Source organism: Papaver somniferum, chromosome 11, assembly GCF_003573695.1.
Source record: "Papaver somniferum cultivar HN1 chromosome 11, ASM357369v1, whole genome shotgun sequence".
Classification (NCBI taxonomy): Eukaryota; Viridiplantae; Streptophyta; class Magnoliopsida; order Ranunculales; family Papaveraceae; genus Papaver; species Papaver somniferum.
The window spans coordinates 19,606,773-19,678,861 of record NC_039368.1 but is presented as its reverse complement, the minus strand read 5'-3'; the positions used below and the strand labels follow the sequence as shown (position 1 = coordinate 19,678,861).

The following is a 72,089-nucleotide window of genomic DNA, read 5'->3' as shown; positions in this document are numbered from 1 at the left end:
TGTTATTCACAAACCATTTTTCGTCAGAGCAATTTTCAAAGTGATTGAAACATAACATGACTTTCGTCACTAGGTAAAGATGAACTTGGCTAAAGCGAAAGCTTTACCAACACATATTTAGAGAAATAGATAGGTGAGGTAAACTCGGCTCGAAATACCAAATGTGTATAATCTAAGTCTATATAGAAAAACGACTTTTATCTCAAGATAGGAGATAAATAGACTTTTGAGTGATATATAAGTTCAAGTCTCCACATAACTTTTAGTCGATGAAGATCCAACAGTTCCTTGAGTAGTCCTTCGTCTTATATGATGATTGCCATGAAGTTCTTGAGCTCAACTACACTTTCTATCCTAGTCTGAGACCTTAGCTATAGTAGACTAGAAATCAAGACTTATAGTTTTGATCACTAACATTTACAAACATGCTTGAGATAGCAACACATGCGAGTTCGACCGAGTAATGCTCTAACAATAACAACACAACTAGGTAGTTTTGCTGGCTATGAGGATTAGTTTGCTCGAAATGCAAACTTTAATATTTATAGACCAAGGAAGTTTGGACACCAAATAATTTCCAAAATCGAAAATATTCTCAAGATATGCAATATATTTCCAAATTCGGTTTCCATAATTCCTGGAAATGCTTTGTCCAAATATTGACCGAAATTCTCTTAGAAAATCTCCAACTAGTAAATGCACATTACTAATTTTTATTTTCTAAAGATAAGCAAAACTAACAATCTTAATTAAAAGATTCTTAATTTGTTTCGATCCGGGATTCTCCTTTAACTATTAAGGAATATCTTTGAACAATAAAAGATAAACGTTACTGCACATGTTCAACATATGTCGACATCTTTACTTTGTAAGTCCTCTTTCATAATTATAATCTTGGAATCTATTTTCCACACTTCCATACAAGTTTAGAATTGGTTCATCTGACTTCCAAGAACTATGTGATTGATTATCCTATCAAATAACCAAACATGGATTTCACGGTTCTACCAAAACAAGTTTATGTGGGTACTAGAATTAGTCATGCTAGTTACCAAAACTTGGTTGACTAGGCACTAGGATCGGTTCCCACATAAATATGGTATTTAACTTGTATTTATTGCACATGTCCATAAGATCGATTCCCAATAACTAAAACATGTTGCACATGTTCATATGATCAGTTTCCAATAACTAGAAGCTTGATGCACCTCTTACAAGGATCAATTTCCCTTTTGTGATTGGTTGCACCTCTTACTAGGATCGGTTCTCCTTTGCCTAGAGTTGGTCATACCAATTACAATAAATCGATCATACCATCTCAGGTGATTACTTAAGATCGGTTTCACTAATAAAAGTCATACCAAACAAAAGTCAGGCCTTGTGAATAGTTTTACCAAGAACATAAACAAGTCGTGAGCGGTTATACTAATCACACATATTGGTAATTCTAAAGATTTGCAATGAATAATAATACCAATAAGCCTAGTGATTTCCCTTTCGATTCACAAAACAAGTTTTTATGAATTTATTTTCTTTAAACGAATGTGAAACATTGTTTCCTAGGATGAAATCTTCACCTCATACCCATATATAATTACAATAACATTCAAACGATTATGTCGATGTCTTACATACGAAGTTCAAAAGATAAGCGTTATACTTCGTATTGTATTCCTTAATACTACGTCTAACTAGAGTATAATCATTCATAGCTTCGCATTTATGTTTTCAATATGCATGACCTGAAAGATATGTTAGGGAATGAAATATTTCAAGTCAAATATTACTAACCTCAAGTGGAAGGATGATGTCATCGTTGTAGCTCCTTACTTCTTCACATTCTTCAAGTCTTCACGTAATACTTGTAATGTCTCATATCCTAATACTTTCAAGCTAACCTATAAGAAGTTGACTCTAGTATATAATCAAGCGACTCTTTAAATGAGTTTTGGTTCACTAAAATATGACAAACAAACTTGATATACCAACGCTTGGTGGGTTCAACCGAGCTATGCTCTAACAGAACGACCCAATGCACCGACATGAAGCTAACGGTAGCATTGAACTAAGGTGGACCATTTTGGGTAGATACCATCCGCAAGATAATAACCATAAGTGTACTGATGGCCGTTGATCATGCAACGGACTTGGGGACAAATTCCATGCTTCAGATCTTCAAACAGAGGTGACTTGTGCAAAACATTAATATCATTTTGTGAACCCGGAAGACCAAAAAAACGTGCCATATCTAACGATCATAAGAAGCAGCAACTTCAAGGATAATTATTGGTTTTGGATAATGACCCTTATATTGACCGGCCCAATAAACAGCGCATCCTTGCCATACCCAATGCATACAATCGAGACTACCTAGCATTCCTGAGAATCCCCTTTCCTCATTCTCCCTCAATATTTGTCTAACATCTTCCTCGGTTGGTTTTCATAAATATGTTGGACCAAAATGATTAATCATTACTTCACAAAACAATAAAAGGTAAGTGAATGAAGTTGTTTTACCCATACGAAGGTACTCATCGTTCGCATCCGCTGGAGTGCCATAACCTAGAATCCTTAAAATCGAAGTAACTTTTTGTTCAAGACTATGACCTCTAATATTGAGTGCACCAAACTGATAATTAAATTGAGGTTCTACTCGACAAAGTTCTTCAATAATATTTATTACCATATGACGCAGCATACGGAATAGACCTTGAAAATTTTGATCAGAGTACACACAATTGGGAAGAAAATAATCGTGCATCAGCTTCTGATGGTAAAATTCTCTCCCTCGATACATGTACCTTCTTGAGAATACTTCTTGTGGCTATGTAACTCTAGGTATTTGGCCCGTATGTACAAGCATCAAAGTGTCGATTAGTTTATTATCTTCAGCTTCCTCATCATCAAGTTCTTGCAACCTCCTTCGATGCATTTCTTGCTGTAATCTAAACCAATTCATAATAACATTCCTCTCTTCATTGGATCCCTTCATTGATGATTATGAAATTTAAAATGAGAACAAAGATAGAGAAATTGGTGAAATATAGGTAAAAGTAGGTGTGAGTAACTTGGAGAAATACAAGGGCGTATATATAAAAACCAGTAGGGGGAAATAATAGTTGCAAGATATCTACTGGTCGATAATCTTAATATCGCCAGCGATACTATTTATATCGAGCGATGGGACGTATGACGCCAGTGATACTCATAATATTGCTAGCGTTATTGTCAATAATGCTCGCTAGAAACTCGGTCGCTCTATGGTTTTCCTATAATGGCGCAATTGGTTTGCCATCCCACCTGGTATGCCAAACAACTTTTTTTTGGCATGTGCATAGGAATAGGCCTAAGGAGGAGCATCTGTTTCTCGTGTGTCATCCACCTATGCTTCTAAGGTTTCCAAAGTGAAGGTGAGGTGTAATGCCTAGTGAAAATATTTTTTTTTTGTTGATAAAATCAACTGATTTAGCTGGTAAAATACTTGTTATGGACGGTGCTCTTTACAAGTTTCCTGTTTTAGTCTCATTTTGTTTATTTATCTTCAACAGATGTTTGATCTGTATCAACTACTTAGGGCGTGTGCTAATAGTACTTTTAAAGGAATAAAAAGAGTTATAGAAAAGAATTGTTAATCATAAGTTTGGTGGAAACACAAAAGCCTTTTTGCCTAATAGTTCTAATAAATCAGTTGGTAAGAGTCTGTGGGCTGGTATATTGAAAAGAATAAATCTGGTGGCGCAAAACTCAACCATTCAAGTGAGTAGTGGTGACAGATGTTTGTCCTGGAAGGATGTTTGGCTCAATGGTCAAGCAATTATGCACATGTTTCCAAATTTGTATAGCATAAGCAGGTTACAAGATGCTACCATTCAAGAAATGTTGGAGGTAAGCACAAGAAATAGTTGGAATTTTGCTTTTTGCAGGGTTTAAAACAAGAAGAAATTAAAGACATTACTCATCTGCTCAATTTTCTCTCAATATTCAACAGTGGAGTTGGTAGTGATAGCAGGGTATGGCAGAATGGAACCAAAACCTTCTCTATTTCTGAGTGCTATAAGAGTCTGGAAGACGATGGGTTGCTCATTTTTCCTCATAAATGCGTTTGGAATCCAAAGGTACCACAAAAAGTTTTCTTTTTTATTTGGACTCTTTGTTATAATGCTGCTCCAACTATGGATACTATAAGAGGTTCTATTATGATCAATGGTTGTTTGTTATGTAAGAGAGTTGCCGTGTCAAACCAACATTTATTTTTGCATTGCGAGACAACTAGAGAAATTTGGAACTATTTCTTATTTGTATACAAGTTGAATTGGGCATTTCAAGATTCTGTGAGAAGCACCATTTCGAAATGGAAACGAAAGAAGAAAATTAACAACAGTATAAGAAGAACTATTTGGGATATCATTCCTTTTGCGATCTGGTGGGCAGTTTGGTTAGAGAGGAATGATAGAGTTTTTAATGGAAAATACAACTCTATTGACAGAATCAAAAACAGTGTTAAGGCTCTGATCTACAATTGGTGTGTAGGAAATGATATTTTTAGGGATTTCTCTTTGAATACTGTGTTGAACAATTGGGAGACAGTCATGCAGTAGCTTTATAGTATCTATGCTTGTTTTGACGTCTTTGTTTTGTTAATTTTTTCCTCCTACTGTATATCTTTTGTGTCAACTCTATTACTATCTTAGTGATAGACTGATTTTTAATAAACTTTGCCCTTTTTGAGTCAAAAAAAAAAACTACTTAGGGCATAGATGATACATAAATAAATATCTTGATATCGACACAATTAATTTTAGTTTTATATATCTCCAAATTTTATCTAGCTGAGTGTTGATTGCAACCCTTGTGGGTCTGTAGTGTCGTTGCGGGTTGACCAATAAGGCCCCTTCCTATGGGTGTGGAAAACATTCAAGCACCCACTATGGAGGTGTCAAAATGGAAAATTTGCCACTTATCCAGGCCAGGTCAAGTTTCTACCGAGCGGTCGAGTCTCGACCGCTCGGTCATGTCTACACCGCTAGCAGCTCCTATTAGACCGGCCGGCCTAGTTTACACCGCTCTGTAGAATCTGATTCAACGGTCATAAATCTTCCCCCTATAAATACCACGTTCCCCTACCATTTTAACTCACATCTTCTTCCTATTTTCTTTGATTTTCCAATGGCCCAAAACATGTCTACGGCTCAATTCATCGAAGATCAACATGCAGCCGAAAATCAAAGAGTTGCACTTCGAGCTAGTGTGCAAAATGAATTAAGAAGAGAAAATAGTTGGAGAGTTGCACATCAGCTCAATTTTAGCACGTTAGAAGATGAATGCATCTGCAGGAATTATGTTTTCTTCACTAATCATCCAATCGTTGATGGAGCATTACAGCTTATTCCATTTTGGGGACGCGTTTTAATGAAATTTGAAGAAGAAACAACGAACCTCAACAATCGCAATTCGATGGTGTTGAGTGCTCGGTTCTTCATAATTTCCAAGAATGTTAACAAATATATTGGTATGATAAGGGAAGAGGCTCGAAACATGAGAAGTGGTGAAACCCTGTTGGAGATTGATCAAAGATGTCATGCAAAGTGGCGCTGTGACAACGGAGAGAAGTTCCGATATGCCAGTTGTTATGAAATCTTAAAAGTGTTGCCCCAATTTAATCTAGCTTATCAATTCTAAGTTCTCAATTTTAAGTTATGTAGAAAACTTGAAATGAAGATTATTATTTATCAAACAAAAGTGCAATTACATTAACGATTTAAACAAACCACGATTCATATTAACGACTAAACAAAACTCTCAAACTAACAATTACCACCAAATACATAATCAAAACTCTCAAACTAACGACTACCACCAAATACATAATCCCCTAAGCCTGTTGGATCTTGTGAAAACTCATTATTTTGACTCTAAGATGGTGGTTGAGTAGCTTCAAGTGAGCCATAACCTTGAAATGGTACCGAAGCCATTGGAGGTGCTTGAAATCGGTGAAATGTTGAACTTGTTGGGGTATAAATTACGGATTGCCTAAATGCATCCAAATTGACGTGTGCACCACCAGGACTAAGTACAGGACCTTGAGGAATGAAACCAAGAGGAGACTGGAAATCCGTCTCCAAGTTTACTGTTGTTGGTGGTAGCTGAGTCTCTTCCACCATAGTCCATAGTCTCTTCCATCGTAGTGTCATGACGATTTCTACGACCTCCACGACTTCCACTTGCACGACTTCCACTTACACGACCTCCACTTGCACGACCTCTTGTATTGCTCTCACCGGGCATTTGAGAACTTGACTCTTAACGGAGTCTCAGGCAATTCATAACTCCATTCATAACTCATACTCTCCCTCAAAGCCTGCATCTGACTCAAGTGAAAATTGCGGAATTGATTGGTAAAATGTGCATATTTTTTCAACTTGGTCTGATACTCTTCTTTTGTTGCATCCACATCATCGTATGGATAGCTCTGTTGCATACCTTCACTAGTAAGTGAAATTGTAATAACATCTCCACTCGGTGATAAAGTCTGGACTTCCCAAGATAATGGAGGCATATGTGACCCCATTTTGAGTACTAGGCTACGTACATGGTTCGCCCGTCCGTGGTGGGGGTTGGGATGGAAGATCTGTAAGTGGAAAATTGCCAATTGTTGGAAAGTCAACACTACCTAAGTTTTGTGGATGAACAACAATATTTAGCTTGCATACCTTTTGGAACCAACTATAGTAATCATAGTCATTTTCTGGTTCTTGGATCAAATCATCAGCTTCTTCCCAAGGTTGTCCATTATTTATCAACTGCATCCAATCATCATGTGAAATAATTTAAGTTGGAAATGGGTTGATTGCTTTTACCTTACTTCCTTGTAACTGAAAAAGATATCTTTCTCCGTAGTACCAAATACCCTGACCACCTACTGGACTGTAAATTACAAGTCGCTTAAGGCTTAACAGAAGCATGTCTTGTGCCACTGGTTCATTGAACTCATGTATTACTGTATACGGCGCTGGCGTAATGTTGATACTAGTTCTGCATACTTGTTGCATCCTTTGCATAGCAACAACATTTTGACCATCGTTAATCTGGCAATCCAATTATCAGCTTTGTACTTGTACATGACTGGAAAAATTAATCGTTTATCATGAAGATCAGGTTCGCTGATCGTAAAGTAAGTATACCACCAATACTGAAAAAGAACATTGACGAAAATTGATGTGTTAGTACATTTCACCACTGAAAAATAACATTGATAATAAATAGTTCTTACCTCCAATACGACCCAAAATGCATTTAAGCTATCTGTCTTATTAATTGAGCAATCACCGAGACATATGTATAGCTCAGCTAAAATTGCAGAACCCCAATCATAATTTGGCACTTTACTTAAATCTTGTAAAGATTCCAGAAAACCAACTAATGACACTGTGCTAGCATTGGGGAAAACAACTTGGACTAACATCCATGATACGAAAATCCGTTCAAGCTCGGGATAATCTTCAGCTCTGTTTATACCCTTGGCATTGTAATGGCGCAAAAAAGCCTTCAACCCAGACACTCTTAATCCATATGAGTGTAAGTATCTGGATTCTGGCTTTCCTCCAGTATCATTTGAGTACAAGGGGAGTAATTGTTTCCATCTTCCTTCTGATATCCACTTTAATTGGTTAAATTGTACTATTTCACCTTCACTTTTTATTCCAGTCAACATATACAAATCTAACGGTATGAACCCGAAAAACAACATGGTCATAAAATTAAATTGTGTATGTGGAACTAAAATTTGTTTCTGAACTAAAAAATTAAACTATTAAATGGAAGAAATAAAACTTATCACACTCAAAATCCTTGAAAAAGAAGGTATTTGCAATGTTCCACCAACGTTCACAAATAACTCGCACAATTTGAGTCATGTGGTTTTTTCCTTTCATGAAATATAAACGCTGCCAAGGATATCTTCTCAAGAATGCTTGAACAGGTTCTGGGAGTAACTCATAAATTTCACTTAGCTCATACCACCCACCTCTTAATTTAGGTAACAAAACTCGCTCAGGATGGTTACATAAATGCGTAGATGTTACACCAGATCCAACTAGTTGCCTAACATTAGCGAACTCGTGCTCTTTATCATGAATCCATACGATATCACTATCTGCAACAGATTTTCCTTTTTCGTTCCTGTTTCTTTGTCTTTCTTTTTTGGAACTCATTTTTAAAAATCGCTCTGGTCTGCTCTCAAGAGAAGGGAAGAAAGAATTTTTGTTTTGTGAATGAAAACTGATAAAAAGAAGGATATTTATAGGCGGTAGAGCACCGACCGTGAACGGTCGAGATTACACCGCTAGCGGTGTAATCTACACCTGACGGTCGCTACAAAACCTCTAGCGGTGTAGTCTCGACCGCTAGGTGGAAACTCGAGCGCTTATTCATTTCCCCATAATGGCGTGCACCATTTGCCAGTCCACCTGGCATCGCAAAATAACATACCATAGGAACCGGCCTAAGCAACATGTTTAGAAATATCAGAATAAGGATTTTGACCTTTTCTGTTTTGTGATCTCTCTTTGTTTTCCATCTCTGTGCAGACAATAAGTAAGCTTCTTCCTCGGAGAATACTAAATCAGAGAAAAACCCATCATCATCATTCTTCGGGTGAATTTCTCTTCTTATTTGGGTATTCATTTCAGTTCTTCTAGTGGGACACCGTGACTACTGCAATCGGTATGCATTTCGACCTTTTTTTTCTTCTACTTTAGAGCTCAAACTTGTAGATATTAGTTTTGTTGATGCTCATTTGTTGGAACTTATGAAAATCAATTGATCTGATTTGTTGTTTGAATCTAGATTCTTGTCTGCTTGAGCTTGTTCATCTCGTTTTGTCGCGAATCTATTTTGTATAACTGAATATGTCAGCTTGCTTACTCTACCTAGTGTGATGGGTTAATCTTACTTACAGACATGTGGAACTCTCTTTCATGTTCACAGGAACTTCCTTAGAAATAAGTTTTATGTTGCTAATCTCATTTATTATGAAGTGCTCTTAAGTACTAGGAATTTGATTATCTAGTTTGTAGAGGAAAATGTAAATGTTGAACCAGATTTTGAGTGACACAGAACAATCATTTTTTTTGTGGAATAATAATAGTGGAATCAAGCCTTATTCTAGTGTTCTCATAATGAATCTTTTTTTTGTGAGGATGATATACGCATTCGGTTTTAGTCAATCTAACGCATTCATGGTTATAGTCTTATTCCATTTGTTTCATTGATGCTGCAGTGGCTGCTTTTTATTTTGCTTGCATTATTCCATTCCATCTTAGCTTTCCTCTTTTTTTTCTTGATTACTACTTTTCTATGTTAATTGTTAATCACTTCATTGCCCAACCTTATCAACTGGTTCATAATCGACTATAATTTCTCTTTGTCAGACTAATTATTCCACATGCCTTTGTTGGCCAATTAGACTAATGTACTATAAAAATAAAGCGTGGAGTGTTGTTTCCTGATTTTCATTATTTTCACTGTAATTCGTACTTCACGCCGGTTGCGAACAAACTTTTTTTAGTAATTCTTTCGTTTTATAGTATTAAAGCTAAGCATCTTTTCGAAAATGGAATACGGTGCTCTTGATACACACTAATTCGATTTGTGTACAAAAGGGGTTATTAACAGAACTGTAGTTTGAATTGTTGTAGATCACTCACTTTCAAGGGTGGACCTTGGTATCTATGTAAGGTTTGCAGGTGACACCTTTATCCAAGTGTGTGGCATCTGTTTGGATAAAGCAATAACATAAGGTTCAGTTTAGTTACTGATCTCCATCTTGAAGGATATGTTATTCATATTGGTTCCTTCCCTGGAGAGACTGGCACAATTTCTGTAGGTGATTAAGTGACCTGCAAAGTAAGTTGCACGTACCCTTTTGTGGTGGCGCTGTCATGGGGAAAAACCTGTACGTAGAACAGATTCGAAGTTGATGTTGTGAATGAGGTGGTGTTGGGACTGAAGTTGATGTTGTGAATGAGCTGATGTTAGGACTGATAGCGATGGATCAAGCAGCTGATTATGTGAAGGTGGTTGTGAAGTAGTGAGAATGGAAGCCGGTAATGGTGGTGAACTGGTGATGGGTTACCGGTTGGTGTTGGGCACGTGAGGGTGAAGGTTTGGTCGTTCAGAGACTTTACTCACTTTGGTGATGTTATTGTTTGTATTTCAGTTTCAAGTATTGAACGATTTAAATTTTTAGTTTATATATCAGATTCAAATTTTTGAAGGTGTTAGTCGGAAGGTATCTTTAGAGAATTTTTGAATTTTATAATTGTAAAATGAGAAATATACGAAATTGGTTATCAAATATAGAGTCTTTATGTAGCGAGTCTTCATGTAGTGGTTAAACAAACATGTCTTTAAAAGACACTTTTTTTTCTCTTGAACCAAACATATATAAAAGAAAGGTTAGCTCCTCAGGTGAGTCTCAGAAGCATTGTTTGGAACATACATATCCTATTTAAAACACACTAGATAGTGTTATTCATATAGAGATAATGGTAAACCTCTATGTAGAACTAGGGCTGCACAGGAACCGTCCCGTCCCATGGAACCGTACCGGAACCATAAGAACCGTACCGGTACCGTCCCGAAACCGCAATCAGATGGGACAGGTACAAGTACCAAAAATTGGTACCGTGCCTAGAGTAGGTACAAGTAACGGTTATAGGTTGTTCCCTTCCCATCCCGTCCTGTAGTAACGAGGATCTGTATCCGTTAATATTAAGATTAAATCCTGGCCGTTGATAAGTGCAACACAAATTGAAAGGATGATATTTGCTGAGAATTGCTCCCTCTTTGGTAAATTTATATGCATTCAGCTCAGTAGAAATATTGAACTTGAAACATGAAGCTTGAAATAGCAATACTCAAGCATGAAGAACACCACAAATCAACCCTTATATAATGCATATCTACGAAGTTGAAAATGTTAAGATTAGTTGAATTACTTGACCGAGCAAAAAAAATTTAGTTAAGATTAGCAACACTTGGCATCAGATGAACATTTTGTACCAACTGAAATCCAGGATGGGATTGGTGCTTTGAAGTACTTCATCAAGTGGTCATCCACGAACCATGGTGCTTCTATCTCGTTGTATGGATTCTTGGAACATAAAAAATAACAAATTCCTATGGATGAGCAGCAATTAATACCTGCATCACGAGGAAGATTCTGAAGCTAACAACAAATTTAAACATCGCACGATAAACCTTGACGATGTAGGTGTTGCTATGTGCATATAAACAACAAGCGGGGAGATCTCGGTTAAAGTCAGATCTTTCAAGACTTTTTTTTTTTTTTACATGTGCTAGAGGTAAAGACCCGGTCCCGTACCGGGTTAAACGGGTACATTTCCCGTCCCGTACTTCACAGATACAGGTAAAAGTACAAGGTACAGGTACCGGCCATAGGGAGGTACAGGTACTGAGCCAGGAAAAAACCCGTACCATCCCGTCCCGTGTGCAGCCCTATGTAGAACCCTCTACCTTAATAGACCTAAAAACAAACATGTAGTCAGATGGATTCCTAGCTAGATCCATTACTGACCCGTCAGTAGGATATACTGCTCTATTCAGATGTATCACTCTAGTGGAATGTAGTCCTCAACTTCAACTGGTGGTACACTTGCATCCAGAAGAAACCGGTCCCTCTCAATCAGAACTTCCTTTAAAATTTGAATCTGGCTATATGATTTCCTGGCTTGACGTTGAACCTCAGTAGGCACCGTCTCGAACACTTTGACATCTGTTTTGCAGGCCTCCTGAAGATACTCGAAGTAGCTGTCTGACTCTGTGACTCTGTCAGTAGAACATGCACTCAGAAGAAGCTGGTCCTTTTTAATCAGAGTTTACTTAAATTCTTGAAGACTTCGATGCGACTCCCTGATATGGCGTTGAACCTTAGTTGGCAGTGTCTCAAACGCTTTATTGACCTCTTCTTTATTCACCTCTACTGCTTTATACACCTCAAGAAGATAGTTGGAGAAGTCTTCGTCAACAGTTTCTTCTTCATCGTCGGTAGGAACATTACCCTTAATCAAATAACACAAGATTAAGAAGTAAATGAACATATGCTATTTGGAAAGAGCACAGTTTGGCAGATCATATACTATTTGAGCCAAAAAAGAGAAGAAGTAAAAAATCTAATTACATGTTGTTCTATAGGGTGACCAAGGCAGATAAAAAAATATCACAAATGTTCCCAAGGATTTGAAGTATTCAATCTTGTCAACAAACTATCCAAGAAGCATGGAAAGCACAAAAAGTCTTAAGCTCTAATGGACAGAAAGGAAGAAAATGCAACTCTGACCATAAGATATCATGACTCAAAAGAACTTTGTTCATAAGAAAAACAATGTTCATGACATATCCTTACCATAAACGAAGCTCGTTCAGAAAGCATATTATCAATCAAACCATAAACGACAGTATTTCCAGACATCATTCTCTAAACCATAATAAGAAGAATATGTAGGGGTAAATGTGCTCTTAATTTTCTATTTTATTCCAAGGTGTAAAGCCGCAGAGACAGTAGTCCATTTCTTCAAGTTAATGAAAACTGACCTCAATTATTTGATCGTTGAAGTAGCCAACGCTCTGTGAAGTAGACACAGGTTTAAATGTATCAGCATCCTTGGAAACCTTCCGTGAAGTAGACACAGGTTTAAATGTATCAGCATCCTTGGAAACCTTCCGTGAAGTAGACACAGGTTTAAATGTAACGGCATCCTTGGAAACCTTCAATACACAACAATACCATGAAAAACAGAATGCAGACAAGTCTTATCTTAAACTTAGATATCAATAAGCGGGACAGACCTTGTCCAATTCAGAAGCACCAAGAACAAGGTTTACATGAGGTAACTTTTTTGAACAGGCTGCTTCATTGACGACCTTCAATTCTTACGGTAAACAAAAACCATGAAACTCACAATATACAAAATTAATAAACCCTATGAATCAAATACAACTTTAACAAAATAAAGATAGGGGAGACTACTTTGTCCTACGGTCTGCTGGCTTGACATAACCGGTGAACATGCAGTTCAGTTTTGAAGTTAATAGTCAAAAAGATTGCAATAACACAACGAGAGAGTATGCATATCTTACGACATTCATTTTACCTTACCAATATTTTGGATTACGCAGAATTCAAACATAATTTCTTTAAAGGAAATAATCAAGGTTGGGATTGGCTAGCGCTCAAGCGTCTTTTTGAACTCTATGACCTAATAGTATGCATGATCTAAATTATAATACTCCTCGGCGGTGCCACTTCCTCAAAAGAGATGGTGCCATGTAAGAACACTGAACTGTTTAGTGCTTCAGTAACTGTGGAGCCGGTCCGGAGGGGGTGCAGAGTATGCGACCGCACAGGGCCCAACTCTGGAAAGGTTCCTTACATAGCCAAGTATACATCACCTGTACCCAACCCATTTCTCTTGTTTATTTTCTCCCCAAAAATATGTTTGTAGAGAGAATTTCAAGTCCTGGACATTTATAATCTTTTGAGCTTCCGTCCACTTGTTCTTGTTCTACTTTGTATATATTATAATGACTTATTCTGAACGGAATTATCAATAATATCCTAATTTTATTTTATTATTTTTTTTTCATTATTTCATCCATCTATATAAAATCGACAATTTTCTAAAATGTTAAATTTCTAATTTTTACCAATATTTTGTGTATCATAAATACTATATTATATCTTAATATATTAGGACATTTGAAACTTCATCAGTTCAAAAGCACATTAACAACAATAACACATTATTAATAAAAACATATTAACAAATATCAATCTTACAACACTTTCTTAATATTACGAAGAATCCACGCATTTTGTGTATCATAACTACTGCATTATCTTAACAAACCGGGACATTTGAAACTTCACCAGTTCAAAAACATATTAAAAAATATCAATCTTACAACATTCAAAGTTGGACTAGGTCCCGGGGTTTTTCTGCATTTGCGGTTTTCCTCGTTAACAAAATTCTGGTGTATGTGTTATTTCTTTTCCGCATTATATTTTGTTATATAATAAGAAATATCACAGGTTGCGCGTAAGTTCAATCAATTGTGAATCCAACCTTTGGTTGTTGATTATATTGATTGACACTTGAACATTGGTCTTTGGTACCGTTCAAGTTGTTTCACATAATAATCTGGCTCGCGGATTTCTATCTGTTTGATTTGCTGATTACATTGTGAAACAGAGACATAACTCTTTGATATACTTTTCTCTAGATTTAGTCTGACTGTCTAGTTGATTCTCTTGAAAGTATATTGGAGTTTGTCTATTCAGGTTTCCTAACGAAATATTGGGTGTAGTTGTTAGACCCCCGCTTTTTCAATTGGTATCAGAGCAGGCAAACACGTTAAAGACCTCATAAGTCTGTGTTTGTAACAATCTGATTATGTGGACAAAATTTCATCTCTTGATTTTACGCATAATAAAATGTCTTCCAAAGCTTTTAATTATGCCAAATGTCTTGGGCTTACCTCAAAGGATAACTCCTTAGTCGATTCTTCTGAATCCTGAGGTAGAAAGTTTGATAACATTTCGTCAAACGAGACATTTGACACTTTGTCAGAAGCTGAAATGGAACTTACCGGAACTTCAAAAAAATCTAATGAGATTATTGATTTTCATAATCATGCTCAACTTATTGATGAATTTGAAAAGTCTCTTGGTCGAGAACGAGAAATCTATAGTATCATTGAGTCATTCTCCAGCAATATCGAAAAAATAATTCAAGAAACTACTCTACAGCGTGAAAAAATTAGTGTTCTTGAGGATATTGTTAAAGAAGATTCAATTAGAAAAAAAACGTTTTATGGAGACGCATTCATCTTGTCTAAATAGACTTCGTGTTGAAAAAGAGAAACTGGGTGCATCCCTTATTTTATCCCAGGAACAATGTAAATCCTTGAAGAAGGAAAAATCTGTTTAAATGAGAAAATCTTTTGTGCCGATCTCTAATTCCCAGACAGAATTACAGTACATGAAGAAAAGTTCTCCAAAGGAAGATCTTGCTAAGAAGTGTTTACATAACTTGCAGTCTTCTAATAGGGCTATAAAACAAGTTTCTCCTAATGTTTCTCTTCCACGAACCTGTTCTTTCTGTGGGAAAAAGAATCACTATGTTAAACATTGTTTTGCTAGAAAGAAACAGATTTCTGATCTTCAAAATCTACTTCTTTTTACTGTCGACAGAGTAAACTGTCTGACGACATACACAATGGATTTCATTCCTACAATAAGTCAGATCTCTCATAAAAGAGACTTCAATGGTCACTCATCTCTAAATATCTACAAGGATCGTGTTTCTTCTCATGGTGCAAATACTTACACCACAAAAATACACATTCCCAGTGTTTATGAGAATAAGTCTGTTAGATCTAAGTCTAGAAGATAGAGATCTCTCTCCTCTAATCCTCTAGAACCAATTTCTAGAGGTCCTAGAATTAATCCTCAGAAAAGTCCCTCTGATGGTTTTTCTAGAGAGGCTACGTCGATTTTTTCTAGAATAAGAAATACTCGAACGAGGGAAAGAAATACTCGATCCAAGATCACAAATGTTTTACACAACTCATCTCTCAATATTCATGGTGGGATTACATCTCACTTTGCTACCTAACTCTAGGTAACTTCATCCCTGTATCTAGCTTGAGAGTTGCAAGGATGATGTTTGAGAGATGCTTAAGCCTATTGTTGGTTACCATTTGTCTTGTGTCTATTTTCGTTGTTTTCACTTTATGTATCTCTTTCATCTGCTCTGATCAAATCCTATAGTTATTGAGCCATTATGATAAGAGATATTTGAAAACAAAGAGTATTTTTTGGATCTTTTCTGGTCCATTAGTCTTCCACATCCGGTCCATGAACGTTTGTGTCTTTCTTGGGAATTGTAGGGTTTCCGCAACAAGGGTGTCCTTCTCTTGTTTGCAAACATATATATATTTTTATATTGTTTTGCCTTCCCTAATAAAAAAAAGGGGGGGTGGAGATATGGAGAACTCCTCAAGACCTCAAGAAGTGGTGAATCTTGAGATGGAAGAAGAGTCTAAAGGATGCGATTTTGTTCAAGAACTTGTCTTGAAAAAGATGATTGAAAGGAAAGAATACAACTCCTGGATTGGAGAATCTGTCAAGGATTTAATTATTTTTCAAAATGACTCTAGGGTCGAGTTTGCTAATCTTCAAATGCAAATAAATCAACTTATTGATGGTCAGGCCAAATCCTTGATAATCAAAACACCTTGATCAGGAATCAGAAGAAACTCCTCATGGATTGTGTCAAAGCTAGGCATCTTGCCCGCATCGTTGATCGGAAAGTTAATGTCCTCACATGAACATGGAGTCTCTACGGTCAAAAGAATCAAGGACATCGGTGATACCTTCTATGATAGACCCTTTCTAAGGTATGCAGTTATCAAGGAAACTTGATTTTTTTTATGTCTAGCAAACTTCTTATGAGAATTTATTCTCGTAGTTTTAAGAAGGATAACTAGGGTTTGTGAAAAATCGGGGGTCTAACAACCACACCCAATATTTCGTTTGCCAATCTGAATAGACAAACTCCAATATACTTTCAAGAGAATCAACTAGACAGTTAGACTCAATCTATAGAAAAGTATATCAAAGAGTTTTATATATCTATCTCTCAATTCAATCTGCAATCAGTAAATAGAAATTTGCGATCCCGATTGAATATAAGAGAAATAACTTGAATGGTACCAAAGACCAATGTTCAAGGATCAATCAATTTCAATCAACAACCAAAGGTTTGATTTTCCAATTGATCGATTCTATGCACAACCTGTTATATTTCAATTATATACCAAAATATAATGCGGAAAAGAAATAACACAGACACCAGAATTTTGTTAACGAGGAAACCGAAAACGCAGAAAAACCTCGGGACCTAGTCCAGATTTGAGCACCACATTGTATTAAGCCGCTACAGACACTAGCCTACTACCAACGAACTTTGGAATGGACTATAGTTGAACCCTAATAAATCTCACATTGATTCAAGGTACAATTACGCTCCTTACGTCTATGATCCCAGCAGGATACCACGCACTTGATTCCCTTGGCTGATCTCACCCACAACCAAGAGCTGCTACGACCCAAAGTCGAAGACTTGATAACCAAATCTGTCTCACACAGAAAAGTCTATAAGAATAGATAAATCTGTCTCCACATAAATACCTACGAGTTTTGTTCTGTCTTTTGATAAATCAAGGTGAACATGAACCAATTGATATACCGGACTTATATTCCTGAAGAACATCCTAGAAATATCAATCACCTCAAAATAATCTTAATCGTATGGTAGCGAAACAAGATATTGCGGAATAACAAACGATGAGACGAAGATGTTTGTGACTACTTTTTATCTTGCCTATCGGAGATTAAATCTCGATCTAATCTTAGAGAAGATAGTACTCAAATACGATGGAAACATCAAGATCAGATCACGCAACTACAAAGAAAATAGTTGGATCTGGCTTCACAATCCCAATGAAGTCTTTAAGTCGTTAACCTACAGGGTTTCATGAAAAACCTAAGGTTAAAGGAGAATCGACTCTAACTTATACAACTAGGTATCACACAGGAGGTGTGGGGATTATGTTTCCCAGTTGGTAAAGTTCTCCTTTATATAGTTTTCAAATCAGGGTTTGCAATCTAAGTTACCTTGGTAACAAAGCATTCAATATTCACCATTAGATGAAAACCTGATTAGTTTCAAGCTAATATCTTTCAACGTTAGATCGAACTTAGCTTGTTATACACAAATGAAATGTACCCTCATTTAGGTTTAGTAACCGTACCTAAACGTGTACACCATGTTAGCTCAACAGTAGTTAACCGAGGTTAGCTATATGAACACTCTCATATCAACCTTATTCATCTTAACCATAACTAGTTCAAATGACTCAAATGAAACTAGTTAAGGAGTTTTTCAATTGCTATATTCTCATAGAAGTATACAATAACACAATTGAAGCAAAATCGGTTCGATTCACTCGAATCAATCCATGAACATTATACCCACGGTTTACAAAGAATGCATTCCTTAATATATAAATATATTAGTTCATGAGCCATCCTATTTTAGAACTTTAACCACTCAAGTATGCAAACGTGAAAAGGCGAGGAAACCCAAATATACCTCAATCTAAAACTTTTCCTACCTATAAGTCCTTATCCGAAAGTGATTGTCTATGGACTGAGTCGAGACAATGCAACTAATCGATTCAAACTTCGTGTGATCGTCTATGGATACGAGATCGAGACAATACAACAACGAGGTATGTTTACTTGATAAAAGGTTCTGACTTAACCAAACACAATAGGATTTCTTATCAAGTAAATAGGAATTAACGTTTGTGTAATTTACTTTAATTATAATAAAACAATTATAATGCGGAAAATAAAAGTAAATGACACAACAAGATTTTGTTAACGAAGAAACCGCAAATGCAGAAAAACCATGCGACCTTGTCCAGAATTGAATACTCTCAGGATTAAGACGCTACACAAAATTAAACCAACTTCGTATAGTTGAGACCAAGCAACTAAACATATAGTTTACCTAGTTCAGTATGTATTCCCACGCCTCCAACTTATGAATAAGTCACTTACTTGGAACAATTTCTTTGGTTCGTATTCCAAACAGAGAAGGAACAATAAATCTGTTTGGTAGCAACTCTCTTTAACCAAGTGATATGAGTTCGACAAAGGCTCTTCTGTTTATCTCAATAAACTCCTTCGTCATGTTCTTAGATCTATCTTATTCTCAACTACCAAAGGAAATTTTTAAGATTTTGCAATCAATACTTTTAATCAAAAAGAATTGTATTGATGCCGATCTACACAATTAATCAATCTAATCTACCACAAGGATAAACCGATTATAGTTGGATCCTCTATACCGAAACAAGTATTGTGCACACCAAAGATTATGAACCCTAAATCAGAAATATTCAATATCTTCTTTGTCTTCAAATATTCTTAGATCTTCAATAAACACCTGCACACAACAACTTGAATCTCTTGTGATCAATCACCCACAGAACGGAGTCTGTTAACAATGGATTATCACAAGATCGTGTTTAGAACCAAAAACAGTATACAGATCCCTGTCGAAACTTCGATCTAGTTTGAGTGAATCTTATATCAGAAGAGAAGATTCTCAACCATAAACAAACTAGGTGCAATCAAAGTTCAACCACCGTTAGTCAATCAAATCAATCGAAAACACAAGATAAAACGCAATTATCTAGTTTCCCACCAGCGGTACTAATAGAGCTTCTCAATCCCAAAGAAGACTTTAAACTGAACGACCTTAAAGGATTTAGCCTAATTAGGTTACTCTCCTCTCCGAATAGGCGGCTTCACCAGTAACAACACAACCGAGGAAGTTTGTTGTCACGAAGGATTAGTTTTCCCGAAATGCAAACTTCAAGTATTTATATACAAGGAAGTTTGTACACCAAGGAATTTCCAAAACCGAAAATATTCTCAAGTTATGCAATAAGTTCCAAATTCGGTTTCCATAATTCCTGGAAATGCTCTGTCCAAAATATTGACCAAAAATCTCTTTGGAAAATCTTCAACTAGTAAATGCACATTACTAATTCTCATTTTCCTAAAATAAAATTAAAAACCTTAAATAAAAGATTTTTAACTTATTTATCTTTCGATCCTGGGATTTTCTTCCTTTAGCTATTAAGGAATAACTTTGAACAATAAAAGATAAACATTACTGTACGTGTTCAAAGTATGACGACATCCTTACTTTGTAAGTCCTCTTTCATACTTACAACCTTGAATTCGATTTGCCATACTTCCAAAAAAGTTTAGAATTGGTTCATATGACTTTCAAGAACTATGTGATTGATCAAGAACACTCAATCACAAATCATGGGATTAACGATTCTACCAAAACAAGTTTCGGTTCTACCTCCATGTGAGTATTGTGCATAGTCACACTACCTTTCCAAAATTCGGTTGACTAGGTATTAGGATCGTTTCCCCAAATATATATGGTGTCTAACTTATACTTGTTGCACATGTCCATAGGATCAGTTCCCCTTTGCCTAAAAACGTGTTTCACATGTCCGTAGGATCGGTTCTCCTTTCTGCTACAAACTTGCTGCACCTAATACAAGGATCGATTCCCCTTTGTGATGTGTTGCACTCTTACTAGGATCGGTTCCCCTTTACCCAGAGTTGGTCATACAAAATCACAAACTCGATCATGCCATCAGGTGATTACTTACGATCGATTTCACTAATAAAAGTCATACCAATACATAAGTCCGACCTTTGTGAATAGTTTTACCAAGAACACAAACAAGTCATGAGCGGTTATACTAAATCATACATATTGGTTATTCACAAGATATGCAACGAATAACAATACCAATAACGCCTGGCGATTTCCTTTTCGATTCACAAAACAAGTTCCTGAATTTACTTCCTTAAAACACATGTAAAAACATTGTTTCCTAGGATGAAATCCTCACCTCATACCCATACATAATCGCAATAGCATTCAAACGATTATGTTGATATCTTATTGTTGATGGTGGTTTTTAGCTTAGGGTTAAAATCGTAAAACCTTACATCTGACATGACGTTACTAGGACCACTAGCGCATTTATTGAATCATTCAACACGCCTACGTAAGAATTACCATGGTACCTTTTTTTTACATATATATGTGTCATGTTCCACGGTAGAACCCTTAGTATTGACCGACATCACCTTCGTACACCAAACCCGAAATTTTTGCACCACCGTGCCAATGACAAACCATGCCAGCCACGTCTCCGCTCCAAGGAATGCCAACCATGCCAGCCGCATGTGCCAATGGCATGCCGTGCCAACCACATCTCCACGCCAAGGCATTCCAACCATGCCAGCCACGTCTCCGCGCCAAAGCATGCCAACCATGACAGCCGCGCCACCGTGCCAATGGCAAGCCGTGCCAGCCACATCTCCGCGCCAAGGCATGTCAACCATGCCATCCACGTCTCCGTGCCAAGGCATGTCAACCATACCAGCCACGTCTCCGTGCCAAGGAATGCCAACCATGCCAGCCGCACCACTGTGCCAATGGCAAACCATGCCAGCCACGTCTCCTTGCCAAAGCATGCCAACCATGCCAGCCGCACCACCGTGCCAATGGAAAACCATGCCAGCCACGTCTCCGCGCCAAGGCATGCCAACCATGCCAGTCGTGCCAGCCACACCTCTGTGCCAGGGCATGCCAACCATGCCAGCCGCGCCACCGTGCTAATGGCAAACCATGTCAGCCACGATTCCATGCCAAAGCCATGACGGCCCCGCTACATGCCGCTGGCTGCCAAAACGAAGGATTGCAACAATCAACGACCACCCTTCCATCTGAGATGCTGATCTTAGCCGTCCAAGGTCGCCTGCCAACGCATGGTAACCTTTGGCCCAACGCCAAAACCGCGCCAAGGCATGCCGACCATGCCACATCTGCCAATGGCATGCCGTGCCAGCCACCTTGCCGCGCCTAAACCATACCATGCCTACCTTCTCTTTACGGCTGCCAAAACGAAGGCCTGCGACAATCAACGACCACCCTTCCATCATAGATGCAAATCTTAGCCGTCCAAGGTCGCCAGCCAACACATGGTAACCTTTGGCCCAATGCCAAAACCCTAGTTTTGGCCATGCCTAAACCGCACCAAGGCATGCCGACCATGACACATATGCCAATGGCATGTCGTTCCATCCACCTTGCCACGCCTAAACCATACCACACCGGCCTTCCCCTCACGGCTTCCAAAACGAAGACATGCGACAATCAACGACCACCCTTCCATCTTAGATGCAAATCTTAGCCGTCCAAGGTCACCAACCAACACATGGTAACCTTTATCCCAACGCCAAAACCCTAGTTTTGGCCACGCTTAAACCGCTCCAAGGCATGCCGACCATGCCACATGTGCCAATGGCATGCCGTGCGTGCCTAAACCATACCATTCGGGCCTTCCCCTCACGGCTTCCAAAACGAAGGCGTGCGACAGTCAATTTCCACCCTTCCATCTTAGATGCAAATCTTAACCGTCCAAGGTCACCAACCAATGCATGGTAACCTTTGGCCCAACGCCAAAACCCTAGTTTTGGTCACGCCTAAACTGCGCCAAGGCATGTCGACCATGCCACATGTGCCAATGACATGCCGTGCCAGCCACCTTGACGCGCCTAAACCATACCATGCCGGCCTTCCCTTCACGGCTTCCAAAACGAAGGCTTGCAACAATCGACGGCCACATTTCCATCTACGACGCATATCTTAGCCGTCCAAGGTTACCAGCTAACGCAGGGAAACCTTTTGTCTCGACGCCAAGCCCTAGTTTTGGTCGCGCCCGAACAATGCCAAAAACATAGCTTTTGGCCACGCCTAAACTAGGAAATATTAAAATCATGTTGGCCATGCTTTCATGCCACTGGCTACCAAACGAAGGGTTGCAATAATCAACGACTACCCTTCCTCTCAAGATGCAAAATCTCGACCGTCAAAGGGCACCACCGAGCCGGCAAGTCTGCCAAGCTCAACTTTCCAAACAACAGCAACATGCTACATGTTTTCCACGAAAATACTCGAGACATCAACACATGTCACAAACTGGGGGATTCTCATTGGGTATTGGTTTGGAGGTTTACAGCGTGCGGTGACCGTTACAAGACAATATCATAAGGATGAGGCGGTTAGTAAATACAGAGAGTAATGGTAAAACGCTTTCTTTTATGGAACATCAATTCCAGGCATTACCGGTTACCACCTCCTCCCATTTACTCATCCGTTTTCCATTTCTTACGAGATCAGAGTACGTTTCACTTCGACTTGTATAAATAGGTCTTAACTATTTCCGCCGAACAACAAGTTCAGGTCAGGAGGATGCAACACTCAGAAAATATTTGCTAGCTTTCCATCTGTTAGCTTCCCACTTTCTGATACAAGTCGTGAAACAACTACTCTTCCAGAATCAACTATTCTGGTCTCAACACTCTCTTCGCTTCCCTCCCCAAAACCAAACCTTCTCCTTAACTTTGTGAGGCGAAGCAAGTCTGGAACGGCCATTTCTTGGTTTAGGCCGGATTTGTACAGATTGATCTCTCGAATATAAAGTACTCCCTTGCAGTACATTGTTTAGGGTTTAAACTCGTTTCTCACCCACACACCCGAAATTACCAAAATCAGTTGAAATCGTTTTCACCCTCAAATAATTGGCGACCACAGTGGTAGATTGATCTTTCGGTTACAATGTCAACTTTCAATCCTCAATCTCATATTTCGAACCAGACGTCAGGACGGTAGAATCCAAACGACCTGCCCAGGGATCGACGGCTTAGTTACCAGACGGCTAGGTTACCAGTCATGACACGACAAAGGATGACTGGGGACTTTCCACAGTCACGGCGGTGCTTCCCACATAACTCGGTCGTACACCCGGGAGATTCCTTTTCATCAGGTAATCCGAAAAACCGAGTAAGTCTTGCTAGACAAAATACATGGTCTACTACTTCAAATCTTCATAGGGGAGATAAAAAACCGATAGCCATATTTTTCCCGTGTTTCATGCTTTCTACTATCGCACAACATTCACAATTCCATGACTTCCCTTGGGTACTCATGCCACTTATATTCATAACCAAAAACATCAATATTCTAAAACAGTTCATTCCAAATAATAATCCAAAACTCTCAGGGGTAATACTTGTCTATCAACCCAAAAATACAAAAAATCAAAACCATAAACCAAGCGCTTTGTTTGCCTTTCAAAAAAAAAACAGTCATCTACCCGTACGTGTATATTTTGCATAATAATGATTACCCGTCACTATTCATGAGGTAGACGACGTTACTACGGTCATATTCGAAGAGGAATTGTTTATGACGAAGTATTTCTACAAGTTTATGAAAGGCATACCCACGACTAGGGTTTACACCAGTTCAGAAGAACAATATTTCTACAGATTTATGGAAGGCATGCCTATGGCTAGGGTTTGCACCAACACAAGAAAACAAGTTGAAAGAGAAACGCTGGAGTACATAGATGGAATATGCTTTCCCACTTTATTGCTACCGTGCTACCGCTAACACCAGGATGTGAGAACAAAGATACGAGATAAAAAGGAGAGCCAACCCCTTTCATACGCATAACACTTTTGGAATTTGAATAAGGAAATGATTTCCTATTTGAGATACGTATGGAAATAGGCAATTGGGCCCGCAAGAACAAGTCCGCGCCACGCCAATCCAGCGTCGTTCCAAACCAACAGTCCATGCCATGCCTAGCCGACAGTCCGCGTCATACCAAATCCAAGCCAACATCCATGCCGAGCCAGCGTCCACGCCAAGCCAGCGCCCATTCCAAGCCGATCCATCACTAACAACTTGCACCTTTCCAGCGCCAGCAACTTGCATCCTTCCAGCGCTAACAGCTTGCATCCTTTCCAGCGCTAACAACTTGCATCTTTACAACAGCTTGCATCTTCCCTGCGCCAACAACTTGCATCCTTCCAGCGTTGCTCTTGAACGCCCAGTAGAAGGGAATCAATAATCTAATTTCATTACACGAAAATATCAGGAACGACTTCTCCAAAATCGAAGCAAAGAAAAATCAGCAACCCCCCTGAGTTCACAAAGACTCTTTTCCCTGTCAGGAGATGCATGATTTCTGGGGACTTCGTGCAGTGTATGATGAAACATTTATGTGAGATTTCATATTTCCCCAAGGCGCAACGTCGAGGAATATTTGCAGCCCTCAACCGCATTGCATCAGGGAAGTAGCTGTTTCCAACCAGAGAAGTCGTTCCCAAACCCCAACCTCTCTTGGAAAGCACGATTGATAGATGGAACTGGGGACTCCTAACCATTGTTCCCTTGAAGGGTGTCCAGTTTGACAACACATTGATTAACGCAGCCGCTCCGCTTCAACGTCCTCCAGCAGCGACTCCGCTTCAACGATCACTCCGACAGCCACTTCGTTTCAGCGTTCTCTCCATAAGCTTCTCCAGGATACGAAGACGAGGCTTCAGCGTTCGGCTTCTTAAGTTTCAACATCTTCTACAAGAGCCGAAGCTGCTTCAACGACGCTTCTTCCTACAAAGGGTCGTACCACCACGCTCCCCATGTCAAGGATCATGATCACATCCAACCAATCTTCGTAGTCATGGACAGTTTGCTCGCTTGCGCATCCAACCAATCCTTTTACTTCCATGGATGCCCGCACAACTCCAGCCAATCCTTTTACTTCCACGGATGCCCGTACAATTCCATCCAACCTATTTTGTTACCATGACAATGTAGTCTCTTCTGATTACATCTGCTGCCAAGAATTGTTGCCGCTCATTTGTTGATACCAGCCAGAGCTTCACCACAGCAGCAATCACTACAAAGATGGAAACATGTAAACCATACTTGAGGACTGAGGATATACACGGAATCCCTTCACTGTCAAAGCTCAGAAGGTACAGTCAACCAAAAGGCCATAGCCGCAACAAGGTTATCTACTCTTCAAGGGTGCAACGAAGAATATCATCACCTCTCTGTCTAGAATACGCCTTCAATACTTTACGAGGCCGCGGAAGATCCTAAGCCTGCTCATAGGAAAACAACTTCAGAAACTGAAGAAAAATGCGACTGGGGACTTCTTTTCGCAGTCCATCGACGACCATCAAAGACTCATAAGATAACTCCAGAGACGCGGCTGAAATATTTTCCTGAAGAAACAGAGGGAGCCATGATAAACAACATAACTCTCTCATTCCTACATCTTCGCTATCCAGAATATTTCGTCCATGCGATATCCTGAGCATGCCAGCATCACATCCAGAAGAGTATGATAAGCTTGTACCAAATCACGTGGACGTGGATTTAAGGCGATGCAATGAAAATAGGATACACATGGGGACTACCAGCATGAGACGCTTTCACTCCCCTCAAACACCAGGTTATTTCTGATTTCAACATCATCATTGTCGAAGTTTCACGAGCTGCAGGAATTTCTCAACACGAAGCCGTACATGTACACCGAAGACTTCAAGAGCACGCCACAAAGATACATTCACATATTCATCCATTCCATCAGATCAAACCGAAGTATAACTGGGGACTTCTTACCACATCTCATTCCATACGATAGCCCAAGATTCAGAAGATGGTTCGAAGGATGTCGCTTAGAACAAAGTCCTGGAAGACTTGATAGCAGCACATCGACAACGAAACGTCTCCCTATTTTATCCGTGGGCGCCAGAAGTTTTCGACCATAGAAGCATTCACAACACATCATCATCACGATCAGAAGGTCCAGGCACTGAACAACCTAAAGTCGAGGATGGACCGAAACCGCAACCGCAATCTCCAAGATTAACCCTGACATGATCGTTTCCGAGCATATATTCCATCCGTCCGTCCCAAGAATTCAATGGAGTTTGGTAAATTTTGGAATCCACTAGAGAGACACTGCAGACGAAAGCGCGGATACAAACGAGCAACAGAAAACAAAATAAGGTCAATACCTCTTTTCATATGGATGGAGTTTCTAGAGTTTTGCACAGAATAAAGTTCCCTTCTTTCTCCATGAACGGGAACAGATGACTCGGCGCGACTATGATACATCGGGGCCGCAACATCCCTCATGAATTCTTCCTGAGTTTCATTGTCGAGCCGTTTTCACCTCCTAAACGAGATCAAAACCTAAATATTCCCGTGAAAGGAGGTAGTAAATTCTTTTCCGATTAGATGGGGGGGAGGACCGTCAAAATCCGAGTTCGTACGAGAATTCTACAACGATTTTAGTAAGGAGCGCTAATTAGGGGTTCGACATCCCAAACCCTGATTTCGACAAAGTTGTCAGGCGCCATCACTACCATTTGATAACCGAAGTTCCAGCGTCATCACCATCGTTTGGTAGCCGAAGTTCTGAAACCAGTTTACACCATTCTGCGGACTGAAGACAGTTTCCACCATTCCGCTGACCGGAGCCAGTTTCCTTCATTCCAAGACGACCAACGCATGCGGCTCCCATTCCAAGCCGACCAACGCCTGCGGCTCCCATTCCAAGCCGAAAATCTACATCTCACCACTTCACGGTCTAGCCAGCAACACCACAAGTAGAATCTATGCAAGGACGCCAACACGAGAATCACGAACTCTCCTTACCTCTCGAAAAAGGTTAGTCGGGTCTTCTTGACCATCTTTTCACGACTTTTCGATTTTGTCCTCGCCTGTCACCATCTTATGCTTACCTCGCAACAATGCTCCTATTCCGAGCTAAGCAGGGGACTAAATATTGATGGTGGTTTTTAGCTTAGGGTTAAAATCGTAAAACCTTACATCTGATATGACGTTACTAGGACCACTAGCGCATTTATTGAATCATTCAACACGCCTACGTAATAATTACCAGGGTACCTTTTTTTTTACAAATATATGTGTCATGTTCCATGGTAGAACCCTTAGTATTGACCGAAATCACCTTTGTACACCAACCCTAAATTCTTACACCATCGTGCCAATAGAAAACCATGCCAGCCACGTCTGCGCGCCAAGGCATGACAACCATGCCAGCCGCACCACCTTACCAATGGAAAACCATTCCAGCCACGTCTCCGCGCCAAGGCATGCCAACCATGCCAGCCGCATGTGCCAATGGCATGCCGTTCCAGCCACATCTCCGCGCCAAGGCATGCCATCCGCACCACCGTGCCATGGAAAACCATGCCAGCCACGTCTCCGCGCCAAGGCATGCCAACCATGCCAGCCGCATGTGCCAATGGCATGCCGTGCTAGCCACATCTCCGCGCCAAGGCATTCCAACCATGCCAGCCGCACCACCATGCCAATGGCAAACCATGCCAGCCACGTCTCCGCGCCAAAGCATGCCAAACATGCCAGCCGCGCCACCGTGCCAGCCACATCTTCGCGCCAAGGAATGTCAATCATGCCAGCCGCACCACCGTGCCAATGGCAAACCATGCCAGCCACGTCTCCGCGCCAAGGCATGCCAACCATTCTAGCCGCACCACCGTGCCAATTGCAAACCATGTCAGCCACGTCTCTGTGCCAAAGCATGCCAACCATGCCAGCCACGTCTCCACGCCAAAGCATCCAACCATGCCACCCGCGCCACCGTGCCAATGGCAAACCATGCCAGCCACGTCTTCGCGCCAAGGCATTCCAACCATGCCAGCCGCACCACATGTGCCAATGGAATGTCGTGCCATCCACACCTCCGCGCCAAGGCATGCCAACCATGCCTGTCGTGCCACCATGCCAATGAAAAACCATGCCAGCCACGATTCCATGCCAAAGCCATGCCAGCCCCGCTACATGCCGCTGGCTGCCAAAACGAAGGGTTGCAACAATCAATGTACACCCTTCCATATGAGATGCAGATCTTAGCCGTCCAAGGTCGCCAGCCAACACATGGTAACCTTTGGCCCAACGCCAAAACCCTAGTTTTGGACACGCCTAAACCGCGCCAAGGAATGCCGACCATGCCACATGTGCCAATGGCATTCCGTTCCAGCCACCTTGCCGCGCCTAAACCATACCATGCCGGACTCCCCATCACGGCTGCTAAAACGAAGGCGTGCGACAATCAACGACCACCCTTCTATCTTAGATGCAAATCTTAGTCGTCCAAGGTCACCAACCAACACATGGTAACCTTTGGACAAATTCCAAAACTCTAGTTTTGGCCACGCCTAAACCACGCCAAGGCATGCCGACCATGCCACATGTGCCAATGGCATGCCGTGCCAGCCACCTTGTCGCGCCTAAACCATACCATGCAGGCATTCCCGTCACGTCTGCCAAAACGAAGGCGTGCGACAATCAATGGCCACCTTTCCATCTTAGATGCAAATCTTAACCGTACAATGACACCAACCAACGCATGGTAACCTTTGGTCCAACGCCAAAACTCTAGTTTTGGCCACGCGCGCCAAGGCATGCCGACCATGCCACATGTGCCAATGGCATGCCGTGCCAGCCACCTTGCCGCGCCTAAACCATACCATGTCGTCCTTCCCTTCATGGTTTCCAAAACAAAGGCTTGCAAAAATCGACGATCGCATTTCCATCTAAGACGCATATCTTAGCCGTCCAAGGTTACCATCTAATGCAGGGAAACCTTTTGTCTCGACGCCAAGCCCTAGTTTTGGTCGCGCCCAAACAATGCCAAAACCCTAGATTTTGGCCACGCCTAAACTCGGCCATATTAAATCCATGCCGTCCATGATTTCATGCCAATGGCTACCAAACGAAGGGTTACAATAATCAAAGGCCACCCTTCCTCTCAAGATGCAAAATCTCGACCGTCAAAGGTCACCACCGAGCCGGCAAGTCTCCCAAGCTCAACTTGCCAAACAACAGCAACATGCTACATGTTTTCCACGAAAATACTCGAGACATCAACACATGTCACAAATTGGGGGATGCTCATTGGTTATTGGTTTGGCGGTTTACAGCATGCGGCGTACACTACGCCCGTTACAAGACAGTGTCATAAGGATGAGGCGGTTAGTAAATACAGAGAGTAATGGTAAAACGCTTTCTTTTATGGAACATCAATTCCAGGCGTTAACGGTTACCACCTCCTCCCATTTACTCATCTGTTTTCAATTTCTTACGAGACCAGAGTATGTTTCACTTCGACTTGTATAAATAGGTCTTACCTATTTCCACCGAACAACAAGTTCAGGTCAGGAGGATACAACACTCAGAAAATATTTGCTAGCTTTCCATCTGTTAGCTTCCCACTTTCTGATACAAGTCGTGAAACAACTACTCTTCCAGAATCAACTATTCTGGTCTCAACACTCTCTTCGCTTCCCTCCCCAAAACCAAACCTTCTCCTTCACTTTGTGAGGCGAAGCAAGTCTGGAACGACCATTTCTTGGTTTAGGCCGGATTTGTACAGATTGATCTCTCGAATCTAAAGTACTCCCTTGCAGTATATTGTTTAGGATTTAAACTCGTTTCTCACCCACACACCCGTAATTACCAAAATCATCAGAAATCATTTTCACCCTCAAACACTTATCTACAAAGTTTAATGGTTAAGCAATAAACCTCGTATTGTATTCCTTAATATTATGTCTATTTAGAGTGTTCATGCTTCGCAGTTTTGTTTTCAATATGCATGAATTGAAAGATACGTTAGGGAATGAAACAGTTCAAGTCAAATATCACTAACCTCAAGTGGAAGGATGATGTTGTCGTTGTAGCTTCTTACTTCTTCACTTCTTCAAGTCTTCACAATAATTGTATTGTCTCATATCCTAATACTTTCAAGCTAACCTATACGAAGTTGACTCTAGTACATAATGAAGCGACTCTTAACATGAGTTTTTATTCACTAAAATATGACAACCAAACTTGACATACCAACGCTTGGTGGGTTCGACCGAGCTATGCTCTAACAAAACGGGTACGCATACATAAGTAGCCGGTCTGAGTTTGGGTTCGCCAGTATGCAAACGGGTACGCATACTTAGTACACTTCCAAAACCCAGCAGAAATTCCCGGACCTATTCCTTACGCAAGTTTGCGTACCGGTATGTGTGCTTGGTACACGGAATTTCATAACTACAAGTACGCATACGGGTATGCATACTTTAGTTCCGGTCATGGATCACATACATGCAAGAATGCACACTATTTTTATAAGCCAATGACGGTTAAGTATTCTAAACTCTTATTTCAATCATTGAAACTTTCTTAGAGGATGACAATAGCCGTTTTCACACACTATTAACATCAAAGAAATTTTCAAGTTATTGAAATAATCATAACGAAACATTCCAAGTCTACACCAAATGATTGTATCACACAAACCATGTAAGATGTCACTCGGCGCGTCTCCACGCCAAAGCATCCAACCATGCCACCCGCGCCACCGTGCCAATGGCAAACCATGCCAGCCACGTCTTCGCGCCAAGGCATTCCAACCATGCCAGCCGCACCACATGTGCCAATGGAATGTCGTGCCATCCACACCTCCGCGCCAAGGCATGCCAACCATGCCTGTCGTGCCACCATGCCAATGAAAAACCATGCCAGCCACGATTCCATGCCAAAGCCATGCCAGCCCCGCTACATGCCGCTGGCTGCCAAAACGAAGGGTTGCAACAATCAATGTACACCCTTCCATATGAGATGCAGATCTTAGCCGTCCAAGGTCGCCAGCCAACACATGGTAACCTTTGGCCCAACGCCAAAACCCTAGTTTTGGACACGCCTAAACCGCGCCAAGGAATGCCGACCATGCCACATGTGCCAATGGCATTCCGTTCCAGCCACCTTGCCGCGCCTAAACCATACCATGCCGGACTCCCCATCACGGCTGCTAAAACGAAGGCGTGCGACAATCAACGACCACCCTTCTATCTTAGATGCAAATCTTAGTCGTCCAAGGTCACCAACCAACACATGGTAACCTTTGGACAAATTCCAAAACTCTAGTTTTGGCCACGCCTAAACCACGCCAAGGCATGCCGACCATGCCACATGTGCCAATGGCATGCCGTGCCAGCCACCTTGTCGCGCCTAAACCATACCATGCAGGCATTCCCGTCACGTCTGCCAAAACGAAGGCGTGCGACAATCAATGGCCACCTTTCCATCTTAGATGCAAATCTTAACCGTACAATGACACCAACCAACGCATGGTAACCTTTGGTCCAACGCCAAAACTCTAGTTTTGGCCACGCGCGCCAAGGCATGCCGACCATGCCACATGTGCCAATGGCATGCCGTGCCAGCCACCTTGCCGCGCCTAAACCATACCATGTCGTCCTTCCCTTCATGGTTTCCAAAACAAAGGCTTGCAAAAATCGACGATCGCATTTCCATCTAAGACGCATATCTTAGCCGTCCAAGGTTACCATCTAATGCAGGGAAACCTTTTGTCTCGACGCCAAGCCCTAGTTTTGGTCGCGCCCAAACAATGCCAAAACCCTAGATTTTGGCCACGCCTAAACTAGGCCATATTAAATCCATGCCGTCCATGATTTCATGCCAATGGCTACCAAACGAAGGGTTACAATAATCAAAGGCCACCCTTCCTCTCAAGATGCAAAATCTCGACCGTCAAAGGTCACCACCGAGCCGGCAAGTCTCCCAAGCTCAACTTGCCAAACAACAGCAACATGCTACATGTTTTCCACGAAAACACTCGAGACATCAACACATGTCACAAATTGGGGGATGCTCATTGGTTATTGGTTTGGCGGTTTACAGCATGCGGCGTACACTACGCCCGTTACAAGACAGTGTCATAAGGATGAGGCGGTTAGTAAATACAGAGAGTAATGGTAAAACGCTTTCTTTTATGGAACATCAATTCCAGGCGTTAACGGTTACCACCTCCTCCCATTTACTCATCTGTTTTCAATTTCTTACGAGACCAGAGTATGTTTCACTTCGACTTGTATAAATAGGTCTTACCTATTTCCACCGAACAACAAGTTCAGGTCAGGAGGATACAACACTCAGAAAATATTTGCTAGCTTTCCATCTGTTAGCTTCCCACTTTCTGATACAAGTCGTGAAACAACTACTCTTCCAGAATCAACTATTCTGGTCTCAACACTCTCTTCGCTTCCCTCCCCAAAACCAAACCTTCTCCTTCACTTTGTGAGGCGAAGCAAGTCTGGAACGACCATTTCTTGGTTTAGGCCGGATTTGTACAGATTGATCTCTCGAATCTAAAGTACTCCCTTGCAGTATATTGTTTAGGATTTAAACTCGTTTCTCACCCACACACCCGTAATTACCAAAATCATCAGAAATCATTTTCACCCTCAAACACTTATCTACAAAGTTTAATGGTTAAGCAATAAACCTCGTATTGTATTCCTTAATATTATGTCTATTTAGAGTGTTCATGCTTCGCAGTTTTGTTTTCAATATGCATGAATTGAAAGATACGTTAGGGAATGAAACAGTTCAAGTCAAATATCACTAACCTCAAGTGGAAGGATGATGTTGTCGTTGTAGCTTCTTACTTCTTCACTTCTTCAAGTCTTCACAATAATTGTATTGTCTCATATCCTAATACTTTCAAGCTAACCTATACGAAGTTGACTCTAGTACATAATGAAGCGACTCTTAACATGAGTTTTTATTCACTAAAATATGACAACCAAACTTGACATACCAACGCTTGGTGGGTTCGACCGAGCTATGCTCTAACAAAACGGGTACGCATACATAAGTAGCCGGTCTGAGTTTGGGTTCGCCAGTATGCAAACGGGTACGCATACTTAGTACACTTCCAAAACCCAGCAGAAATTCCCGGACCTATTCCTTACGCAAGTTTGCGTACCGGTATGTGTGCTTGGTACACGGAATTTCATAACTACAAGTACGCATACGGGTATGCATACTTTAGTTCCGGTCATGGATCACATACATGCAAGAATGCACACTATTTTTATAAGCCAATGACGGTTAAGTATTCTAAACTCTTATTTCAATCATTGAAACTTTCTTAGAGGATGACAATAGCCGTTTTCACACACTATTAACATCAAAGAAATTTTCAAGTTATTGAAATAATCATAACGAAACATTCCAAGTCTACACCAAATGATTGTATCACACAAACCATGTAAGATGTCACTCGGCGATTTTCACATGATCATCTTTTGACTTTCGTCAAGAATATAAGATGAACGTGGTTGAAGCTAAATCTTACCAACACTTATTCCGAGAAATATGTAAGCGAGTTAAACTCAGCTCGAAATCTTAAATGTGTATAATCGACAACTATATAGTAATACGACTTTTGTCTCAATATAGGAGATAGAGTATAAATATACTTTCCAAGTGATAGATGAGTTTTAGTCTCCACATACCTTTTGTTGATGAAGTTCCACAATCTCTCCTTAGTAGTTCTTCGTCTTCAATTAATGAACGTCGTGTAGTCTAATAATCAACTATACAATCTATCCTAGTCCGAGACATTACTATAAGTAGACTAGAAATCAAGACTTTTAGTTTTGATCACTAACATTAACAAACAAGATCGAGATAGCAATGCTTGCTAGTTCGCTCTAACAATCTCCCATTTTGTTAATTTTAGTGACAAAACTATCAATACATATGGATTAAAAAATAAATAAACTTTGTAGTTTTTCATCCAAATGCTTGATCTCCTTGGTACTTCAACATTAATCGAAATCTTCGTCACTTTCAAGTACTACAATGATTCCAAATGAGTTCAACTCAGCATCATAGTTGTTGAAGATCCGTAGCTATAACAATGAGAAACCATTTGCTCTCAATCATGGTTATCCAGTGTCATAGTATCATTACACAACATCAAAGTTCAATTGTATCACAACTTTGACAGCAATACTGTGGTGATGTGTATCACTCCCCCTTAGTCAATACTTCATCTCACAATGAAAACCACTCCCCCTTACATAATGATCCGTAAACCATATGTATTAGTAGTGTGAACTACATATTAATTCTCCTCCCTTTTGTCAATATAAATTGGCAAAGGTACGAAAACTAGTGGGATCCTCATGAAATTTTCATAGAGATACTTCATTACCAAAAGAGAACAACATACCAACTTGTTTCGATGATTTCACATAGTCGAAACTTAGTGTATTCATCAAGGAGTTTATAAAGATACAAGATAACCCCTACAATATTTCACAGCCGCACTCCCCACAAAGATTTGGCAATTAAGCACAAGTTCAATTAAGAACTCTCCCCCATAAAATAACATTCCCGAAAGAACAACAAGAGCGACCTTACTTTTACAAGAAAAGAAGGATTTCTTTGGAAATTAACAAATCACATTAAAATATGAATTTGTATCCAAAAATCTCAATTGAACTAATCACAAGAAAAATGATCAATTCAATTGGTCATGCTCAACATAAGAGAACTTACAGAGAAACGCAATGTATGCATAAAGATGTGGATCAGGAAAGGACCAATACTATAGAATAATCAAAGATTCATTCTATTTTTCATTACTACTCGGCCGAACTCGCAAACGTTGTTTTCTCAAACTTGTTTGTCAATGTTAGTGATAAAAACTAAAAGTCTTGATTGATAGTCTACTTATAGTAATGTCTCGGACTAGGATAGATTGTGTGGTTGAGCATTAGACTTTACAGCGTCCATCAATTGAAGACGAAGAACTACTAAGGAGAGCTTGTGGAACTTCATCAACAAAAGGTATGTGGAGACTAAAACTCATCTATCACTTGGAAAGTCTATTTCTACTCTATCTCCTATATTGAGACAAAAGTCGTATTACTATATAGTATTTGATTATGCACATTTGAGATTTCGAGCTGAGTTTAACTCGCTTACATATTTCTCGAAATATGTGTTTGTAAGCTTTCGCTTCAACCAAGTTCATCTTATATTCTTAACTAAAGTCAAAATATGATGATGTGAAAATCGCCAAGTAATATCTTACATGGTTTGTGTGATACAATCATTTGATGTAGACTTGGAATGTTTCGTTATGATTATTTCAATAACTTGAAAATTGCTTTAATGCTAATAGTTCGTGAAAACAGCTATTCTCATCCTCTAAGAAAGTTTCAATGATTGAAATAGAGTTTACAACACTTAACCATCATTGGATTATGAACATAGTATGCGTTCTTGCATGTATGTGATCCATGACCGGAACTATAGTATGCATACCCGTATGCGTACCTGTTAGTTGTGAAATTCCGAGTACCTAAGTACACATACCCGTATGCGTGCTGGCGAAGGGTTTGGCTCCGGAAATTTCAGCTGTGTTTGGAAGTATGCGTACCCGTTTGCATACTGGCGAACCCAAACTCAGACCGACTACTTTAAGTATGCGTACCCGTTTGTATACTTGAGCGGTTAAAGTTTTAAAATCGGTTTGTTCATGAACCAATACATTTATATAATAAGGAATGCATTCTTTGAAAACCGTGGCTATAATGTTCATGAACTAATTAGGGGTTCGACATCCCAAACCCTGATTTCGACAAAGTTGTCAGGCGCCATCACTACCATTTGATAACTGAAGTTCCAGCGTCATCACCATCGTTTGGTAGCCGAAGTTCTGAAACCAGTTTACACCATTCTGCGGACTGAAGACAGTTTCCACCATTCCGCTGACCGGAGCCAGTTTCCTTCATTCCAAGCCGACCAACGCATGCGGCTCCCATTCCAAGCCGACCAACGCCTGCGGCTCCCATTCCAAGCCGAAAATCTACATCTCACCACTTCACGGTCTAGCCAGCAACACCACAAGTAGAATCTATGCAAGGACGCCAACACGAGAATCACGAACTCTCCTTACCTCTCGAAAAAGGTTAGTCGGGTCTTCTTGACCATCTTTTCACGACTTTTCGATTTTGTCCTCGCCTGTCACCATCTTATGCTTACCTCGCAACAATGCTCCTATTCCGAGCTAAGCAGGGGACTAAATATTGATGGTGGTTTTTAGCTTAGGGTTAAAATCGTAAAACCTTACATCTGATATGACGTTACTAGGACCACTAGCGCATTTATTGAATCATTCAACACGCCTACGTAATAATTACCAGGGTACCTTTTTTTTTACAAATATATGTGTCATGTTCCATGGTAGAACCCTTAGTATTGACCGAAATCACCTTTGTACACCAACCCTAAATTCTTACACCATCGTGCCAATAGAAAACCATGCCAGCCACGTCTGCGCGCCAAGGCATGACAACCATGCCAGCCGCACCACCTTACCAATGGAAAACCATTCCAGCCACGTCTCCGCGCCAAGGCATGCCAACCATGCCAGCCGCATGTGCCAATGGCATGCCGTTCCAGCCACATCTCCGCGCCAAGGCATGCCATCCGCACCACCGTGCCATGGAAAACCATGCCAGCCACGTCTCCGCGCCAAGGCATGCCAACCATGCCAGCCGCATGTGCCAATGGCATGCCGTGCTAGCCACATCTCCGCGCCAAGGCATTCCAACCATGCCAGCCGCACCACCATGCCAATGGCAAACCATGCCAGCCACGTCTCCGCGCCAAAGCATGCCAAACATGCCAGCCGCGCCACCGTGCCAGCCACATCTTCGCGCCAAGGAATGTCAATCATGCCAGCCGCACCACCGTGCCAATGGCAAACCATGCCAGCCACGTCTCCGCGCCAAGGCATGCCAACCATTCTAGCCGCACCACCGTGCCAATTGCAAACCATGTCAGCCACGTCTCTGTGCCAAAGCATGCCAACCATGCCAGCCACGTCTCCACGCCAAAGCATCCAACCATGCCACCCGCGCCACCGTGCCAATGGCAAACCATGCCAGCCACGTCTTCGCGCCAAGGCATTCCAACCATGCCAGCCGCACCACATGTGCCAATGGAATGTCGTGCCAGCCACACCTCCGCGCCAAGGCATGCCAACCATGCCTGCCGTGCCACCATGCCAATGAAAAACCATGCCAGCCACGATTCCATGCCAAAGCCATGCCAGCCCCGCTACATGCCGCTGGCTGCCAAAACGAAGGGTTGCAACAATCAATGTACACCCTTCCATATGAGATGCAGATCTTAGCCGTCCAAGGTCGCCAGCCAACACATGGTAACCTTTGGCCCAACGCCAAAACCCTAGTTTTGGACACGCCTAAACCGCGCCAAGGAATGCCGACCATGCCACATGTGCCAATGGCATTCCGTTCCAGCCACCTTGCCGCGCCTAAACCATACCATGCCGGACTCCCCCTCACGGCTGCTAAAACGAAGGCGTGCGACAATCAACGACCACCCTTCTATCTTAGATGCAAATCTTAGCCGTCCAAGGTCACCAACCAACACATGGTAACCTTTGGACAAATTCCAAAACTCTAGTTTTGGCCACGCCTAAACCACGCCAAGGCATGCCGACCATGCCACATGTGCCAATGGCATGCCGTGCCAGCCACCTTGTCGCGCCTAAACCATACCATGCAGGCATTCCCGTCACGTCTGCCAAAACGAAGGCGTGCGACAATCAATGGCCACCTTTCCATCTTAGATGCAAATCTTAACCGTACAATGACACCAACCAACGCATGGTAACCTTTGGTCCAACGCCAAAACTCTAGTTTTGGCCACGCGCGCCAAGGCATGCCGACCATGCCACATGTGCCAATGGCATGCCGTGCCAGCCACCTTGCCGCGCCTAAACCATACCATGTCGTCCTTCCCTTCATGGTTTCCAAAACAAAGGCTTGCAAAAATCGACGATCGCATTTCCATCTAAGACGCATATCTTAGCCGTCCAAGGTTACCATCTAATGCAGGGAAACCTTTTGTCTCGACGCCAAGCCCTAGTTTTGGTCGCGCCCAAACAATGCCAAAACCCTAGATTTTGGCCACGCCTAAACTCGGCCATATTAAATCCATGCCGTCCATGATTTCATGCCAATGGCTACCAAACGAAGGGTTACAATAATCAAAGGCCACCCTTCCTCTCAAGATGCAAAATCTCGACCGTCAAAGGTCACCACCGAGCCGGCAAGTCTCCCAAGCTCAACTTGCCAAACAACAGCAACATGCTACATGTTTTCCACGAAAATACTCGAGACATCAACACATGTCACAAATTGGGGGATGCTCATTGGTTATTGGTTTGGCGGTTTACAGCATGCGGCGTACACTACGCCCGTTACAAGACAGTGTCATAAGGATGAGGCGGTTAGTAAATACAGAGAGTAATGGTAAAACGCTTTCTTTTATGGAACATCAATTCCAGGCGTTAACGGTTACCACCTCCTCCCATTTACTCATCTGTTTTCAATTTCTTACGAGACCAGAGTATGTTTCACTTCGACTTGTATAAATAGGTCTTACCTATTTCCACCGAACAACAAGTTCAGGTCAGGAGGATACAACACTCAGAAAATATTTGCTAGCTTTCCATCTGTTAGCTTCCCACTTTCTGATACAAGTCGTGAAACAACTACTCTTCCAGAATCAACTATTCTGGTCTCAACACTCTCTTCGCTTCCCTCCCCAAAACCAAACCTTCTCCTTCACTTTGTGAGGCGAAGCAAGTCTGGAACGACCATTTCTTGGTTTAGGCCGGATTTGTACAGATTGATCTCTCGAATCTAAAGTACTCCCTTGCAGTATATTGTTTAGGATTTAAACTCGTTTCTCACCCACACACCCGTAATTACCAAAATCATCAGAAATCATTTTCACCCTCAAACACTTATCTACAAAGTTTAATGGTTAAGCAATAAACCTCGTATTGTATTCCTTAATATTATGTCTATTTAGAGTGTTCATGCTTCGCAGTTTTGTTTTCAATATGCATGAATTGAAAGATACGTTAGGGAATGAAACAGTTCAAGTCAAATATCACTAACCTCAAGTGGAAGGATGATGTTGTCGTTGTAGCTTCTTACTTCTTCACTTCTTCAAGTCTTCACAATAATTGTATTGTCTCATATCCTAATACTTTCAAGCTAACCTATACGAAGTTGACTCTAGTACATAATGAAGCACTCTTAACATGAGTTTTTATTCACTAAAATATGACAACCAAACTTGACATACCAACGCTTGGTGGGTTCGACCGAGCTATGCTCTAACAAAACGGGTACGCATACATAAGTAGCCGGTCTGAGTTTGGGTTCGCCAGTATGCAAACGGGTACGCATACTTAGTACACTTCCAAAACCCAGCAGAAATTCCCGGACCTATTCCTTACGCAAGTTTGCGTACCGGTATGTGTGCTTGGTACACGGAATTTCATAACTACAAGTACGCATACGGGTATGCATACTTTAGTTCCGGTCATGGATCACATACATGCAAGAATGCACACTATTTTTATAAGCCAATGACGGTTAAGTATTCTAAACTCTTATTTCAATCATTGAAACTTTCTTAGAGGATGACAATAGCCGTTTTCACACACTATTAACATCAAAGAAATTTTCAAGTTATTGAAATAATCATAACGAAACATTCCAAGTCTACACCAAATGATTGTATCACACAAACCATGTAAGATGTCACTCGGCGATTTTCACATGATCATCTTTGACTTTCGTCAAGAATATAAGATGAACGTGGTTGAAGCTAAATCTTACCAACACTTATTCCGAGAAATATGTAAGCGAGTTAAACTCAGCTCGAAATCTTAAATGTGTATAATCGACAACTATAGTAATACGACTTTTGTCTCAATATAGGAGATAGAGTATAAATATACTTTCCAAGTGATAGATGAGTTTTAGTCTCCACATACCTTTTGTTGATGAAGTTCCACAATCTCTCCTTAGTAGTTCTTCGTCTTCAATTAATGAACGTCGTGTAGTCTAATAATCAACTATACAATCTATCCTAGTCCGAGACATTACTATAAGTAGACTAGAAATCAAGACTTTTAGTTTTGATCACTAACATTAACAAACAAGATCGAGATAGCAATGCTTGCTAGTTCGCTCTAACAATCTCCCATTTTGTTAATTTTAGTGACAAAATATCAATACATATGGATTAAAAAATAAATAAACTTTGTAGTTTTTCATCCAAATGCTTGATCTCCTTGGTACTTCAACATTAATCGAAATCTTCGTCACTTTCAGTACTACAATGATTCCAAATGAGTTCAACTCAGCATCATAGTTGTTGAAGATCCGTAGCTATAACAATGAGAAACCATTTGCTCTCAATCATGGTTATCCAGTGTCATAGTATCATTACACAACATCAAAGTTCAATTGTATCACAACTTGACAGCAATACTGTGGTGATGTGTATCACTCCCCCTTAGTCAATACTTCATCTCACAATGAAAACCACTCCCCCTTACATAATGATCCGTAAACCATATGTATTAGTAGTGTGAACTACATATTAATTCTCTCCCTTTTGTCAATATAAATTGGCAAAGGTACGAAAACTAGTGGGATCCTCATGAAATTTTCATAGAGATACTTCATTACCAAAAGAACAACATACCAACTGTTTCGATGATTTCACATAGTCGAAACTTAGTGTATTCATCAAGGAGTTTATAAAGATACAAGATAACCCCTACAATATTCACAGCCGCACTCCCCACAAAGATTTGGCAATTAAGCACAAGTTCAATTAAGAACTCTCCCCCATAAAATACATTCCCGAAAGAACAACAAGAGCGACCTTACTTTTACAAGAAAAGAAGGATTTCTTTGGAAATTAACAAATCACATTAAAATATGAATTTGTATCCAAAAATCTCAATTGAACTAATCACAAGAAAAATGATCAATTCAATTGGTCATGCTCAACATAAGAGAACTTACAGAGAAACGCAATGTATGCATAAAGATGTGGATCAGGAAAGGACCAATACTATAGAATAATCAAAGATTCATTCTATTTTTCATTACTACTCGGCCGAACTCGCAAACGTTGTTTTCTCAAACTTGTTTGTCAATGTTAGTGATAAAAACTAAAAGTCTTGATTGATAGTCTACTTATAGTAATGTCTCGGACTAGGATAGATTGTGTGGCTGAGCATTAGACTTTACAGCGTCCATCAATTGAAGACGAAGAACTACTAAGGAGAGCTTGTGGAACTTCATCAACAAAAGGTATGTGGAGACTAAAACTCATCTATCACTTGGAAAGTCTATTTCTACTCTATCTCCTATATTGAGACAAAAGTCGTATTACTATATAGTATTTGATTATGCACATTTGAGATTTCGAGCTGAGTTTAACTCGCTTACATATTTCTCGAAATATGTGTTTGTAAGCTTTCGCTTCAACCAAGTTCATCTTATATTCTTAACTAAAGTCAAAATATGATGATGTGAAAATCGCCAAGTAATATCTTACATGGTTTGTGTGATACAATCATTTGATGTAGACTTGGAATGTTTCGTTATGATTATTTCAATAACTTGAAAATTGCTTTAATGCTAATAGTTCGTGAAAACAGCTATTCTCATCCTCTAAGAAAGTTTCAATGATTGAAATAGAGTTTACAACACTTAACCATCATTGGATTATGAACATAGTATGCGTTCTTGCATGTATGTGATCCATGACCGGAACTATAGTATGCATACCCGTATGCGTACCTGTTAGTTGTGAAATTCCGAGTACCTAAGTACACATACCCGTATGCGTGCTGGCGAAGGGTTTGGCTCCGGAAATTTCAGCTGTGTTTGGAAGTATGCGTACCCGTTTGCATACTGGCGAACCAAACTCAGACCGACTACTTTAAGTATGCGTACCCGTTTGCATACTTGAGCGGTTAAAGTTTTAAAATCGGTTTGTTTCATGAACCAATACATTTATATAATAAGGAATGCATTCTTTGAAAACCGTGGCTATAATGTTCATGAACTAATTAGGGGTTCGACATCCCAAACCCTGATTTCGACAAAGTTGTCAGGCGCCATCACTACCATTTGATAACTGAAGTTCCAGCGTCATCACCATCGTTTGGTAGCCGAAGTTCTGAAACCAGTTTACACCATTCTGCGGACTGAAGACAGTTTCCACCATTCCGCTGACCGGAGCCAGTTTCCTTCATTCCAAGCCGACCAACGCATGCGGCTCCCATTCCAAGCCGACCAACGCCTGCGGCTCCCATTCCAAGCCGAAAATCTACATCTCACCACTTCACGGTCTAGCCAGCAACACCACAAGTAGAATCTATGCAAGGACGCCAACACGAGAATCACGAACTCTCCTTACCTCTCGAAAAAGGTTAGTCGGGTCTTCTTGACCATCTTTTCACGACTTTTCGATTTTGTCCTCGCCTGTCACCATCTTATGCTTACCTCGCAACAATGCTCCTATTCCGAGCTAAGCAGGGGACTAAATATTGATGGTGGTTTTTAGCTTAGGGTTAAAATCGTAAAACCTTACATCTGATATGACGTTACTAGGACCACTAGCGCATTTTGAATCATTCAACACGCCTACGTAATAATTACCAGGGTACCTTTTTTTTTACAAATATATGTGTCATGTTCCATGGTAGAACCCTTAGTATTGACCGAAATCACCTTTGTACACCAACCCTAAATTCTTACACCATCGTGCCAATAGAAAACCATGCCAGCCACGTCTGCGCGCCAAGGCATGACAACCATGCCAGCCGCACCACCTTACCAATGGAAAACCATTCCAGCCACGTCTCCGCGCCAAGGCATGCCAACCATGCCAGCCGCATGTGCCAATGGCATGCCGTTCCAGCCACATCTCCGCGCCAAGGCATGCCATCCGCACCACCGTGCCATGGAAAACCATGCCAGCCACGTCTCCGCGCCAAGGCATGCCAACCATGCCAGCCGCATGTGCCAATGGCATGCCGTGCTAGCCACATCTCCGCGCCAAGGCATTCCAACCATGCCAGCCGCACCACCATGCCAATGGCAAACCATGCCAGCCACGTCTCCGCGCCAAAGCATGCCAAACATGCCAGCCGCGCCACCGTGCCAGCCACATCTTCGCGCCAAGGAATGTCAATCATGCCAGCCGCACCACCGTGCCAATGGCAAACCATGCCAGCCACGTCTCCGCGCCAAGGCATGCCAACCATTCTAGCCGCACCACCGTGCCAATTGCAAACCATGTCAGCCACGTCTCTGTGCCAAAGCATGCCAACCATGCCAGCCACGTCTCCACGCCAAAGCATCCAACCATGCCACCCGCGCCACCGTGCCAATGGCAAACCATGCCAGCCACGTCTTCGCGCCAAGGCATTCCAACCATGCCAGCCGCACCACATGTGCCAATGGAATGTCGTGCCATCCACACCTCCGCGCCAAGGCATGCCAACCATGCCTGTCGTGCCACCATGCCAATGAAAAACCATGCCAGCCACGATTCCATGCCAAAGCCATGCCAGCCCCGCTACATGCCGCTGGCTGCCAAAACGAAGGGTTGCAACAATCAATGTACACCCTTCCATATGAGATGCAGATCTTAGCCGTCCAAGGTCGCCAGCCAACACATGGTAACCTTTGGCCCAACGCCAAAACCCTAGTTTTGGACACGCCTAAACCGCGCCAAGGAATGCCGACCATGCCACATGTGCCAATGGCATTCCGTTCCAGCCACCTTGCCGCGCCTAAACCATACCATGCCGGACTCCCCATCACGGCTGCTAAAACGAAGGCGTGCGACAATCAACGACCACCCTTCTATCTTAGATGCAAATCTTAGTCGTCCAAGGTCACCAACCAACACATGGTAACCTTTGGACAAATTCCAAAACTCTAGTTTTGGCCACGCCTAAACCACGCCAAGGCATGCCGACCATGCCACATGTGCCAATGGCATGCCGTGCCACCTTGTCGCGCCTAAACCATACCATGCAGGCATTCCCGTCACGTCTGCCAAAACGAAGGCGTGCGACAATCAATGGCCACCTTTCCATCTTAGATGCAAATCTTAACCGTACAATGACACCAACCAACGCATGGTAACCTTTGGTCCAACGCCAAAACTCTAGTTTTGGCCACGCGCGCCAAGGCATGCCGACCATGCCACATGTGCCAATGGCATGCCGTGCCAGCCACCTTGCCGCGCCTAAACCATACCATGTCGTCCTTCCCTTCATGGTTTCCAAAACAAAGGCTTGCAAAAATCGACGATCGCATTTCCATCTAAGACGCATATCTTAGCCGTCCAAGGTTACCATCTAATGCAGGGAAACCTTTTGTCTCGACGCCAAGCCCTAGTTTTGGTCGCGCCCAAACAATGCCAAAACCCTAGATTTTGGCCACGCCTAAACTAGGCCATATTAAATCCATGCCGTCCATGATTTCATGCCAATGGCTACCAAACGAAGGGTTACAATAATCAAAGGCCACCCTTCCTCTCAAGATGCAAAATCTCGACCGTCAAAGGTCACCACCGAGCCGGCAAGTCTCCCAAGCTCAACTTGCCAAACAACAGCAACATGCTACATGTTTTCCACGAAAACACTCGAGACATCAACACATGTCACAAATTGGGGGATGCTCATTGGTTATTGGTTTGGCGGTTTACAGCATGCGGCGTACACTACGCCCGTTACAAGACAGTGTCATAAGGATGAGGCGGTTAGTAAATACAGAGAGTAATGGTAAAACGCTTTCTTTTATGGAACATCAATTCCAGACGTTAACGGTTACCACCTCCTCCCATTTACTCATCTGTTTTCAATTTCTTACGAGACCAGAGTATGTTTCACTTCGACTTGTATAAATAGGTCTTACCTATTTCCACCGAACAACAAGTTCAGGTCAGGAGGATACAACACTCAGAAAATATTTGCTAGCTTTCCATCTGTTAGCTTCCCACTTTCTGATACAAGTCGTGAAACAACTACTCTCCAGAATCAACTATTCTGGTCTCAACACTCTCTTCGCTTCCCTCCCCAAAACCAAACCTTCTCCTTCACTTTGTGAGGCGAAGCAAGTCTGGAACGACCATTTCTTGGTTTAGGCCGGATTTGTACAGATTGATCTCTCGAATCTAAAGTACTCCCTTGCAGTATATTGTTTAGGATTTAAACTCGTTTCTCACCCACACACCCGTAATTACCAAAATCATCAGAAATCATTTTCACCCTCAAACACTTATCTACAAAGTTTAATGGTTAAGCAATAAACCTCGTATTGTATTCCTTAATATTATGTCTATTTAGAGTGTTCATGCTTCGCAGTTTTGTTTTCAATATGCATGAATTGAAAGATACGTTAGGGAATGAAACAGTTCAAGTCAAATATCACTAACCTCAAGTGGAAGGATGATGTTGTCGTTGTAGCTTCTTACTTCTTCCTTCTTCAAGTCTTCACAATAATTGTATTGTCTCATATCCTAATACTTTCAAGCTAACCTATACGAAGTTGACTCTAGTACATAATGAAGCACTCTTAACATGAGTTTTTATTCACTAAAATATGACAACCAACTTGACATACCAACGCTTGGTGGGTTTCGACCGAGCTATGCTCTAACAAAACGGGTACGCATACATAAGTAGCCGGTCTGAGTTTGGGTTCGCCAGTATGCAAACGGGTACGCATACTTAGTACACTTCCAAACCCAGCAGAAATTCCCGGACCTATTCCTTACGCAAGTTTGCGTACCGGTATGTGTGCTTGGTACACGGAATTTCATAACTACAAGTACGCATACGGGTATGCATACTTTAGTTCCGGTCATGGATCACATACATGCAAGAATGCACACTATTTTTATAAGCCAATGACGGTTAAGTATTCTAAACTCTTATTTCAATCATTGAAACTTTCTTAGAGGATGACAATAGCCGTTTTCACACACTATTAACATCAAAGAAATTTTCAAGTTATTGAAATAATCATAACGAAACATTCCAAGTCTACACCAAATGATTGTATCACACAAACCATGTAAGATGTCACTCGGCGATTTTCACATGATCATCTTTTGACTTTCGTCAAGAATATAAGATGAACGTGGTTGAAGCTAAATCTTACCAACACTTATTCCGAGAAATATGTAAGCGAGTTAAACTCAGCTCGAAATCTTAAATGTGTATAATCGACAACTATATAGTAATACGACTTTTGTCTCAATATAGGAGATAGAGTATAAATATACTTTCCAAGTGATAGATGAGTTTTAGTCTCCACATACCTTTTGTTGATGAAGTTCCACAATCTCTCCTTAGTAGTTCTTCGTCTTCAATTAATGAACGTCGTGTAGTCTAATAATCAACTATACAATCTATCCTAGTCCGAGACATTACTATAAGTAGACTAGAAATCAAGACTTTTAGTTTTGATCACTAACATTAACAAACAAGATCGAGATAGCAATGCTTGCTAGTTCGCTCTAACAATCTCCCATTTTGTTAATTTTAGTGACAAAACTATCAATACATATGGATTAAAAAATAAATAAACTTTGTAGTTTTTCATCCAAAGCTTGATCTCCTTGGTACTTCAACATTAATCGAAATCTTCGTCACTTTCAAGTACTACAATGATTCCAAATGAGTTCAACTCAGCATCATAGTTGTTGAAGATCCGTAGCTATAACAATGAGAAACCATTTGCTCTCAATCATGGTTATCCAGTGTCATAGTATCATTACACAACATCAAAGTTCAATTGTATCACAACTTGACAGCAATACTGTGGTGATGTGTATCACTCCCCCTTAGTCAATACTTCATCTCACAATGAAAACCACTCCCCCTTACATAATGATCCGTAAACCATATGTATTAGTAGTGTGAACTACATATTAATTCTCCTCCCTTTTGTCAATATAAATTGGCAAAGGTACGAAAACTAGTGGGATCCTCATGAAATTTTCATAGAGATACTTCATTACCAAAAGAACAACATACCAACTGTTTCGATGATTTCACATAGTCGAAACTTAGTGTATTCATCAAGGAGTTTATAAAGATACAAGATAACCCCTACAATATTTCACAGCCGCACTCCCCACAAAGATTTGGCAATTAAGCACAAGTTCAATTAAGAACTCTCCCCCATAAAATAACATTCCCGAAAGAACAACAAGAGCGACCTTACTTTTACAAGAAAAGAAGGATTTCTTTGGAAATTAACAAATCACATTAAAAATGAATTTGTATCCAAAATCTCAATTGAACTAATCACAAGAAAAATGATCAATTCAATTGGTCATGCTCAACATAAGAGAACTTACAGAGAAACGCAATGTATGCATAAATGTGGATCAGGAAAGGACCAATACTATAGAATAATCAAAGATTCATTCTATTTTTCATTACTACTCGGCCGAACTCGCAAACGTTGTTTTCTCAACTTGTTTGTCAATGTTAGTGATAAAACTAAAAGTCTTGATTGATAGTCTACTTATAGTAATGTCTCGGACTAGGATAGATTGTGTGGGAGCATTAGACTTTACACAGCGTCCATCAATTGAAGACGAAGAACTACTAGGAGAGCTTGTGGAACTTCATCAACAAAAGGTATGTGGAGACTAAAACTCATCTATCACTTGGAAAGTCTATTTCTACTCTATCTCCTATATTGAGACAAAAGTCGTATTACTATATAGTATTTGATTATGCACATTTGAGATTTCGAGCTGAGTTTAACTCGCTTACATATTTCTCGAAATATGTGTTTGTAAGCTTTCGCTTCAACCAAGTTCATCTTATATTCTTAACTAAAGTCAAAATATGATGATGTGAAAATCGCCAAGTAATATCTTACATGGTTTGTGTGATACAATCATTTGATGTAGACTTGGAATGTTTCGTTATGATTATTTCAATAACTTGAAAATTGCTTTAATGCTAATAGTTCGTGAAAACAGCTATTCTCATCCTCTAAGAAAGTTTCAATGATTGAAATAGAGTTTACAACACTTAACCATCATTGGATTATGAACATAGTATGCGTTCTTGCATGTATGTGATCCATGACCGGAACTATAGTATGCATACCCGTATGCGTACCTGTTAGTTGTGAAATTCCGAGTACCTAAGTACACATACCCGTATGCGTGCTGGCGAAGGGTTTGGCTCCGGAAATTTCAGCTGTGTTTGGAAGTATGCGTACCCGTTTGCATACTGGCGAACCCAAACTCAGACCGACTACTTTAAGTATGCGTACCCGTTTGCATACTTGAGCGGTTAAAGTTTTAAAATCGGTTTGTTCATGAACCAATACATTTATATAATAAGGAATGCATTCTTTGAAAACCGTGGCTATAATGTTCATGAATTGATTCGAGTGAATCAAACCGATTTTGCTTCAATTTTGTTCTTGTATACTTCTATGAGAATATAGAAATTGAGAAACTCTATAACTAGTTTCATTTGAGTCATTTGAACTAGTTGTGGTTAAGATGAATAGTTGATATGAGAATGCTCGTATAGCTAACTTCGGTTAACTACTGTTGATCCAACCTAGTGTACACATTTAGGTACGGTTACTCAAACCTAAATGAAGGTACATTTCATTTGTGTATAACAAGCTAAGTTTGATCTAACGTTTGAAATATATTAGCTTGAATCTAATCAGGTTTTCATCTGACGGTGAATACTGAATGCTTTGTTACCAAGGTAACTTAGATTGCAAACCCTGATTTGAAAACTACATAAGGGAGAACTCTAGCAACTGGGAAACCTAATCCCCACACCTTCTGTGTGATATTAGTTGCGACTAGAGTCGATTCTCCTTTAACCTTAGGTTTTTCACGAAACCCTGTAAGTTAACGACTTAAAGACTTCATTGGGATTGTGAAGCCAGACTCAACTATTTTCTTTGTAGTTTCGTGTTCTAATATTACTTTTACTATCGTGATTGAGCATTATCTTTGCTAAGATTTGCTTGAGATTTATCTCCGATGGGTAAGATTAAAAGTAGTCACAAACATTTTTGTCTCATCGTTTGTGATTCCACAATATTTTATTTCGCTTCCATACGATTAAGATTATTGTGAGGTGATTGATAATACTAGGTTGTTCTTCGGGAATATAAGTCCGGTGTATTAATTGGTTCTTGTGCACCTTGATTTATCAAAAGACGGAACAAAACTCATAGGTATTTATGTGGGAGACAGATTTATCTATTCCAATAAAATTTTCCGTGTGAGACAGATTTATTTATCAAGTCTTCGACTTTGGGTCGTAGGAACTCTTGGTTGTGGGTGAGATCAGCTAAGGGAATCAAGTGCGTAGAATCCTGCTGGGGTTCAGAGACGTAAGGAGCGCAACTGTATCTTGATCAGTGTGAGATTGATTTGGGCTCAACTACATTCCATTCTGAAGTTCATCGGTATTAGGCTAGTATCTGTAGCGACTTAATACAGTATGGTGTTCAAAGCTGGACTAGGTCCTGGGGTTTTTCTACATTTGCGATTTTCTTCGTTAACAAAATTCTGGTGTCTGTGTTATTTCTTTTCCGCGTTATATTTTGTTATATAATAAGAAATATCAGAGGTTGTTAGAGAATAGCTCTGTTGAACCCACCAATCGTTGGTATGTCAAGTTTGGTTGTCATATTTTAGTGAACCAAAACTCATTTAAAGAGTCACTTGATTATTTATTAGAGTCAACTTCGTATAGGTTAGCTTGAAAGTATTAGGATATGAGACTTACAAGTATTACGTGTATACTTGAAGAATGTGAAGAGGTAAGGAGCTACAACGACGACATCATCCTTCCTCTTGAGCTTAGTAGTATTTGACTTGAACTGTTTCATTCTGTTGATGGTGGTTTTTAGCTTAGGGTTAGAATTATAAAACCTTGCATCTGATGTGACGTCACTCTGTACGGAAACAGAGCCATGAGTGTCAACCTCTCCGCTGGCATATTTATTGAGCCGTTCAATATATTTTCATGAAATTTATCCAGACTGGCGCATGTAGCAACAATCCCAGATGCTCTGTAAATTTCAACACCTTGCTTATATTATTCCCTATTGTAAGAACCTCTGAGTACCTTCTCTGTGTTATGTTCCCCGGTAGAACCCTTAATATTAGTATGGCATGACGGATTTGTGTTCACTCGCAACAGGATAACACGAATTTCCAAGTATCAAGATTAAGGTCCTTACACAAAATACTCATTCAGAAAGCATGCTGCTCTGTGTAAATAAAGAATTTTATGTCAACACATAGAATCTAATCAATTTTGTGATAACTCAAAAAACTCATGAACCTGACTAATTTGCAAAATTAGGGTTTTGCGCCCTGCGCAGTATATTAGACCTCGTTGGTCGAAATTACGCTTAAACAACTAAGCATCCATCGGGGATTAATAGGTGCAGATTCTTGCCCAAAATCAGAAAGCAAAAAGTAACGGAGCCGCAGAGAAGGATCAACAATGAGAGGAAGCGTGGCCATACCACAGGCCATCCAGCGCCACGCCCCACGCTACCCAACCGGCCCTTACTCCTTTGTCGACCAATCAGGTCGCTCTAAACCTGCCACACTCCCAGGAGTTGTGGCTGAGCCCATACTTTCCGGCCCTATTCCCCATCGTCCAATCAGGTCGCATTAAACCTGCCACGCGCACCAAAAGGGTAGTCACTCCCATGCTTGGCCGCCCCCTACTTTCGTTGACCAATCAGGTTTCTTTAAACCTTCCACAGCCTTAAAAGAGATGGAAATTGTGTCAAGAGGTCGCCATACTAAGTTGGCTTTCCAAAACCGTGCCAACATGCTAACGGCATGCCAAACATGCCAAAACAAGCATGCCAAACGCACATGCCACTTACCGCGGTAGCATGCCAAAACTTGCCAACCCACTCTCCGTGCATGACCAGCTTCACAACGGACTTAAATTTGGCTAGCCTAAACCCTATGAGTGACCATGCTTTAGTGGCGGTGGATTAAACCCTAACTTCTAATTGTGGAACAAAACTATGCCACCTCAGGCCCGTAACATGCCACAAGCTTGTACGGACTTAGGAAACCCTAAAAAATGCGCCACACCATGGCCACTCGTGGAAATATTTGTTCTTGTGGACATTTCTACATGGTTGCCTGCCTATGGCTCCTACGGCATGACTCTGGCATCGTTTTTATAAAATTCCATGCCACGCTACCTACCGCATGCTACGTGCCATATATGCTAATTAGGGTTTCGACATGCCAAACCCTAATTTATGCAAAGTTGTCGCGCCAACCGCGCCAAACAATGTTCCACGGAACATGGGGATCAATGTGGCCACTGAAACTGATGTTGCCACACCACATTTAGTCTAACACCAACGTGCCAAAATTGCAGTGGCCATGGCTACTCCAGGCGCCACTTACACCATCGCGCTGGCATGCACAAACTATGCCAGCCATTCCATCGTGCCACTGGCATGCACGAACTATGCCAGCCATGCCGCAATGCCACTGGCATGCACTAAAAGCGTCATTGTGCCACTATCAGGCGCCAACATAAGGTAGCCATAATCAACGACTACCCTTTCTCATGAGATGCAATCTTAGCCGTCCAAGTTTGCCACCAAGCTGGCAGGCTTGTGGCAAGTTTTAGGCGACCAGCCGCCTAAATCTAATGGCCATGGCTACGCCAGGCGCCACTTGCACCACCATGCCACTGGCATGCACGAGCGAAGCCAGCCATGCCGCATCGTCACTGGAGTACACCAAAACTCCACTGCGCCATTATCAGGCGCCAACACAAGGTAGACATAATCAACTGCTACCCTTCCTCATGAGATGCGATCTCAGCCATTGAAGTTCACCACCGAACTGACAGACTTGTGGCAAGGTTTAGGAGACCAGCCAAGACGAGCCTAATAGCATCACATGCTATTTTCCGGCGGCAAGACTCTTGATTTTAACTTGCCACACGTAGCAAAGTGCTACACGTTTTCCACGAAAACACTCGAGACATCAAACATGTCACAAACTGGGGGATACTCATCAGGGTATTGGTCTGGCGGTTTACAGCGTGCGGCGTGCAATGCACTCATTACAATAAAGTGTCATAAAGCAGGGCGGTTAATAATGGCAATAAGTAATGGTGTAAACGGATCCTTCATTATGGAAGCATAATTCCTGACGTTACATGTTACTCCACTCTTCCACCACTCAATCGTTTCCACTTCCTATGAGACCATGCTACGTTTTATTAAGACTTGTATAAATAGGTTACACCTATTTCCACCAGACAACAAGTTTCGGTCGGAGAACAACATAGTATCCAGAAGTCACCTGGTAGGTTTCCATTCTGCTAGCTAATTCTACTTTCTGATACAAGTCATAAACAACCACACCTTAAGGATCAACGATTCTGGTCTCAACACTTTCTTCGCTTCTCTCCCTTAGACCAACCCTTCTCCTTCACTTTGTGACCGAAGCAAGCCTGGAACGACCATTTCTTGGTTTAGGCAAGGATTGTACAGATTGATCTCTCGAATCAAAAGTAATCACGTGCAGTGCATTGTTTAGCTTCTAGACTCGTTTCTCATCCACACACACAAAATTACCAAAACCAGCAGAAACCATTTCTCCCACAAACAATTGGCGATCACAGTGGGAGATTGATCTCTCGGTTTCAATATCAATTTCCAATTTCATTTTTCAATCCCGATCTCAAGATGGTAAAACTCAGGTCCGGATCAGCAACAAACCCTGAAAACACTAGCGCTGAAATCATCCTCGGTATTAACGTTCCTTCCATTGGCATTAATACGGCACCTGTCAATACCAGCGGCGCGTAAAATGTTCCTTCAGGCTTTACACCTCCGATCACCAGATCCAGAGTCGCTGCCGCCACCCCCAACGTTTCTTCAAGTGTGATACTTCCAACCGTCACCAGAGCTGTTGCTACTCCAGCATCAGGACGAGAGACTGAAGGAGCCAGAGGAAGACGATCTCATATTACCATTGTTGATTTGATGGAAAATTAAGAAGTTATTGCTAGAGCTAAGACGGACATGGCTTCGACTTAGAAGGAGGTACTTATTTTCCTCAAGACTCTAACGGAGCGGCTACCACAGGAATCACGCCAACCAGAGCCAATGAGGAACACTTGCAATACTCCTGGCGCCGATACCTCATCAGGGCGCACCTTTGTAGATGAAGAGACTCGTTCAGGAGCTCCAGCGGAGAGGAATCAACCATCCAATTTTGTCACACGAGAATATTTGGAACGACTTCTTCGAAACCGAGACAAAGGCGATTCTGCGGACATGCAGCAACATCATCATCCTGAAGTACAAATAATTCCTCTTCCGAGAGGGTACTCTTCTCCTCAATTCTCCTTGTATGACGACACCAGTAATGCGCATGAACATGTATCTCGATTTTGGAATCCTTGGGCGAGCACGAATACAATCATGTTCTCTGTTTGAAGGAGATTTCTAAGTCACTTACCGGAAGAGCATACACCCGGTACAACAACATTGCACCAAACAACATATCCAACTGGTGTGACATGGTTATGGCTTTCTACAAGAAGTACTTCTTTGTGTCTGAGCAAGTTACTTTCTCAGATTTATGAAGGATGTTTCAACGAAATAATGAACATCCAAATGATTATGTCAAAAGATTCAGAATTCAAGCGCTGGATTGTCACAACCCAAACGTGTGGCACCAGCGCATCAGATGGCTTCACCCCATAAGGTCGCGGCTAAGATTCATGTGCAACAATAAGAAACTGGATATGTTGCTCCAAACTTCCCGTTCCCGATCGAGAAAGTAATCGAACTCCTGGAAGTATGGATTCAAGATGATGCCATCAAACTACCTCATGTTAGGCGCCTACCAACTGAAGAACAAATGAAAAATCCCAAGTATTTTCATTACCACAGGTTCGTCAATCATCATACCAGTGAATACAATGCTCTGAAACCCATCGTCCAAGAAAGATAGATTCAGGGGAATTGCACCTGGGGACTGGAGATCCTCCGTATTTTCGCGGATCGACATAAAAATGTTACACAAACAATAAATGACGACTGGGGACTTCTCGCGGCCAGGATTGTGTCACACAATAAACTTGATTTGAAACCTGAAAATTAAGTTTTGTGGAGAGACCCTAAGAGAATAGAGTATGTGGCTGTATTGGACGACCAACACCATGGCGTTACATCCTCTACCACCAACACCAGCAATACCAGAAGCATCCCCTATGACATGGCGCCTCTTATTACCAGAGACGAAGCCGCCGCTACTCCTAAATTTTCTTCGAGCATGATGCCTCCAATCATTACCAGAGCTGCCACCACTTCTTCGTAAGAACGCGAGGCTGGAGGAGCCAGAGAAAACCAATCTTTCCCATTATCCTTATAGATTTGATGAAGAGACAGGAAGTTCTTTCCAAGACTCAGATAGACATGGTCACAACTCAGAAGTAGCCGCTTCAACATTCTATCCAGAAGCCGCTCCGTTTCAATGTTTCGCTCCAGAATCCGCTTCAACGTTCTCTCCAGAAGTCGCCACTCCTCCCTGTCAAGGATCGTGATCACAACCAGCCAAGGTTCGTAGTTGTGGCCTCTTTTTGATCCATCTCTCCAAAGCTCGTGTCGTGGACAGTTTACTCGCTTACGCATCCAGCGAATCCCTTTGCTTCCATGGACACCCATGCAATTCCTGCCAACCTATTTTGTTTCCACGACAATGTAGTCTTCGGATCACATCTACTGCCAAGAACTGTTGTTGCTCGTTTGTTGATACCAACCAGAGGTTTACCATAACAATAACCACTACAAAGGAGACACGGTCAACTCAAAAGTCATAGCCACGACAAGGTAATGTACTCTTCAAAGGTGTAGCACAAGGATATCATCACCTCTCTGCCCAGAAGGCGTCTGCAACACTTTACGAGGCCCACGGCGGATCCCAAGCCTACTCAGAGAAAACAACTTCAGTAACCAAAGAGAAGTGCGACTGGGGACTGCTCATCACGGTCCATCCCATACAACAATCAAGCATTCATGAGATAACTCCAGAGACGCGACTGAAACATTTTTCTTGAAGAGACAGAGGGAGTCACGATTAACGACATAACTCTCTCGCTTCTACCTCTTCGTTATCCAGAATGTTTCGTCCATGTGATATTCCAAGCATCCCAGCATCACATCCAGGAGAGTATGATAAGATTATCAAATCTCGTACGTAGGCATGGATTCAAGGCGACACAATTAAAGTAGGCTACACTTGGGGACTGAAGCCTCCTTCATGTTTAGAAGCTTAAACGCAGTCACCACCTTACCAGTGAATGCAGCAGAAGCACATCTTCCACGAGAAACTAGACTCAGGATAATTACACATGGGGACTACCAGAATGGGATGCCTTCACTGCCCTCAACCAGGTTATTTCCGATTTCAACATCATCACTGTCGAAGTTTTACGAGCCGCAAGAATTTCTCAACATGAAGCCGTACACGTGCATCAAAGACCCCAAAAGTACGCCACAGAGATACATTCACATATCCGGCCACGCCATCTGATCATACTTTGTTTATGAATTTGGTAATCTTTCATTCAGAGATAATACACAAGGTTATGAGAATGTGAATCATACATATGATTTTCACTACACTAGCAATCGCTCTGACCAGGGTGTCCAATATATGAACGAAGGATATAATTCTAATATTAATAACAAAATATAATGAAGTGGGTAACAATGATGATGATAATGGAGGCTATTATGATTATGATACTTATACGAACGAAGACAGCCAGTATTCCATGACGATGACTATAATAAGGAAAGGAACCGTCGAGAAAATGAAAAATACATGAATAGATCGAAAAAGGGTGGTGGTCATAGTTGGCTCGCGTAACTATTTAAATGATAAACACTAGTTTAATAATATTATGTTTTTTAAATTTGAAGTTTTTAATCATGTAGTTTACTTTCCCTGTATTATTTTAAAATTTTAATTCTACGTTTTAATCCTTCAATCCAGAGAAAGAAAAAAAAAACTAAAAAAAATGATAAAAAAAACTATTTACACGATTATAACGTGCATGATAACGGGAAAACAGTTTTAAAAAACGCACGTTAAAATGTTGTTTAGAAGAAAAAAAATATTCAAACTAATTTTAGAAAAACTGTTATAACGTGTGTGAAAACTGAAAAACGGCCCTAAAAAACTGGCGTTATTTCTTATTTAATAAAGGCACGGGGTTCGGAGACCCTCACGACCACGATATATGGGCGTGACCGTCTTAACGGCCGTTTTTTCGATAAAAACGGGTGTTTTTCAAACCTTGGTTTGTATCAAAATGGTATCCGAACCTCAAAGAAGAGCTCATTTTGTTCATCATGTGTGACAGTGCTCCATCACCTCCAATTACTTATCCCGCCATTAAAACTCCAAATTTAGCGTTAATCACACGGCAAAGTATTATCTCTACCACTTCATTTTTTCAGACCAAATGTCATAAAAACCTCAGGAAATCTTTGAATTTCCACACTTGTAATATATCAAAGAGCGTCATTACAAAAGTTAGTTCAGAATCTTCAGATGATTACCAATCGTTTGATGAATTAGGGTTTGAAGAAAACCCCAAAAAAGGTAGTGATGAGAAGGTTGATGCTTCGAGTATTGATTTCTTGGAATTGGAGAAGGAGAAAATGGAGAGTGTAAGGAGTTCAGTAAGTGCAGAGAATGAAGAAATTCTTCAGGGTTGAAGATTTGGATAGTGGTGGTTCGAAATCTGAAGAGTTGGGGAAAGTGGGTTTAAGAAGTGGAAGACAATTGATGAGAAGATCAAATATGATTGCCAAACAAGTCATTGGCATTGAATCTGCTATTAGTTTGGGATTTGTTTCTCAACTTTGGGTTGATACCACCTCAGTAAGGCTCTAATTTCTCCTATAAGTTTCATAGAAATGCTTTAAAGTCATTTTAGTATGTCTATAAATGTGTCATGGGTTTGCTTGAAGACTTTCATTATTTTAACAAAACCAAAATTTGCTAGAAATTTCTGAGCTGTTTGTATATTATAAATGTTAATTGGACTTGGGGTACATCACACTTCACAGACCATTCGGCTTTTGGGAGCATGTAATAAGTTGTGTCAAGGATGTTCAATGGGGTATTTGAAACGAGTATAACTGGAAAGAAACCACCATGATGGTTTGAGACCTGTGTGCACATCCTATGAGTCCTTAGAAGGAGCTGGGTACATTGCTCTTATAGCATGTTTTTAGTTATAGCGATATTTGTGTTTTTCTAGAAATAATTACTAGCATGATTTTTGATTGCTAAACTGTTGCACTTGAAGTCGGAATGATCTAGTATTAATGGGTTCTGGATGCAACTTATCAAATTATTTTGCTTACTAAATTTGTTACTCCTAAAACTCTGTCATAGTGGGTGGTGCTTGTGGTAGAGGCGAGGCCAAGCCTACTTTCCGGGGAAATTGAAAGGTTTTATTTGGAGGAGGTCTGCCAGGTAAACTAATGTTCTTTTTGTTTAAGTTATGGATTTGATTCTCAACATTGGGAGTTTTGTTTGGACAAGAATGCATAGATGGACCACGCGATAGTTTAGGCTAAACAGTTTGAGAATATCATTTTCTGGAAGTCACATTTTGGCTTCCAAGACACATGCATGTTAATACTAGAAGTACAGATAAAACATTTGTGCAGTTCTCAATACTAAGAAACACCTGGTATAATAATTAGCATCTATCATTCATGTTACCGTCGATTTGACCAATAATATGGGTATGAGGTGTTGAGCCTGGAAAGGTCGTAATGCGGACACGTCCGAACACAAATTCTCAGAACTATTTGCTTTATTCTCTTAGATATGGTTTTTGTTCTCAGATCTAAGCTCGTTGCAAATACATGCAAGTACACACTACATCTTGCGCAAAAGATATGCAACACTCAGAGATACAAATTGTGGTCGATGCAAAGCTAGTTATTCGATCTATCACTGGAACCCCTCTTCTCATTCAATGGGAGAATAGGAACATAATAAAGGAGATAAAACTTTTAGTTTCTGGTTTCACGTATTGTAATTTTCTTTTGTCAGTCGAGATGATAACCAAGTGGCTGATGCGATAGAAATCTGTTAGAGAAAAAGCTTTAGCATTAGAAGCTTATGGTAGTTTTGACAGTGCTGTTTGTGGTCTCTTAGCAAAAGAACAAAACTTTTCTTCCCACTAAAGCAATAAAATTTCTTCTTATAAAAAAAACACACACTATATCTATCATTCTTTTGTGCACCTAGCTATGTAAGCTTTTCGGAGGTTCAGGACAGTGCAAAATCCCAAAGTGAAGCGTCTTTGTTACGTAGATAATACGATATTAACTGATTATCTATCGTTCTGTACAGGTTGGGGATGTCATTCTCGTCGAGGATGAGAGCGTAATGGAGACTGGACTTCAAATGATTGGTTTGGAAACCTTGGTATGGCAATTTTTCCTTGCATCATGGGTATCTGGATGAACTATTTAGTGTTTTTTATTAATGTGTTGGTGACTGTTGCAGCAAGAAACTCAATTTAAGTACAGTGATGGGAAGAAATTACTATTTTTTTCCTAAAAGGAAAACACTCTTATGCCTGTAGTTATGTGTGATCAACCAATCAACCATATTTTCAGAAACTGAGAGGCTTTACATAAATTGTTCCCTTGCCATTAGCTCTGTTCTCATTGTTTGGAAGTTTAACATATGTTGTTTTCTAGGTAGGATATAATGTCATAACTGAAAGTCGGCGGAGTATTGGGAAGGTGAGTCTGGGTTCTCATGTACTGACTTATATTATGCATTACAACATGTGATCTGATCTTTCCTTCCATCGATATTTCAAGGTCCGGGGGTATACTTTTAATATCAATTCAGGATCTCTGGAGTTGCTGGAACTTGATTCGTTTGGGATATCTGTTATTCCGTCAAGTTTGGTAAGTGGAGCTGCCATATTTATTATTAGAGTAGTGACAAGACACTAAATTACCCATTGACATGTTCACCAATCATCACAACTCCCTCACTTGTCATTTGTGTTATAGAAATTAATACCTAAAATAATCTTTTCTGCTTCCTTTTTTCTTTTGATATGACAGGTTAGTACATATGCTCTGTTTGTTGAGGACGTGATCGAAGTCATGTCTGACACAGTGGTGGTGCACGAAGAGGCTGCCTCCCGTTTGCAGAGACTGACAAAGGTATGTATACCAATCTTTTCAGAGAAACTTTATCACATGAAAGAAAAAAAAGAAAGTGCTTTAATATCCTTCTTTTTAGCTTTAGAAACCTTCATGCTTTTCCTCTGAAATATGAGTGTGCGGAGTCGACCTACCATTGAAAGATAATGAAAAAGAATGATAGGATTGTGATAAAAAAACCCATAGTGGGATAAGATTTTGTAGTTCAATGCTACTCCATTTCACCTCATAGGTCAAGAGAAAGCAAATAAAGAGATAAAAAAGGATAATAATAGACTTCTCTACTCTCCCTTTCTATAAAGAAGGTGATCAGTGTACCAAGGCAACACATTCTCCATTAGAACTCAACATTAACTACATCCTATGTAATTAACATAACTCCTCATATTTTGCCTCACATTAGGGTTTCTGGGATACTCCAAATGTGGAAACCTACAACGATGAGTTTGACGAATTTCCTGACTATGAAAAACGACCTGCTCGATCAGATAGCATACGAAGCAACCGTAAAAGCCTCCGTAACAAAAGATCTCCATCGAGAAGAAGACCACCGGAAGACGAATTGGACCTACCAATGGATTATTTATGATGTGTTAAGATATTTAAATTTGTTGATGTTGTATATATATTTGTGGAATTTTTCTAAATGAATACAGTACTTATTTTTATTGCTTTTAGCACTTTTTGACAGTGTACAAATTCTGAAATGATTTTCTACTCCAAAATTGTTGTGATCATTTGCAGCTTCTTCTTTTTTCTGTGATTATTGACAGGGTTTAACTAGTAGATGCTTTTTGCAGTGTTTAAAAAGTGATTTCTATTTTCTTTTGAAGCAAGCAAAAAAGAATCAAAATCTAGTCATTTGAAAGAAGAGATGGTCAGCTGCTGGGAAAAAAATAAACATTGGCCCATGCAGGTCTCGAACCTGCGACCTTCGCGTTATTAGCACGACGCTCTAACCAACTGAGCTAATGGGCCATTTGATTTGTAAAGCAGATTATAATTAGAAGACCGGGGTGCTAAGACATCCGTTGTGTGATAACCTCGGGATTCAGACTTGAGGAACCTCTCGGTAGGCAACTCGAGAGGAGAGTCTATAATGTGATCTATGGCTATGGGGAGATCAATGAGGCTGGATTCTGCGGCTAACGTATACTCATTTTGCTATTTATTACTTACTGTGATTACTTACACATACATATTTCAAAATGCATGATAACTAATGGAAGATAAAGTAAGAACATATATATTGATCCCTAATCTTGACAGTTTACAATAATTTCAGGACCTCTAAGAAAAAGAAAAACTTGAAATATATCCTAGAGTTCTGATAGAGGTCTCTGATCAAGTAAATCCAATTTAATTTGCGTGGAAGCAACGGCTTTGATTAGCATGCCAAAGAGAAGGAAAGGAGTTGAAAACATTGGGCTATGATCACTCTCCAGAACATAAACATCAGCTGGTGCCCACTTCTTAATCATCGCATCTTGTTGTTCCGGCTTTACAATTCGATCATTCAGTGTCTTGATGTACACACGAGTGACTTTGTCAATATCATTATCATGGCATGTTTCTTTGAACTGTGCTCCTTGTAATGCTCGAATCGGTCCTGGTTTTAACAGCATTGACGCAAGAGTTGAATCCTGAAAAAAAATATATGGTTAGATTTTAAAACCAAGAGAAAATCAAGTTAATGATTTACTTCAATTCAATTTTTACCTCCAAAGGACTCATGTGGTATGAGAGCTTTCGTTGAAATTCCTTCTTGATAACTATACTGGTTGGTGGCTCGTTAGGTCCATTACCGAAAGTTACGTCCTCGACGTCGCCAAATTCAGATAAATCTGGTACACCCTGATGTTTCACAAACATATTAGAACAGTCATACATTTTAACTAGGCAAATGCATGTGAACTGAACGCCTGGTTCAGATGTGCGGTGTTTGTTCTATTGGAACTAGCGGTCCCTAGCTAGGTTAATCAGCATATTTTCATTTTACTAGCTAAGGTACGTTCAACAAGGGTATATAATATATATTCCAATTTTAATCACACTACATGTGCTAGCTAAAACATTATATATCTTGAACATTACTCGAGCCCATGTTCCCTACCTGAAATGAAAAGTAAACGTACCATCCAGTCCACCACCACCAATAACTTTGTCTTCTACCGACCTAAAGTCCTAAACCGTTCATGTAACTTATGTCAGGAATCTTGTTCTTCTTCTCCAGTGGTGCGTACTACTGTTCTCCAGTACCAATACAAAGGAATAAGTTGCACACGCCACAGCACCACTAGATATGCTCCTACCTAAACCGCAGCAGCAAAATACATGGGCCGGCACACACATTATTGTAATCAGAACCAACTTTTGTTTCTGCCAATCCTAGTTTTAACTATTTAGTCCACCAGTATAACATAATGAGCTCATCAAATTTCTGGTTTTCACAACTACACATAAACTAAACGCCAAACATAAAGATTATTTATTTTGCCCACCACAACTGGCCTGTCTGTATGCCATTTATTCGTCGTAAAATAATTGCATGTGCAACTAGCAGTACTACCAGTAACGCCTATATTTCATCATAATCTCCCGTGTGGACCCAAATGACATCTTCCTTCCCTTCGGTTTCCTCACGTGGGACCCTTTACCCCAATCATGTGGGGCACACTTGTTTTGTTTTTCTACCCATAGATGGAAAAACTCCGATAACTACAAGCTGTCTATCTATGAATGCTCTATAGTAGATATATCTACGAACAAAAGGATGAGGTAAGATTGTAACAAACCAGCATGATCATCAAAGAGAAGAATCAGAACCGTAGAATCGGAATCAAACTATAAACAGTTTGTAACTGTGCTGAATACAAGATTTATTAGTACTTAATTACTAACCGTGGTTGAAGTTCAACCAGTTAACTTTAGTTTGACAAATCAATATATATATGTGGTTCGTCAAATTCCATGACTGACGGACAAGATACTTGTATTCAATCAAACAACATGACAAATCATAAAACGCCCCACCCATCATATCTTTGTCAACTCATGTTGTTGCAGCTCATCGTTCCATATGTTTTCTATCAATAATCAATATCTATCTGCTCATCCTAAACAAAAGATGTAATTAACATATTTAATCTTGTTACCCAAGAAACAGTGGGTACAGTTAATCCGTCCCTGCAATCAAGGAACAAAATACATATACACATAGTCGGTGCCTGTCGTACGTACGTATATATATATATATATTTTATGAATTTTACCAGAGGACCATTTGTACTACTATATTGGGTAACTGCGTGCTGATAAATAAATTATCGTGATGATGTAATGGAAATGAAGATTAAGAGAGAAATAGTTACATCTTTAACATCTTGCTCTGTCCAGAACCCTAACCGCAACATGGTAGCTGCAATGAAAATCGCCAGATGAATTTTCTTCCCAAACTTTAGAATCGCATGAGTCAAACTCAATCCTCCCGCACTATGTCCAACCAGAATTATCTGTATAGTTTAATTGACAAAACATAAAAAAAAAAAATCAAATTCAAACCCATATGCTCATTAATACTGTGAGATATAAAAGATTGTATTGTACCTTGTCATGATCAGGTATGGAAGAGAAGAAATCAATGAGAGGTTGATTATAATCTTCAAATGTAAGAACTTTGTTAGGATCAGAAGAATCAATACCACCACTTTTAAGATCAATACATGAAACTTTATAACCTGAATTCTCCATTAAACACCTGATTTTATACCAGCACCAGCTTCCTCCTCCTACTCCATGAACCAAAACGAAGTGCAGTGTTGAGGCCATTTTAGTCATCCTTTCTTTTCTTTTCTTTTCTCTCTTTCTCGCTATAGTCTTTCTGCAATTTCCGATGATATCTCTCTAACTATAGCCTATAGATTCTGAAATTCCGATGATATCTCTCTGCGTAGAGGCTATAGAGAATTGTGTTAAACCATACTCTATGCTACTTATATAGAAAGTGTATACAGTTTGGAAGTTATAACAGAAGGAAGAAGGGCTTAGGTTTAAAACCCGAAATTAAAAAAGGGCCTGGGTTTCAAATAGAATTGATGGAGAACTTTGTTTTGAAGATATCATTGGAAATGAAAGATATGTCACAATTAATATTTAACATTAAACACGAAAAGCTGTATGTTTTTTTGTTAGTAGAGATAGATTTTTTAAAAGAAAAATAACTTTTGTTATTTGTCGGGTGTCTGGTACAATTGATTTTTATTTATGATCAAATTGACATATACTATGCAGTACTGTTTTCTTTATAGTGACTGTATTTGGACTTTGCTGTGCAGGCCATAGAGGAAAAGAACCCATGCGCAGAGGTAGACAAAGGGATACCGTACTTCTGTGAGAGTTCATGTGAAAATAAACCTATACAAGTGCATAGAACTGGGGTGCCAATGGCAAGTAAGATTTTTTTACTTATACCATGTTCCGCCCCTGACCATAACTAAAATGAGAGAAACTGGTGATGCATGTTGAAACCTCGGTGCATGACCAAACAAGTCTCTGTATTGTCAGCGAATACAAGTAAAACACCCATAAATGATAAATTACAACTTGGAATTTGTTTAATGACGTCGGCAAGGACCTTGCAGTTGCAACCTAGAGATTCCCAGAATAGTTGGGTACTTGGTCTTGGGAGTTACTTTCCTGACACAAACACCTATAAAATTCGTTTTGTGGTCGAGTGATTGAGTCTTTTTCTCAAGAAAAAACACGTGCAACATTTGGCCTCGTACCAGCAGGGTTGCTAATTGCAATGCAGAGCAGCTGTGGCCTGTGTGTGGAAAGTTTTCGGTTTCAGGAAGATTTCGATTTTGTATACACTGTCAAAGCCAAGTTACTAAAACCGTCTAAAACCACAGTAAACATAACCGGGTACTCAAGTGAATACCAATATCAATAAAGCTAAGGACCCTGTTTTTGGGAATACCTAAAACTTTTAGGGCATACCATATAAAGTCAAAAATGGGTTATTAGATAGTAATCTTAAAAACCTCTTATCCATATATTTGATTAATATCAAAGTTTCCCTTATTTATGTTTTATATTTTAAATTAAATTTTCAAAAAAAAAAATTAATTCTTTTTTTCTTTTTAATTTTAAATTTCAACTTTTTAAATTAAATTTCTTTTTTTTTATTTCCAACAAACTAGATTCGGCTGACAATTTATCAGCCGAACTTGAAGAACAATGAGCAGTTGGCAGAAAATTCATCGGCTGAATCAACGTGTTAAAAAAAATATATACCTATGTTTGGCTGACAAGTTATCAGCCGAACCTCACTCTGTAACAGTCGAACTTAGGTTCGGCTAATTCGAGCAAAAAAAATAGGACAGCCGAACTTAATATCGTTCTTCATAAAGCAAAGTTCGGCTATCAATCTTGTGTTTAATTATTAGCCGAACTGTTCATCAGCTGCTTCAGGATGAAAAAAAAAAGAACTGTTCGACTAATAATTCGTTTCAATTACCAGCCGAACTTAATTAATTATGCAACTACCAAAAAATTCAATTTCTTTCAAAGAAGAGAAGGGTGAAAGAAAAATTCAAAAAACAATTCTTTAAAATAATAAAAAAAATACAAAAAAAAATTAAAAGAAAAGTTTTAAATTAAAAATTTAAAAAAAATAAATAAATTGACAAAATAAATAAGTAAATTAGTTGAGGATAACTAAGTAATTTACCTCTTTTTAAATCCCTTATCACTATACCCTAATTAGGGTAATCATTCTGTATGCCCTAAAAGTTTTAAGCATGTCCAAAAACAGGGTTCAAAGCTAAACGGGTGAGTATTATTTGTGTGGTGGAGAAAAGATTGTACCACCATATAAGGTTTGGAAATAAAAAGAAATACATGACATCAATGGATCATATTTCGTTGATAGATCATGGATGCATTAGGTAAGGGAACATTGATGGATCTAGTTTTGTAAGGTAACGTATTTTTAATATTTTTGATAGGGATGGCCTGTCTGCTAACCTCAACGTAGACTAGCTTAGTTCATTTCAAAAATGACCTGGCCTTTACAGTACGTACCTATGTAGAATAAACTATATGCAATCCAAGTTGCGGCCAAAAAAATGGCATCTTTGTACGGCAGCTGTTTTCTACATACGACTTATTTTTCAAGTCTAATGCCGTAGGAAGTAAAAAGTACTATCGTTTCAACTTGATAATAAAACAAGTCCAATTTCAGTCTCGTGCGTATCTGCATTACACAAAGGGAGTATTACGCTACATAATTACGCGCTTTGAATTTCGATTGACTAAAGAAATTAAACTATATATCCACTAGCTAACTTTATATGATTGTGCTAATCTTCGATAATCTTTTACTTTTACTGTTACTAAATGGAGTTGTCAACCACTGATAATAAGAATAAATTATTAAGATAGAAGTTTCCATGGACTTTAATTTTTTCCATTAGCCAATCCCTCAAATAAGCCATTGGAAGGGGAGGATAATTGGAAATGACAGAAAATATTGAAAGCTATGGATTTGTCTTTTATTTATTAAACCGGGTGATTAAGAAACCAACCCGCATTATGGAAATAAAGAAAGAGACATTTTTGTAATCCACTGCACGAATGGCCATTAATCATGGTCGGCATGAATTACCCAATATCATTTGAAAATTTGAACCCAAAAGTGACAACACATAGTAAAAGTGTAAATTCAAGATCTGTAAAGTAAACACAGTAAAAATTGCAATATCAAAAAGTTAATGAGTTTGATGCAAGTTATGGTCATGCCAATTGCCAAATTGCACACTGGTTGCTACAAGCAGAAGCAAATTATGGCTATGTACGGTGCGTTAGGGACGCTTAAACCTTGCATTGACTTTGCCCGTATCTTGAAAAAAAAGGGACATTAGTTCTCAGGATTCAACCCACATGGTTGATGGTCCTAAACTTCAAAAAAAAATCAGTACAGCAGCATTGATCCACCAAGACTGGAACAGTTGATTATACCTCACCAATCACCAATATATGATCTTACAAGATACTGAAAGGACAGATTTTTCCTATACTTACTGCTCAATTTCTAATGACTAATCATTGGAAGGAAAAAAAAAATTCATCACTGCATAATGAATGAACAATTTGAATCTAACTTATTGTACAGTGTCTTTCACAAAGTATCGGAAAAGTGGCGCATGAATGATGATTTGATGGACAACCATAATCTAATTTAAATGATGTTCAAAATGCGTCGCTGAAATCATCTCATCGGAACATCTGGGTGACATTTTGGTAGGAGTTCGTCCACACTATTGCCTAGTGCTTGCATCTGACCACTAATCACTCATTATAACAATCACATAAAACGCAAGTGAAAATGAGGGAAGTTGAGCAGTACCTCTTAGTGCAGAGTGCAGACCTTATTTCTTGATGTGATTTAACTGAAGATCAATTTCAGACCCTACTATAAAAGCCAAGTCCAACAATTAGAATGGAGAAAATGAATACAAATAGTGGGCCGTCATCCATGTTCAATTGCCTCTATGAGTGGGTGCCTGAGCTGAGTGACCACTGACCATAAGTGTTTTTGTGGTATTAACACGTTAGTACTGGTGACTGTAGTACTGCTTCCATTAGAGCAACTGCAATGGACGAGTAAACCCAAATTTTTACTCGAGTGGGCTGGCGTAGTGGAACGGACCATCGATCAAAATTTGATCAAAGAGTAAAATCCAGACCAAATTTGGTCGGCGATCAAGACCAAATCCAAATATAGTCGGGCGTTAATATAATCTCCGCTACACATCGGGCGTTGATATAATTTCCGCCATTCATCGCGCGTTGGTATAGTTAACGTCCAACGAACAGGCGTGCATATAAACTTCGCCTGAATGGAACGTTGGTAAAGATAACGCCCGATGGGGCGTTCATAAACTTAACGCACGAAATGGGGCGTTCATATACTTAACGCCCCACTCCACTTTAAGTTTTAAACTTTTGAAATTTGCATGGGGCGGGCTTTATACCTCCGCCCCATTATTTTTATTTTTTTTTTGTTTTTTGAAGCGTATACTATACCAACGCCCCACGTCAGGCGTTATCTTTACCAACGCCCCATTCAGGCGTTATCTTTACCAACGCCTGATCCCAGGCGTAATCTTTATCAACGCGCGACCAAATTTAATCTACAACCACTACGCCACACGACAGACTAAGCCCAAATTTGATCTTTTTTTTAGTCTTTGGTCTTTGGTTATACTCGCACCACTGTGGACGCTCTTAGTGTTTGGATTTTGGGTGCACCATGTCCCTTCTCAATTTGGTCCTACTAACTTCTTTAACTAATTGCAACCCACAACTTTGTTTCACCAAGAAGCCAATAATCAGTCTTCTCGAATGTGAAATGAGCCATTTCCTTTTTCCAGCAGATCTAGACAGAGGATCATGAGCTCCAAGGGTTTGTAGAAGGAACTGGCAAGACCTCACATATTTAGTAGGCTTTCCAAACACTCAAACTTGGCTTCCTTTCCGATCACTTTTAGGCTTTTAGCTCTTTCTAGTTGCTTACTCATAGGCAGCTTGTACAGGCTAGACGTATTTTCAAGGAAAAATGACAAGATGTGCAGTATATTCACAATAATTTTCTTTAGGGTGTTTTACAAAATGATCAGACGGTCCTTAATTGTTTTACAAATTGATCATACTTTAAATTAGTGATTACAAACTGGTATTTCTCCATCCGACACACAGAAGTTGAAAAAAACGGTAAACTATCTGCCTAATCTATCCCTAAGTCTCTTGTAACCGTGGTAGTTGAACCATGGTTAACATACGTCTATGTGCCAGATCTATGCATCCGTGGCACTGACACGCCACCTGATAGCTTGAAGACGTGGCAATCCACCTGGCATTGTTACACGTGGCATTTTCTATGTGGTTGGAAATGTGACCGTTCCCAACGGCTTGATCTGCCTTTCCCTTCAATATAAAACCACACACACTTGCAGACAGAACTAACGCTCATTCATTACCATTCACAATCCTCATATACTAACATGTTTAGAATGGGTGGTGGCAAGATGGAGGAATATTGCAGCAGCAGTTCAGGGAAGACTTCAAGTACCAAGTACAAGATCAGCGGCATCAAAAACTATTGTTTTATGTGTGAGAAAGGTATGCATGAGACAATAGACTGTCCATGGATATATTCTAGATGCAAAATGGTACCTTGCAATGGTTTGAGGAAGCTGTTGAAATCCCAAACTGATGATCATCCTGGTGAGAAGTTCTTCAGCTGCTCCATATGCCCATACTTTGAGTGGTTTGCAGATGCTACAACACCTGGAAAAGCAATGCAAATTCAGCTTCCATCTCCACTTTCCTGCTTTGCTTGTGGTGACAAAAGCCGTACAAAAATCAACTGTCCATGGGCTAATCAACCCTGCAAAAAGAAGAAATGTAAGGGCACGGTAACATTAAAAATATGTAGTAATGAACATAACTCTGGAATAGCTTACCTCAAATGTACCAACTGTCTGGAGTTTCAATGGCTTTCTGATGCTCTTTTCTATGAAACCAAAGCTGCAACCCTGAAAATGGCAGAACTATGCAAGCAGTTAGGAAATCTGAGTATGTAAAATGTAATCAGTGGCAATGACCCATGAACAATCAATAAAGACAGAAAATTAATTTAATTACATATATTACCCATTAATAATTAATATAAGTCTGTTTAAGTTAAGTTACTGCAAACAGATGCAATGAAATCCATTCAAACATCCATTGAAACAAGCAAAAAAACAACAAGGTAGTTAAACTGAGCTAAACCCAACACAGCATCATTGAGTAGCAGAGAAGGTGACCTTCTTTGTCTTTGGTTTATGGACTGTGAATGTTTGAGAAAGAGTCTGAGACAACCCAACATCACCACTAATAGTCTGTTTCAATGTCTGTTGTACAGATCTACCACCAGACCTACCTCCCCTAGATCCTCTCCCACCTCTTGAACCCCTTCCACCTCTAGATCCATAAGATGCAGTGGTAGGCCGAGAAGATGATGCAGTTGTTGGCTGAGAAGATGATCCGGTGCTAGGCTGAGAAGATGATGCAGTGGTAGGCTGAGAAGATGATGCAGATACTTTTTCTCTTCCCCTTTTACTTGCCCTTCTATTGGTACTAAGCTCTGCGGATATGGGTAAGTAGTCTTGTGACTTCCTCCTTCCACCATAGTTCTTTGTATTTTTGTTTTTGGATTGGATCCAACTGGTGCACCAGCACATGTCCTCCTGTTGTGACCAGGCATCTTGCATCTCTTACAAGTTCTGACCACCTTCTCACTGTGAGGTTCATCATGTGATCTCTTCCTTTTCTTGCAAGGCCTCCCTGGTTTTCTCATATCTATGGATGGGTTGATTTCTACCAATGGCTGCAAAATGAAATGAGAAGGAAGATAAGTAAAGGTGACCATTACAACTAACAACCCAAAATGAAAACCCTAAACTATGACATCAAAAGACAGAAGATTCCCTACAATAATATTGTTAAATGACATCAAAAGACATTAAAGGACAAAGGGAAAAAGGACAAAATGTGAAAAGTTAAAAAAGAAACATCATACCTCAGGCCACTCTTCTCTTCAAATCAATAACACCATCTCAGGTGCATAAATTGCCTTGTAAGATTCCACATGATAGTACTTGCTGCAATAACTGCATAAATAACAAGAGCAATAATAAGTGAGAAATAGGTAACCATTACAACTAACAACCCAAAAATAAATGCACAACAACTAAAACAGATGCATTAAACCAGTGCAACAATAAGTGTAGTAGGTTAGAAATCTCGCTCTGCCCAATTGATTCTCATGTCCATGAGCACACACACTGCATGTTGACATACAAAGCCTCTAAGTTGCCATTGAAAATAGGAACAAGTCTTCTCAACCACATAAACTTGAAATATAGCATTGGTCTTTGAAGTCACTTCATATAACTTATCAATAATAGCTCCATTAATCCTGAATGCTCCACAACATTTCTGCATCTCATCAATCAAGTCTTGAGCAGTTGGCACCAACTTACCATCTTACCAATTTGCACTCACATTTCTTCTTTTATACATAGTACCCATAACTAGCTGGCCATACATCATTCCAAGGGTACAAATAAGCTTGTCTCTCATAGGTTTAGCCAAGTTGTTAAAGGACTCTGAGAAATTGTTGTTAAGGTGCTCACAACATGCAGATGGGTCAAAGAAAGCCCTAGACCATTGTTCTGGTTTTTCCTTCATCATGTAAGCTGCAGCAGGTGGTGACAACTTGATCAGATCATCCATATTGGCCTACACATACCATAAACAAGATTAATTAAATGCAAATCCATAATTAACATGACTAAAAAGAACTGACAACAGTGTATTAGGAAGAAAGATTACCTTCCAGTGTCTCTCCTTGTAGCATTTTGCAGCATTGTATACAAGGTAGTGCAGCTTTGATCCTTTGAAGTGAGTCTTAAAGTTCTTGAACATATGACTGGTTATAAAACATATCATTTCAGTTAGAGTTCTTAAATAGTAAATGTTTAAAGAATAACAAGGTTTCCTTTAAATAATAAAATATTGTAAGACTTACCGAAGGCAGTATCTTTTGAAATGTTTTTTGAAAACCTCATCCAATGATTCTTGGAGATCTTTTTGTCTGTCTGAGATAAAGTTACCTGATAGACACATTTTTGTGACCAAATTGTCCTCAATTTTCAGTATTGTTGGTACTCGATTTTCTACTTATTATGGTGTTTTATGTGTTTGTAGGTATTTTTGGAAAATAAACATTTTTGGAAAATTCGGCTCGAAAAGTTGGTATAGGCACCCGGAGGACACATGTTATTCGGACTCTCAGTTTTGGATAAGGGTCACCTAACTGATAAGGGGCACCCCAGGAAACCAACTGCTAATCGCACCTCATTACTGGTTAAGAGGGCTCCATCTTCTTCCTTGATTTGAAAAGAAAAAATTGGCGGGAAATTTGGTTTCAACGGTAAAGGATTTATTATCTTTAAGATAAGAATATCTTCTTGCCTTACGAACATGAAGTTTTGAAGAAAAAGGAAGTTATCTTGTATTAAACAAGAATGATATCCTTAGAAGATTTTATCCTGGATTTTATTCTGCAAATTAAAGAAGATATGGGTTTAGTAAAGAAATATATAGAATAAAGAGAAGGAAAAATTCTGAAAATATTTTTAATTAAAAAGAAGAAGATTTTGGAGTTATGGAAGAATATATTTGAGTGATGTGTATTTGTGTGTATAAATAGAGAGCTAGAGAGCACATTTGGGGGGAGTTTTTGGGAGAGAAAAGAAAATCATTGTTTTATCATTGTTTC

The 72,089-nt window shown here is 40.1% G+C and overlaps 2 protein-coding genes, 1 long non-coding RNA gene and 1 other non-coding gene across 4 annotated transcripts; 2 read left to right on the top strand and 2 right to left on the bottom strand.

The window, feature by feature from the left end:
• Positions 1 to 8,568: 8,568 nt before the first annotated feature.
• LOC113320364 lies at positions 8,569 to 10,280 on the top strand. Its single transcript, XR_003346070.1, has 2 exons — positions 8,569 to 8,721; positions 9,696 to 10,280. It is a non-coding gene; the product is annotated as an uncharacterized LOC113320364 (long non-coding RNA).
• Positions 10,281 to 56,837: 46,557 nt separating this feature from the next.
• Positions 56,838 to 60,404, top strand: LOC113322582. Its single transcript, XM_026570706.1, has 7 exons — positions 56,838 to 57,374; positions 57,894 to 57,974; positions 58,866 to 58,940; positions 59,219 to 59,263; positions 59,345 to 59,434; positions 59,597 to 59,698; positions 60,102 to 60,404. Exons 1-7 carry the CDS (start codon positions 57,186 to 57,188, stop codon positions 60,285 to 60,287), a joined length of 768 nt encoding a protein of 255 aa, XP_026426491.1. The 5' UTR covers positions 56,838 to 57,185; the 3' UTR covers positions 60,288 to 60,404.
• A 198-nt stretch (positions 60,405 to 60,602) lies between these two features.
• Positions 60,603 to 60,676, bottom strand: TRNAI-AAU. The gene has a single exon. It is a non-coding gene; the product is annotated as a tRNA-Ile (tRNA).
• A 162-nt stretch (positions 60,677 to 60,838) lies between these two features.
• LOC113322581 (methylesterase 17-like) lies at positions 60,839 to 63,710 on the bottom strand. Its single transcript, XM_026570705.1, has 4 exons — positions 63,305 to 63,710; positions 63,070 to 63,210; positions 61,418 to 61,552; positions 60,839 to 61,341 (listed from the first exon to the last, which is right to left on the bottom strand). Exons 1-4 carry the CDS (start codon positions 63,533 to 63,535, stop codon positions 61,018 to 61,020), a joined length of 831 nt encoding a protein of 276 aa, XP_026426490.1. The 5' UTR covers positions 63,536 to 63,710; the 3' UTR covers positions 60,839 to 61,017.
• Between the last annotated feature and the right edge of the window lie 8,379 nt (positions 63,711 to 72,089).

What these genes read in the sequence shown, in the direction of transcription:
- LOC113322582 (XM_026570706.1), top strand. Translation starts at nt 57,186, where the DNA reads ATGAAGAAATTCTTCAGGGTTGAAGATTTGGATAGTGGTGGTTCGAAA. An exon ending in TTTGGGTTGATACCACCTCA is followed by an intron (nt 57,375 to 57,893) that starts GTAAGGCTCTAA and finishes ACTCTGTCATAG; the next exon opens with TGGGTGGTGCTTGTGGTAGA. An exon ending in GTCGGCGGAGTATTGGGAAG is followed by an intron (nt 59,264 to 59,344) that starts GTGAGTCTGGGT and finishes CGATATTTCAAG; the next exon opens with GTCCGGGGGTATACTTTTAA.
- LOC113322581 (XM_026570705.1), bottom strand. Translation starts at nt 63,535, where the DNA reads ATGACTAAAATGGCCTCAACACTGCACTTCGTTTTGGTTCATGGAGTA. An exon ending in CCATACCTGATCATGACAAG is followed by an intron (nt 63,211 to 63,304) that starts GTACAATACAAT and finishes TAAACTATACAG; the next exon opens with ATAATTCTGGTTGGACATAG. An exon ending in CAGAGCAAGATGTTAAAGAT is followed by an intron (nt 61,553 to 63,069) that starts GTAACTATTTCT and finishes GTGAAACATCAG; the next exon opens with GGTGTACCAGATTTATCTGA.